The 60,681-nt window shown below is 35.4% G+C and overlaps 6 protein-coding genes across 13 annotated transcripts in view; 3 read left to right on the top strand and 3 right to left on the bottom strand.

The window, feature by feature from the left end:
* The window catches only part of borr (borealin-related), a 7,032-nt gene extending 3,464 nt beyond the window's left edge, over positions 1 to 3,568 (bottom strand). Inside the window, exons 1-4 of one of the 4 annotated variants that reach the window (XM_074176150.1) lie at positions 3,361 to 3,568; positions 2,690 to 2,809; positions 2,267 to 2,391; positions 2,034 to 2,175 (exon numbers count right to left, since the gene is read on the bottom strand). In XM_074176150.1, coding sequence (XP_074032251.1) covers positions 2,034 to 2,175; positions 2,267 to 2,391; positions 2,690 to 2,807 — 385 coding nt within the window. In that variant the 5' untranslated portion in view covers positions 2,808 to 2,809; positions 3,361 to 3,568. The other 3 variants (XM_074176147.1, XM_074176148.1, XM_074176149.1) reach the window with 3 other exon arrangements.
* Positions 3,569 to 5,034: 1,466 nt separating this feature from the next.
* LOC111504769 (putative lipid scramblase CLPTM1) lies at positions 5,035 to 8,272 on the top strand. The gene is made up of 3 exons (XM_023159457.2): positions 5,035 to 5,298; positions 5,349 to 5,842; positions 6,917 to 8,272. Exons 1-3 carry the CDS (start codon positions 5,236 to 5,238, stop codon positions 8,145 to 8,147), a joined length of 1,788 nt encoding a protein of 595 aa, XP_023015225.2. The 5' UTR covers positions 5,035 to 5,235; the 3' UTR covers positions 8,148 to 8,272.
* A 1,515-nt stretch (positions 8,273 to 9,787) lies between these two features.
* LOC111504768 (uridine diphosphate glucose pyrophosphatase NUDT14) lies at positions 9,788 to 10,617 on the bottom strand. The gene has a single exon (XM_023159456.2). It carries the CDS (start codon positions 10,523 to 10,525, stop codon positions 9,905 to 9,907), a length of 621 nt encoding a protein of 206 aa, XP_023015224.1. The 5' UTR covers positions 10,526 to 10,617; the 3' UTR covers positions 9,788 to 9,904.
* A 3,760-nt stretch (positions 10,618 to 14,377) lies between these two features.
* LOC111504776 (uncharacterized) lies at positions 14,378 to 42,234 on the bottom strand. 5 transcript variants are annotated; one of them, XM_074176144.1, is made up of 6 exons: positions 42,090 to 42,234; positions 30,684 to 30,799; positions 23,505 to 24,285; positions 16,870 to 19,345; positions 14,780 to 14,906; positions 14,378 to 14,513 (listed from the first exon to the last, which is right to left on the bottom strand). In XM_074176144.1, the coding sequence occupies exons 2-6, from the start codon at positions 30,777 to 30,779 to the stop codon at positions 14,466 to 14,468; spliced, it is 3,528 nt and encodes a 1,175-aa protein (XP_074032245.1). In that variant the 5' UTR covers positions 30,780 to 30,799; positions 42,090 to 42,234; the 3' UTR covers positions 14,378 to 14,465. The 5 variants fall into 5 exon arrangements, with proteins under 5 accessions (XP_074032245.1, XP_074032246.1, XP_074032243.1 ...); XM_074176145.1 differs by having other exon boundaries at positions 30,696 to 30,799; XM_074176142.1 differs by lacking the exon at positions 42,090 to 42,234 and adding an exon at positions 37,496 to 37,685.
* A 5,042-nt stretch (positions 42,235 to 47,276) lies between these two features.
* Positions 47,277 to 49,420, top strand: LOC111504767 (uncharacterized). The gene is made up of 3 exons (XM_023159455.2): positions 47,277 to 47,497; positions 47,558 to 47,803; positions 49,067 to 49,420. The coding sequence occupies exons 1-3, from the start codon at positions 47,396 to 47,398 to the stop codon at positions 49,388 to 49,390; spliced, it is 672 nt and encodes a 223-aa protein (XP_023015223.1). The 5' UTR covers positions 47,277 to 47,395; the 3' UTR covers positions 49,391 to 49,420.
* A 2,095-nt stretch (positions 49,421 to 51,515) lies between these two features.
* LOC111504766 (T-complex protein 11-like protein 1) lies at positions 51,516 to 60,118 on the top strand. Its single transcript, XM_023159453.2, has 9 exons — positions 51,516 to 52,170; positions 52,456 to 52,729; positions 55,945 to 56,088; positions 56,731 to 56,850; positions 56,912 to 57,035; positions 58,524 to 58,690; positions 58,889 to 59,073; positions 59,500 to 59,666; positions 59,720 to 60,118. The coding sequence occupies exons 1-9, from the start codon at positions 52,052 to 52,054 to the stop codon at positions 59,932 to 59,934; spliced, it is 1,515 nt and encodes a 504-aa protein (XP_023015221.2). The 5' UTR covers positions 51,516 to 52,051; the 3' UTR covers positions 59,935 to 60,118.
* The last annotated feature ends 563 nt before the right edge of the window (positions 60,119 to 60,681 follow it).

Raw genomic sequence — 60,681 nt, 5'->3', positions numbered from 1 at the left:
TCAGGTAAGTGATTGAACATCTTGCAACCATTATAAATAATAGAGTCCTTCACTAAAGTAGAGTTCGGCTTGGGTGAGTTAATACTGTTTTGCTTGAGTGTAGGATAGCGGTTAGCCGTATTGAATTTATTCAGAAGATGTTTTTTGATCAGACAAACTGTCTCCGCTATGAATATGGCAACAACAGTATGTAGTTTATGCATGAATGAACTGAGTGCTTCATACTTTGTTATCCAGAGTGGTGCTGAAAAGGCAATAAGACAAGTGTCTCATTCCAAAACATCGATGTCCGTCGTTGAGGATGACAGTGATCCGTGTGAATGAAATTTTACTTCTTCCCTTTACTACAATGGGTAGCAATCCCGTGAATATCTGATTTAATTCCATAAGAATGTTTAGAGTACAAAGTGAATAGGAAAAAGTGTTTTTGCATGTTTTCAAAGGATTTTCTTCAGAAAAAATATTATTAGCAATAATTATAAGACTTTGTCTATAAGTGACAATATTTGATTTGATTTAAATTGAATGTTCATATAAAAGCAGTTATTTCAAAAGAATTTTTTCTTTCATGTAATTCAATGTTTATATAAAAGTGTTGAGAGGAGAGGAAGAATTCATTTTGGAATGTATTACTTTCTTCTTTTCTTTTGAAGATTTCCCCCCTTTTTTGTATAAAGGTGGAAAAGTAGAGAGTCAAAACCTATTTTCCCTAAAATTTATATCTTCTAAAAATACATCCCTTACAATTTAAAATTATTGTGTTTGATGAAAGGTACAAGTAACTGTAAATGTGTGCACGACCATAACACTAGGCATAAAAATGATTTGAGTACAAACTACTGCCGCTTAAAAAGATGTCAAAATGGACCAAATTTTTGGGCTGTGAAATTATACAATAAATTACCACAAAAAATAAGGTCTCTACCTATTAACATATTCAAAACAAGGATAAAACATTTTTTAATGAAAAACGCCTTCTTCAGCACCAAAGAATTCCTGCAATGTGATATAAGTTCCTTAACCATATAGGCATTTGTCGTTCTTTTATAATACCCAATTTTAAATTTTACTGCTTTGTTTTTAAATATGCTCGTCGACATAACTCAGATGTACTTATAAGATATATATATTTTTTATAAAAAAAACGTGTTCTATGAATGTAAGCATCTATTGTTTATGTAAATATTAATAGATGCCTGACATAAGCTAATTTTATTAATATGTATATATTGACTTGTGTAAATACTGATAAATGTATAAAACACCAATAAATTATCTATCTATCTAAATGATGAAACATAAAATGTATTCATTGTTGAAATCAGTACCTACCTTTTTTTGTAGGGTAAATGAGAATTACCTTCTCGAAAGTTCAACTTTTGCTGTGTCCACTGTCGATCGTATTGCAATAAAAATATTATTATCATTATTAAACTGATGCATTCAACCAACAGTTAATTTCGAAATACATAGTTTCTAACGAAAAATAAGAATAAAAGCATGGACTCAAAAGTGAAAACAAGTGTACTCTATAAAAATTTGTAATGTGACAAAGAATTTGACATTTTTCGAAAGTTCAACATTTCTTAACAAAATGAGACTAATTAGAAACTCAAATAGCTTTATGTCACTGAATTGGTATGTAACTTGGAAGAGCAGTTGGTAGAACTCTGGGTTTGTTGCGATTTTAGTTTTCAATTCTTTCAGTTCTTTGTCACATTTCAACCTAGACTTACCTTATATAATGTTTCAATATAATTAAGAAGGGATTAGAGGTAAAAGAACAGAAAACAATTAGGGAGGAAAGTAAACGAGTGCAATGACATGAAATCCTCACATACCAAAACTGCTTATCATTAGGTTATTTTAAAAGTTTTGTCAGTTTTAATGTCATGTGTTTTTGTAGCTCCACATCTTGATAAATTTTTATCCTATATTCATCGAAATATTACAGTTTAAAGTAGACTATTGGACAAAACTTTTTTAACAACCTAATACAATACTTATGAGAGCACCGAAAGAAAAAAACTCACCTTCATCGGTGAAAGAGGAACTCCTCGTAATCCTCCTGTTTTTAGTTGTACTCTTTACGAGGTTCAAAATGTCTTCTTTCAGTATACAACTCTTACTGACCATAGACGGGTTATCTAATGAACTGAAGGACGATAATTTGAGCTGAAAAATATTGAAATACGAACAGGTGATGGTCTGAGTTGAAAATGGTTATTCAACTTTTCTGTCAAACTACCAAAATAAAATGACTCACCACTTCAGACATTGGCATTTTCATAAATTTTTTTGGGATTCTCAGACGTTCCACGGCACAAGAGTTTTGTATCTCATGCAGAACAGATTTTCGATAATTCTCCACATATGACAATGCTTCTTTTCCTAAAACAGAATTATTTTCTTCATCATCTCAATTGAATTCAAGGTCAAGAATTGAAAAATTTTTTTTTTCATATCACAAGACACTGATTACAGACACTGAGACGTCTGAAGATGCTACACATGTAATGGTTTTGTAAACTTTCCAACTGGAAAGCTAACATTAAAATGTGTTTTTTGGAGTGTTGAATGATTTTCCTTGGGCTAATTTTTCAACCAAACTTGTCGAACATTTAAAAAATTCTATCATTATTATTTTTAATACATAACCTGAGCAGTAAATACATTAAGTTATACTCACTTGCATTCTCAACCATCTCTGGGTAGAGTGAAAGCAGATATTTTTCATTATTATCAGTTTTGTCATTGGTTTGCTCTTGCTTTACTGCAGTTTTCTTCGAAGCTTTTGTTCGTGGCATCTCTAAAACAAAGTCAAACCACTTTCATTTATATATCAAAAGAACACATATAATTACTTATAGCTTTGGAACAAGGTAACAAGTTAAAAAGAAGTTCATGCTTCTTTAAAGATAAAAAACAGATCGAAAACAAAAAAAATAAATGAAAAAACTACAATATCCTGTTAATTGTAATTAAAAATGAGATATTCCTCAACTGTATAAAAACAGTTATTCAGTAAAAAGTGGTAAGAAAGGAATGAAGACTTATTTGTAGAGTATAAAATAATGAACCTGGTCGAGGAAAACTCACACTTCAATTTTCAAAGACTACCACCTACATTTTGGTATTTGAAGATCTTGAAAAATGAGGAAAGGAGACTGTGATTCCAAGAAAAATTCATTCAGGACCATTTAAAATGTCATTCATATAAAAAATCGCTTATTCATAAATTGACATTTCCCCACGGACAAAATCTCACTAACTCCCTTAGAAAACAATAATAAGCTGGAACTGTTATGATTATTTATATTGAATTTAAAAATCAATTGGTTACATTTTTAAACCACTCACCGTTATATTTTGAATAAATGTATCTTCCAATGTCCAGTAAATTACTTCACCATACAAATAGTTACCTTGTTAAAATAATCAAAACTTCTATTGAAGTTTAAAGTTCTAATGGGATTTTTTTTGTATTCACATCAGCTCAAATTCTCTAATATAAATTTATAATTTACTGTAACAGAATCTTCAACTGCCTTCAATATCAATTGTCACTTGTCATCAATGTCACAAAATACTCAGAACAACATCCGTTTAGGAATAGATGAATCCCACAGAACACTTAAATAATTACTATTCTGTGCTTAAGACTACAGGCATTCTCGCTTGGAAATGGAACAATCAAAGACGACAGAAAATAGGTCGGATTCGGTGTATCACGGATATATGGTGGACAAAACAAAGAGATATTTGGTTTCTAAAGAGCTGTGAAAGATATTCAGTTTTTCCAAAATTTTTCAGTTTAAACTTCCTCTTGAGAATGATCACTTGGTGATTGAAACACGTGTCGAGGTGTTAAAAATAACGGTTTGGTGTTGGGATATAACTCCAGCAGGTGCGTTTAAAGGAAAATATTACGTAAAGTAGCTCTACATCTCATATAAACCATAGACAAATATTATAATTTCTATGACCCTGATATAAACAAAACGGTGTTGTAAGAAATCATATCTGAATTGTATTGTATGAGCTGCAAGTAGGAAGAAAAAACGTGAAACGCTACGCTGGATGTGGCGTAAAGGCGATTTTTGAATCATATAGATGAATTTAAAAGGATGAATGATACATATGATCAAACACCTTCAGAGACCAATATTATGTTTGCTAATTTTGAGTCCATTTTACCTAATAATTCCTCTCAATATATTAGTCATAAAATTTCATCGCAAAGATTTCTGTAGTCCTAACAGTCATAACTGTTCTAACAGATTACACAGCGTAGTCATCCAACGAAAAGAAAACACTTCAGTTTCATCCAGCGAGCAAATAGGCATGTATTCTTCATTGTTCCCAAATAATTAAAATGGTTTCCAGGTGTCTCAAGCAGAGACAGAAATGTTCAAATTAAAAAATATTTTACAATTTGACCACGATCTGATTTTCAATTCGAATAACTTTCCCCAAATAATACGCACCACGTAATACATATTCCTGATCAACAGCATATGACAGTTCAGACATCTGTAGATTCTAATCATTACTACACATTTGCCAGAGAAAAGAATGACTGGTTCAAATTTCATGATGATGCTTCTAGAACATTCTCTTTTACAGTAGGAAAAGGATTTAAACCTTGAGATCTTACCTTTCGCTGAACTTACCTAACGCTCAAAGATATAGGGTGATATCAATTGGTTAGTTTTTCCTATAGTCTTCAATTATACATCAAATGGGTGATAGTACTGTTCAAGAACTATTTCATTTGGAGAACTGCGTATATGTAGAATAAACTTCCTGAGAACGTTTAATCTCCAGCGATTCAAATCCAATGTGAATCACTACTTTAAGGATTTTCCTGTAGTGCTTGTGTTTTGTAATTAAAAAAATTACAAATAAAACATCGTGACGTATCTAACCCAAAGTTCATTACTGACGTAATGCCAAAACGTCAATCGCCTCATTTTTTCTTAACTGTTGGAGGCAAGGTTTTCTTTTTAGTGGCTAGTCTATATTATAACGTCACTGGTATAGACGTAGATGACGTACGTAGAGAACACCATCAGTCTGTATTTGTGGTAAAACTGTAGTTTGCTTATCTTATTTAACATTTATATTTTTCACGCTATTCAAACACAAGTCGTCAGCAATCAGTATTACCATTTTCTGTGAACAATTAAACACTTTGCTATGGTTCATATTCTGGAGTGAAAAACAAGTCAGAAGATGGTCGACACCCAAAGAACTATGCCTAATGTGAATAATTCCACCAGTCAAAATGAAGTTACTGTAAGTTCAGGCAGAAATTCTTCGGACCCCTTACTATTTTTTGTTTTTAGCAAAATGGACAACCTGCTACTACCCAGCCCCAAAGACAGCCTACAAAACTTGAAGCGTTTCTTGCCGTAGTAAAATCTCTGATTGTCAGAGGATTAATTATGTATTTCATATTTTCATTCTTCAGACCCTCCCAAACCCCCAAAACTGGCGAACAAGTAGTTAAAGTTTCCCAGACCCCAGCCAAAAATATATTTTCTGATGGTACACTAATGAATTTATATGTTTACTTGTCAGAAAATGAAACTATGGATAACTATCACAATTCAAATTTGTTTTGGCTTAAAGAGGGATTGAGGTATGGAGATTGGACTTCTGGCCCTAATCTTGATGGTTCATATGTGATAGAAAAAGATGTTCCAATTACAGATAATATGAGGAATAATGGATCCCTCTTTCTTCATGCCTATTTGGTAAGGTCAGGGTACAGTCCGGATCCTGCTGCAAAGAATTTTGCAAAAAACCAGATGTCATCAATAATGAAGCAATTGAATAGGTTAGTACATTGTTTCTTCGAAAAATAAATAAATGAATTCAGGAATAAAACCAAGGTACGTGGAAGTCCTGGTCAAAAACAAAAATTAATACCTTTTTGTTCAGCAGAGACTATTTATGCTAATTAAAGAAGATAAAACCACAATGTGAGATTCTTCTTATTTTGACTTTTGAAGCCCATTGAAATTTGTGGTGCTTGTAGTTGCAATAAGTGGCCGAAATCACTAATTTCTGGAAAAAATGTCGCCTCCAAAATAGAAGTATTCTCAAAATGAATTCATTTTTAAAAATGGCAGAGATCTGACGTTATAAGCACTGACTATTAAGCTCAAGAGCACTGGAAAATGGATGAATGTATGAAAGCATGTGAAATAGAAGACAAATGAACTACATTGTCAGTTCAAATCATTCATAGGTAGACCATACAGTTGATACACAATCTTGGCAGTTTGAATGACAAATATCCAATGAGTAAATAGCATAAACAAACAATTCTTGTTTACGTGATGATTTATAAATAATGTGAGAATATTTCAATGCCTGCGGACAGTAGTATAAATCATAATCTATCACTTCTATTGGCATTCTAAAAACTCAAAGGAATTAGTTGATCAATAAATAAATAAAATTGTAAGCACTTCTTTCAGAATCTTGGTACCACAGATTGTATGATCACACAAAAACTTTTTTCCAGAAATTTTCCCAAATCCTTGAAATACCTTTAAAATTGAACTTGAACTTTGAAAAATACCTATTCAATACCTTTCAAATTCAAATGACAGTTTTTACTTAAATCTTTACACTGGATGTTATCTATTGAAAACACTTGCCACAGCTGAACAAAATACTAAACAACAGGCTGTTTGGAACAGGACCTTTGTCGATGTGCATCGATCTCATTCACATTTTTCAATTTCTGAATCTTGGAAAGCATCTAAAAACAAGTTTTTATGTACGGGTCTCAACAGTTTCAAGCACCCCTCCTTAATTTCTAGTACGTTCTCTAAGAGATGTTGAGCGAATTCATAGATCCTGTGTTGACAATGTAATAAACTGATGTTAATATTTTTTTCAGGTATAAAAAACTGAAATCTGCTGGTACCAAAAATCTATTAACTGGCGAAAGTGAAAAAATCGAAGTTGAAGATGGTAAGATTATGTCCCATTGGCATCCGAACTTCACCCTGAACTTGGTCACGGATCAAACCCTATGGACCAAGGGGGCGGTTCCTCCTCCTCTGGACCAATACATCAGATTCACAGACGATGGAAAAGAGTATAAAGCTGTGCTTTTTCCTAACGACTTCTGGAATATGGCACGAGATTACAAGCTTCTAAACGAAAGTTTCAGTCTTCAGATAAGATTCCAGCCTCTGAGCTTATTCAAGTGGCAACTCTATGCTGCGCAGCACATGAGACAGAATTGGAACATTTTCGGGGAAGGCGAACCCTCTCAGACTGACGAGGAACAAGATACTCTTAAGGAAACCTTATTGGACACGAATCCGTACCTACTCGGCCTCACGATTTGCGTTTCGATTGTCCATTCGGTGTTCGAGCTTCTCGCTTTCAAGAATGACATCCAGTTTTGGAACAATAGAAACTCATTGGAAGGCCTCTCGGTTCGGTCCGTGTTTTTCGGGGTGTTTCAGTCGCTGGTGGTTTTACTGTACGTCCTGGATAACGAAACGAATACTCTCATAAGGGTGTCGTGTTTGGTTGGGCTCGGGATTGAGTTTTGGAAGATATGGAAAGTGGTGGATATCAAATTTGAGAACGGCTGGTTGACGTTCAAGGATAAAAGTTCCTATGTAGAATCCAGCACAATCGTGTATGATAAACTTGCTTTCAAGTATTTATCGTGGCTTTGCTTTCCTCTGCTAGGGGGCTACTGTGTATATGCGCTTTTGTATTTGGAGCATAAGGGGTGGTACTCGTTCGTTTTAGACTTACTCTATGGTTATTTACTGACTTTCGGCTTCATAATGATGACACCGCAATTGTTCATAAACTACAAATTGAAGTCCGTGGCCCATTTGCCGTGGCGAATGTTGACCTATAAATTTTTGAATACCTTTATAGATGACATGTTTGCATTCGTCATAAAAATGCCTACGATGTACCGGATAGGCTGCTTCAGGGACGACATTGTCTTCTTAATATTTTTGTATCAACGTTGGATATACCCTGTTGATAAAGCTAGAAGGAATGAGTTCGGTTATTCCGGTGAGGCAGAGGAAAGTCAGAAGAGCATTTCTAGCAATAGCGAAATTCCAGCAGTAGAAGAAACTAAGAAAAACAAGTAATAGTAATTTTGTGAATAGGAAATTTTAGTAATTGTTTGTTTTTTCTCCGCATCAGTATAGCGCTATTGATATTTCATTGTATTTAATTTATGATTTTGAAAATAAAAACATCTCGAACAGTTGAACTTTGTTTCAGTTTAATGTGAATAAAAAAAAACAGTGTCGATGAAATTGAATAGCACTATGCTACAAATACAAATAATACATTCAGTTAGCAACTCAAGGCTTGTCATTTGTAAGCTTAAAAGAAAAAATTCCACATGCTGCAAATATGAATTAAAATCAAGGGGATCTGAAATTTTATATCCATTAAAAACAATTGACCCAAATATTGATATTCAAGGATTGAGTTCTGTGTCTGTCCCTTAGATGGCGTCTTCGTAAGGGGAGGGGTCAACGCCCTTACCCAGGCTTGTGTTTTGAAAACAGTTGAGTCCAGCAATGCATTCGTGGTTCAGCCTAGCACCACTGATAAGACCTATATTTATTTATTTATGTATATACACGAGCAAGCCCAATTTTCCAATTTAGATACAAGTAGTACAGTGCTAGGTAGTACTTAATGCACTACAGTGGATTGAAAGTAAATTATAAGAATAATACAATTTCGAAGTAAGATAACAAGTAGATTATTTAAGAAAAAATAAAATGTATAACAATATGAACTAATATAATAATTCTTACAGGCAACTAACACTAGACACAATACAACAACACAAGCAAAGAGTATTAGATGGCTAGGTGAAGAATATGTTTTTTAAAGCGGGAAACTGATATATTAAAGATTTGAAAATTACTCAAAGAGTTAGCCAATCGAAGAATTCTGGGATTAAAGCTGTTATATGAAAAATTGAATCTATGAAATGTAAAACGTTTGAACCTGTCTAGTTGAAGGAGTCTATATTCACAATGAGGATGTGCCAATTTAAAATAACACATCTGCATTGTGAACTGTAAATTCAGATACTCAATCAAGTACCTGAATGGTATATATTGGCGAATGTAATGAATCATTGTTAGTTTATTGTATAAGTTTGAGAATGTCCATATAGGACGAAACTGCAGTAACATTAGTTACAAATGAAAGTGGTAAAAAACAGAAATTTTCATTTCTCTCTTCATTATGATTTCCTACCACGTAGTAACGGCTAGATCCATCAATTTATTGAATGATTATACACTTTTTTTCTCTCATTAATTATAGAACACCACTAAATGATTTTGGCTTTAGTACAGATATAGTTTTTCTTTGAAATGCTCTATTATCTTCTATTTCAGAAGCATGCTACTTTTTAATAAAAATAGGTAACTGCCCTGAATGGTGCTGCATCTAAAGAAACCTGAAAGGAGAACCACGATCAAGAAAAAAACAGTATTTTCAGAAATACATATTTCTTTGTGACCTTCCCATTTTGAGTGAAATTACATTTTTTGTTAAAAAATCTTTCAAATGTTCTGAGAACACATTTTGGTGATACTGAGATCTTTGGGGAATTTATGCAGCTGTGAAAGATAAATCCAACAACTTACAAGTAGAATTATTGATTTTCACAGACATTTTTAGGACTTAAATTGGGATTTCATCCTACCTTTGATTTGTTAATTTTCGGAGTTGTTATAACCATAATCAAGACTCAAAATGACTTTTTAATCATATATTGTCAACAAAATAACAAAAACTAAAAATTTGCTAATTGGTGCTTAAAAAGCATTTTACTTTGGAATGATGAGTCATTTAGAACTGCCCGTGTAAATAGTTAGACTTTATTATAAAGAAACCAATAGAGTGCAAACATAAAACTCGGAGGACTCTTCACATTAGCTTGGCTAACATACTTTTTAACCTCGTCCACATTCATTTCTACCACATCTATTATTTCGTCACCTATTCCGCCTCCTTCTGAAACTTTCATATCGTCAGTAACTTCGCAATAGAATACTGTTTGGAGGCTGGCTGAAGTGCCGACTCCGGATCTGAAAGATCCGACTTTTTCTAAACTAGCCAACGGAACATCATAACCGCATTCTTCGAGTATTTCCTCTTTGGCAATTTCTGCAACAGATTTATTTTTATCTACAATTCCAGCGCATAATTCGAGGGTGATGCCAATATCTGGGGAGTATTTTTCCAAGTTAACTTCTGTGTTCAGTTCCCGGTCTTCTTCCGGAATGCTACCAAAGAACACTGCTGGCCGGAATTGCTTGACAAATACGAGTTTATTTCGAGTTATATTGTTTAGGATGATTGCAACACAGTCGTGGACCCTCAATAAATCCCAAGTTCTTTTTCTTCCATTTTGCGTAAAATGCATAGTGTATGGCTTCATGTATTCTGATTTCTCGAAAGGCTTTATTACTACTTCGGAAATTTTATTCATGACTTCTATTATTTATTAAAACAGAAAGTTTCTAAGTTTTTCAGATAGATTCCTCTCCTCTAACTGCATTAACCTTAAACTTCCCAAAATTCAACTATCTGCTGATCAGTGACGTTTCAATATGGACTGGACATTAAAGAGAGAACACTGATTCCAACAACTAAAAAAAGTTGGAGAGATCCACGTTTTGGCATTATGTTACTCATATGCGAACGTCAGATTCAACGTCACGTGTTGCGTACTTGTAAAATTTCAATTCTATGTTACAGCGATCTTGGATAAATCATAGAATCCACAACTATCAATTATGCAACCCATATACTTATGACGTAATCACCGGCACGTTCTTTTTATTCATTTGTCCAAAACTTTGTGTGATTCGCAGTGGAATGTATGTAAATTAAATAATTCTTTTGATTTCTTCACCTGTTTTTATTTATATTATGGTTTTTATTTATATTGTCTTTTAAACTCTACTGACCGGAAACATTATTTTTTAGTGAAAAAACACGGAGGAAAGAATATAGAGAGGCTCCTTCAAGTAGCCAAAATATCGAGCAGTTGTTTATAAGCAAACCTCTATCACCGTACAAGAATGAATAATATCAGGTCGGGTTCTGTCATTATATATCGGAGTCGATCGACTCACTATTTTCGAGAACTGATTGGTTTCATTCTTATTTTGTTCTCGTAGACATTTGTTAACATCGTTGGGTTTATCAATGAATTTACAGGAACTTAATGAAGTTTTTTCATGATTTTATCACTGAAAAAGTAACACAATTTGGTGGTTTGTAAGGTGGCAAAAACTTGTATAGTGTAGGAATATTCCATTTTTTTTAAAAAAAACCTTTTTTGCCTATAGCCCATATTTGCCTGAATTTTGCAAAGACTGTCCACTTCAACTTTATCAAGGAGATGAGGATATATAATTCTAATACATATGATAAATAATATTGTGGCTGTATAGCAGAATGCTATTGTTCCACTTGACCACGTGTAAAAAAGGATAAAAGTTCATGTTCTTTTAGAATACATTGTGGGGATTATTGAGAAATTATGATTTAGAAAACGTACTCAACATTAAAATTTGCCCGTTCACATCTTTCGGAATAGTATTTTTTAATATTGTAAGAAAGTAGGTAACTTAGAAAGGGTGAGAGGTATTATGATTTGAATGTTTTAATGTTATGTTATTTTGCAATATTGAGAGTTCATCATCCTAACCAGCTGACTTATAGTGTGGTAAATATAAAACATAGCGTTATAATATTTTTATCCTATAAAATTTGTATTTATACTCATCTAGTGTTCTCCATCATCCTATGGCAACAGGTCTGTCAAAAAATAGTTTTCGATAAATAAAACATTGATTTGTAGCAGAAACATTTTATTGATTTCTGTTTATCGTAAACATATTAAACATTTTTATCCAAAACACAGGAAATACAATTATAACAATGTAGAATTTAACTTTATAAAGGTAACAAGAAGTTGCAATAATAACAATGTATAGGTTATAAATGTCCATGAATCATACGCAAATATATATACAAAGGCTTATTGGAATTATTTTGGTTGATATACTATGTATATTCACCGCATACACTGGGTGTAACATGAGTGATCATTTGTTTCATATTGTCGTATTTTATAAAAAAAGATCATTTGATCAAGTTCTAAACTCGAATCGATTTTTGAGACACAGTGTAAAAAGGCTTAAATAAAATATTAAGTTTTTAATAATCACTTGGGAGACTTTTGAGTCGATTATAATGAAACTTGGAAAGTTTCATATGCCAGTACCTGTCAATAGGCTTTGTTTGACGTAAGAAGATTTAAAATAGTAGGTACGTCTGTGGTATCGTCACCAAGATTCATTTGGCTGATATTTATGGCAAACGTTTTTGTGAGCCACAATTTTTAGAAGATTAATAGTGCTTCAAGAAAATATAAACTTCTGCTTTTTTGAATTTTTGTAGTAGGTTATTTTGTTTCTGTACTAATTGCACTTCTCATGACTGTATTGTGTTCCGTAATCGATGGCCGCACTAACCATAATCCGTTTTTTAATGAATTGTTTCCCATTCAAGGCAAATTCTCTTTTCAAAAACAATTTCGTTGAAAAGAACAAAATTATATAGACGTTTAGTAATATTTAAAAATATGATTACCTACGCATCTAATTACATCAACAGAATCTTTTGTTACTGGATTCGTACCTCTTCTTCTCTTTTTTTATGGTATTTCAATTTTTTTCTTGTCAGTGCCCTCACAACCCCATACGACTAGCGTGGGTTAGGATTCGAATATGCGGAACGGAAAGATTAACGGTCTTTGGACGTATGGGATTTGAGGGCACTGATAAAGAAGGGGAAATTCGAAATGAGGCACGAATGATGGAAATAGACGGAGGAATAAGGTTTTTTTACTGATATTAAATATTCCAAATTTCATTATACCTAATAATGGGATCAAAACTCCCAAAAAATCAATACCTCTGACACTTCGTTTCTCTGAAAACAAAGCAAGTAAGGGCATATGTCTACGTGAACTGTTTCACGTTTCTCAGAAAACAAAGCAAGTAAGGGCATTTGTCTACGTGAAATGTTTTCATAAAATATGACAAGGATTCACTCCCTAAAATTACAGATATCACTTATGTTATACCTTGTTTAACTCGTTATTTAGTTCGTAAAGCTTTGAAAGAGGTGTTTTTCAGCATAGAACACAACTGTTACTGAAAAACTTATAGAATAAACACGTTGGTAGACAGGCTCTAATCTTTTCGATTTTGTTGGGTTCCGAGTAACTAATTTTCCACCGAAGAATTTTGTTGTATCCACTTTGAAACAAATTCCTTTCATCTCAAGGGAATTTTTGTAATTCTCCTTCTTTTTCTAAGTAATATCTCTTAAAAAAATTATCATTATCAGACAATGGAAATAGACCCTGTTTTGAAATCAAGCATAGAAAGTTAATATATTTTCATTGGTCATGTGAGTGATGATATTCGAATAAATGGTAAAAATGCTTCCCACCTGAAAATAGATGGTGAAGTCGCATGAACCGGCAGTTTTATAGTATTATCCATTTGCCATTGCTTCATATTGACACTGTTCTTGAATTCCAACTACTCAACTAAACCACAATAAGTTTAGGAAAACGACAAGTTTGGTCCAACTTGATCCCAAATTGGGCCTCACTTAGTTTATCGATGGTAAAATAGGTACCTTTATAAAAAGTAACACCCTTTTCAAAGCTTTTTGCATGTTACAATAATATACGGAGTTAGATGCGATATGAACACACTGTATAATATGTTAGACTAATGTATTTCATTCATATGTAAATGACAATCAATATAGAGGTTTATCAATTTCTCTGTGTAGAAAATATGAATCGGGTAGCATCTGATAATCATTTAGTTTATTTTGAGAACTCGGTAGTGCGAATGCATTATTTAAGAGAAGTTCTTCTTGAAATTTTTCAATATCAAACAAAAAGGCTCTTCATTTTTTAATATTGCTTCAATGCCTAAAATATCTTGTATACGCTACGGATCCACTTATCCACTATTTGATATTTTGTATAATATGGTAGTTAATAAAAAATAAAAATCAATATTCATAAAAGTGGTAACTCCTTGAATTTGTTTTCAATCTACCTTGAGAATCTCCATATACAAAGTAAATCGACAATTCTAAAGTATCGTTTTAACCAAAAGAAAAAAAAAGTCAAGTTATCTGATGCCCCACTGATACATTTTTGAATAATAATAATAAATTTTAAACTGTATACATATCTACCTAACATTTTGTCGGGGTTATTTGGACTGGGAGGAAAACAGAATTTCGGGTAGTTATTATTAGTATGTACTTACTATTCAGTACGGGAGACACAGAAAAATCAAATTATTATCTATGACAGATTGAAGAATTCAAGTTTTAGGAAAGGCATTTGGCGATTGGGGAGATTTGTGTTCTTCCTGAAAACGAAAAAGTGATATTTAAAATTTGGTATTTCAAATGAAACCAGAATTATAAATAATGTGCACGTGTGGTCTTTACCAAAGAGTCGTCAATCCCACAGATGACTAAAGCAATGTTAAATAGTTCTCGCGCTCTTTTTTTCTTTGTTCTGGAAGTTCTGCACAAGTTTTAGTTCTGTGCTCTGCAGAATCAATTAGTCAATAGTGGGATTTTGGACATTTAATTAAAAAAAACTAGCAATATGTATGTTAGTAGGTAATACCTGAGACACAATACTCGATCTGTTACTAGAGAGTCCTAAATCACTTGTAAAAGGAGTTCGTAAATTTGGTTCCTTAAAGCTTCCTTCCGGTGGATCAATACTTGTGCTCAAATCCACAGAGGAATCACTGAAAATATACGAACACTGATGAGATAAAATAGAGACGAAATACTGTTTGAATTTTCTTGAATTCGAATTTTTCGTATGCATAGTGAAAATTGAAGGTGGGCATTCTTTTCGTTTTTTATATACGCTAAATATCAAATGTATTTGGTGAAGGCATATTTCCAAATGCAGAAATAGTTTTTAATTTCATCAAGTTGGCATAGTCTGCGCCTCAAAAATAACGAATCTTTGTTGCCGGCAACATTAACCAATCAACTCCTCATCACCAACTCTAAATTATATTGACACTCAGTACGGATTGTTCTTAAATTTTAGAAAAGGAATAGAACCAGTTCCAATCATTGTTGATATAGTTTTTAATCATAGGGGAGCCCAAGCGGGGATTTAATAAAGCGCGGCAGATTAATATACAGGGGGATACCTTGTACTCAGTTAAGTACATCCACCAAATATGAGCCTCATATATTAGGCCGCCCGTGAAGGATAAAATATCAGATTAGTAAAAAAAAATTGGTCATCAGAAATTCTCGAGCGCGTCAGATTAAGGTAGGGGGAGTTGATTACATGCTAAAAAGTGTATATTCCAGTAATCTGACAATTTGAGAGTGACGTAAAGAAAGGAAAGGGCAGCAGAATTGTAAAAAAATAACGTCAAGGATAACGAAAAATATATAATCTGACGATTTCTGCAACTCGAAATAACAAAAATTCGTCGATAAAGTTTAATGCATGCAGCTGTGTGATTCCTATATTTCGCTCTCCGCGTTTTTATTCTTTTTTCACTTTTTCTCTATCTATTACTGTCTCACTCCGTCCCCACTCTGAATTATCTGTTGCCATGACGCCATCACAGCTGATCACAGAGACTCGTTCGTGATGAAGATGATGAATAATTGATCAATTGATTACAAAAGCATTTGATTATTTTTTTAAAATTATTTTCTTATAAATACAAGTATTCTATTTAAAAAAAATACACTCATTTTATCAGTTCGGACTTCCATTGTGTAATAAAATATAAATTGTTTTTAAATCCCTGAAAAAAAATAAAAAGATTAACTGAAAATAACAATTTTATTAAACAAAAACTGAAATTACAAAGAAATAATAAACAATTTCAGTTAATCTTTTTAATTATTTTCAGGGATTTCAAATCAATTTATATTTTATCAGAAAATGGAAGTCCGAAATGATGAAATACACCACGAAACATTGTCAACCACCTTCAAATAAACATACACTTATTCATTTGCATACTATTTCCTGAGCTTTTCAACTAATTGAGTTCAATGATTTAAAAAATTTTTTTTGTCAGATTAGGCGAATCCCTCTAGATAATCGTCAGATTATGAAACAACACGTCTAGAACATAAAGATGAACCATATATATCTCAATCTGACGCGCTTGAGTATTTCAGAATGGCGAATTTTTTTTAACATTATAATGGTGGCCGCGAGTTTGCGTCAAATCGAAATCGTCAGATTATTGAATGAGAGCTTTATTTTGGGTGCACTTAATACCCTCTTAGAAAATCTGACGCGCTCGATTAATTTTTTTTCTTTTCACTTTAAACCCTTACGTACAACCACCCGCATCATGCAAACGATCAGATTAACATACAAACATTATTAAAAATACGTAGGACGTTGATGATATCAATATCTAACGCGCTTGAGTATGTCCATGCAACAGTATTTTTTTACATATTTAAAAATCTATAGCCGCTTCCCCACCGATGAAAAAGTATATATTATATAACTTTTTTTTTCTTATTATCTAAGCTTTGCAACCTAATATGTCTGTATGACGCTCGAGTAAATCCCCATTTTGCATCGTGGGCTCCCCTCCTATAAGAAACTTTTGGATTTTACAATGTACTTTTCGAGGAAATTCAGCTTTGCAGCACTATAATTTTCGATAACAGAAATAATGAAAAAAGATAATGCGTGTCAATAACACTTACCTGATTATACTCGTACAATCCGACACTGCAACATCAAATCTCAATCGCCCAGAGCGGCCGTGACCGTTCTTTTCGTTATTCGAACTTTCGTCTCCCAGCAAAGGAAGCTCATCTTCCTGCGTCACTTCCGGCGATTCCTTGTTACGCTTTTCTCTGTCCTTGGAATTCAATTCATGGCATTCGCACTTACACTCCTCCGGGTTGACATAGTTGTACAGCACGTTATCTTGTAAAACACTCTCTGGTACTTCTATGTAGCCTCGCGAGGGAATCGTCTGAATTCTCTTGGGAGCTTTCCGTTTTTCCGGAATATCTTCGAAGTTGATCCAGGCTTTCTGCATCCCCTTCGGAGGTAAAGGAGGGGGGACATCGCCTTGTGTTTGACGAGATATCCCCTTTTCCGCAAATTCGAACCAGTTCGTGTTGGAGTCTTTTTTTCTAGGAGACTTCAACTTGCTCGGTTTGTCAAACGAGTCATGCCGAGGCAGCGATATCTTTAATTTTTCTATGGTGCTGGTAACGCTCTCTACGTTGAACGAACCCATAACTTCCTCGCAGTATTCCTCCAAACAGCTGGGATTTATAGGCGTAGTTGATCTGGGTCTTTCTATAGGAAAAGTCTTCATCTCGAACGCGGATCGTTGTTTTATCGGAACGATTGGAAACGCGGATGACCTTTCCAGTGGCAGTGTGGTGGGAATGTACGGCAACTCGTCTTCAAAAGAGTCTTGCTGTAGAAATATGGCTTTTCGTTCAGATTCTGGGATGTCCAAGCAGAGCTTCAAGTCCAAGTCCTTTCTGTTGTTGTTGGTTTCTGGATCCCGCTCGGATTCCGAAGAATTCCGATCTTCGTCAGCAGTCGAGCTGACAGTGCTTGATGCGCCAACTGAAATTTGCGATATTCGTTTCTCCTGCCACTCATTCATTTCTAATTCCACTAGTGACTTTTCTTGTACTCTATCCACGTTATTGCACTCTTCTCTTGGATTCTGCTTCGCAATCCTGTCTATCGAGTTGTCCCTGCTTATCTTCTTCTCTTCCAAGCCTTTTAGCTGAGGTGGATTTTCGGCCTGGTGTTTTTTCTCTATGATGCCGTTCAGTTCGACCGTCACTAAGACTTTCTTTTCTGAAGGAAATTGTTTCGGTAGCCTGGTGGTGAACACTGCGTCTTCGTCGTTTCCTAGCTTCGTTGAAAACACGACATTGTCGCTACTGGTGCTACTTTGCCTGCTGCTTGCATTCACGGGGGTCGTTTTACAGGGCAACTTTTTCGGACAGGTCTCTTCGTTTTTTGTAACAGACTCGACATGGACATTTTTATTCGAAGCTTCTATGACTGTTTCTTGGGAATCTTGGCTGGACGTCTTCCACTCGTGGATGGAAACGTCTTCGTAGTACGTAGGCGAATGGAGGGGTATCCGGATACTGGCAGCCTCCAATGGGTTCTCGTGGTAAACTTTGCTTATTTTGGGGTCATTAAACTTAAACTCCAGCTTGCCTATGCCCTCTATGCTGGGAAGGGTTTCTTGTGAACTGGTTTCTGATTCGGACTTGATTTTGTCCTTTTTACTAGACTTGAACAGGGACAGTACAGATTTATGTTTGGATTTGGTGTCAATACTTTCAGTTGAGGAAGGGGCTGTAGAAAGAGAACTCTTGTGACTATCTCTATCTCGGCTCTTGGATCTACTTCTAATGCTAAGATTATCACCGACATCTTTTATAATGCCAGTCAGTGTATTTTTTCTTCTGATGCAGGGGGCAGAAGGTGATTCAGGGCTCAGTGTCGCCTCTTTACTTTTGAAAATTGAGGTGAAAGAGCTCTTTCTAGACACTGAAGGCGAAGGACTAATGCTTTCTATATTACATTCAGTATCTTTGGGTTTCCTAGGGCTAATGTTTGTTGGCACTGAACTTCTTTCTGGTTCTAGAGACGAATAATCACGAATGCGCTCTAGTTCGGCGTTTTCGTGGATGTAGTTGGAGGTATTTTGGATTGTATCTAGGTCTAAACTATCAGGCTTGTTCAGTTCGTTACCTTTGGGAGATTCGTCAGAATAGCACCGGTCCGGTTTCAACTTGATTCTGATATACTTGGCTTCCTCTTTTTTGACAGTTGACGGTGACGGAGTGGGTGTGGCGGATTTACATCTTGGTGTCGGATCATGTAGTTCGGATGTTTTAGTGTTTTTGGTATTCCTAGTTTGATAGTTTGCTGATTTGACTTCGCGAAGTTTTTGCTTTCCAGCAGTCCTAGCAGGAGCTCTAGAGGTTTCCAAATCAGGCGGTAGTGGCCCTTTCAAGGGAATGTAGAAATATTCTACGCCACTTTCGGCTACAAACCGACTTTTTGGAAGTTTGGATTCATTGGTTTCGCTAGTAGGTTTATGCACGGTTATCTTAATGTCGCTTATTTTATTCACAACGTCTGTTTTCGGAAGAGTGTTTTTGCTAGTTGGTTTCTCAACTTCAATTCCTGAAAAAATATGGAATATTACTTATAACGAGTTTCATCTATTCGAAACTGCTAGATATTGCTATAACTGCAGTGAGAGTTTAAATCATTTTTAATGTTTTTACATTTTTGTTCATTTATGTTTTTATGCTTTTCTTTAACTTCAGCTTCCACCTTTAGAGATATTCTTCCGTAAATGTATGAGTTTAGTGGAGATGCTTCATTTTCGTTATTGATACATTGAAATAATTTATTATTTTGTTATTTAGGTAACTTTATCTGGAAAAATATAAGGGAACACCAATTCATCTGCTGTCTAACGCGTCTCTTGAATAGTTTTGAGAAGTCCTTCATGCTACGGGCCTCAGAGTGTCAGCAGGGTCTCAAAGTTTCAGCTTTTTTCATTAGGTTGACGACGTTAATACATTTCATGTCTAAAACAGAGATTTCGAAAAATATTAATTTTTGATAATGAACCACTCTTAAAGAAAGCAATCTCTTTGAGACACTATTAATTTTCATTCCTCATTATTTTGCAGATAAATTTTCTTGCCGCTACGGGCAAACGCAGATGATTAGATTTCTTTCACGAAATTACTTCCTTTGTGGTAATGCTGTTTTATCAGTATGAACAATCTATAAGTCCTTCAAATGTTTGTTGTCAAAGACGACGATTGAAACACATCCTAACTTATTTATTGGAGTATGAAAACGCGATTGCGGTTTTGTTAACTGATATCCAGTGAAAATCCAGCGATGGGGAATGTTCCTCATTTGGGTTATTACAGCAAATGCAAGTTTGAACAAAATAAAGTTGAGTTTATTTCATGAGTTTTTCAAATTCCCTTCGAAAAGTATTCAAATTGATGTTTCAAATGTTGGGTTTTGATTTTTGAAGGGATTTGTTTCTAATTCACATACCGGCAACAGCGCCTATATCAAGTTTTGAAATAATTTATACGTACCAAGATATTCCACTTTAAAAAAAGGAAAATTATCTTTATAAATCAATAATCAAGGCAAAATATAAATTATAGTTCAATAACACCTCCACAAGCCATACAAAGAACAGTTGTTTTGTTATTTATTTATATAGAGGAAGATAGGTTAAGTGCACAAAATGTCATATGTCACAGAATGTCTCGGAACTCGGAACATAAGTAAACAGAACAGCACGCCTCTGAAATATGTCATCTTTGTTTGTGTCATACAGGTAACAGATTCATTGTCCTTTATTAGCTATAACCGATGTTGCCAAATGGTGAAATAGAAACGAATCCCTTTAAATGTTGAATGCATTATTTCATTCCACTTTTTCAGGTATTTAAATAATTTTTTGAAGAAAATGTTGAAATGATAAGTTCAAAATGCGTTGTTTTAGAGCTCTTTTATGAAAACTACTTGATTTTCGTCAGGAGGAACATTTCTCATTGAATACGTCATGAATTTTCATCAAATATTGGCCAATTCCAACAGACATTTCACTTATATTTCCCTGTTCTTCTTGTTCATTTCGTTTGGTGAATGTCTGAGTACATCCAGGCCCGGATTACCCATAAGGCCAACCTAGGCCATGGCCTAGGGAGCAAGCTTGCGGGGGGCGCAGGGGTGGTGCCCGGTGAATGACTCACGATCACGTGTCACTGCTATCCTATTCCGCCGAACCCACGCCCTCTGTGACCTCTGTGAACAGTAGTCAGTAACAAGCTATCAAGTGCGTGTGGTGTGAGGTTAGGTTATCGTGTGGTGATTTTGTTGTGCATTACGCATTACGATTACGAAGTATTCTTCTTGTTGGATTCCACCCATTTCTAAACGGCTAAGATAAGATCACTGATAATCTAAATAATAACCGAGATATTTGTAATCTCTCACACAATTTTTTTAGTTTTGCCGGAAAGGTAGGGTGCACCATTTAATATGCCGAAAATGCCACCCCCCCCCCGAACGTCTGCTGGGAGGGGGCGTAATGTAGATCTCTGGCCTAGGGCGTAAATAGTTGCTAATCCGGTCCTGAGTACATCGGCAAACAGTCAAAATGAAGAGGAAACCACTGAATAAAAAAAAATGATTTCAAACTTAAACGATAACTCGCCAACATATGGTAAACGTCACAGAACGTCAACATCTGAGAGAATACACCTTTCACAGATCCCAGAAGGAAAAAGCCCACAAAATGACAAATTAGTAAGTGGTTTGTGATTGACAGCAACAAGCACTGTGTTCTATGATGCTGAATATGGATTCTGGTTATGAAAGAAGTACTACTTACTTCATATCCTATAATTTTGAAGAACAGATACAAATCAAATAAAAATTTATTTAATTCAGATTATTATAAAATATATACCATTACAGCTTGTTTCACAGAACTATAAATTACATCTATGAAGGATCGTGGCTATCTAAGCCAAGCTTGTGTTACAGCCATGAATCCAATACATTTACAAACTAAGATAAACCTACTAATTAGTTCTGGGAAGTCCTAGAAGGACAACCAAAATGATGAGCAGTCTTTTAGCATAATAAGAGCATCAAATACGAAAGAAGATACAGAAACAACAGCTTGTGACATTGTAGGTATTGAGTGATTGCAGTATGGTGAATTAGTCAACTATACAGTATTGTTTCCAATCTGTGGTAGTTGTGATTGATGAATGTTTTTAATTCTCTTTTCAATTTAGTATAACTTCTAATACATTTTAGTGACGGCGGTAAAGAATTGTAGAGTTTTGGTCCAATGTATGTAATAAATTTTTGATTGTGAATGAGTCGGCATCGTGGAACCTTTCCAATCTGAGAACTGTGTAAACGTGTATTATATATATTCTGAACAAATGTACTTGTAACACTGGCTGTCCATAATACATAACTGTATATAACGGAAGGTATACAGTTTTCTCACACTATATATTCCACTGTCTTCATATAATGCTCAAGTATTATAGCATTTATTCTTTCTGAACAAAATTTTTATGAGTGAGTTTTGGATCATTTCTTAATTACGTAAGGAAGATTTGAATATTCAATACGGTAAAATGGACTCGGCCAGGGCATCATATACAATAAGCAACATTTTTCTAATGATTATACTTCTGAGCTGATAAAATTTGTAAGTGAGCTTACGTAATCTTTTCACCGTATAGTCAATATGATCATTCCAACGAAGGCACTGATCCACTAGGACCCCTAAGTACTTTATTGTATCAGTTTTTTCTATGATGGGACAAGTGCAAGGGAGTCTATCGTTTTGGCAAGTAAGTTTATGGATTTTAGATCAGATTAGATTAATATGGGGCTTCTGTGCTGAACAGCCACTACAGGTCTATAGTGTGTGCCCTCATGTATGCTAGAGTTCCTTGTCTAGGCCCGTCCTTGTAATTAGACTCCATAGACCAGACCTTAAGTTCCCCATATATTGAGAAGGTTGTGGTTTTTCCTCTCCTAATGTTGCAAACCTCATCCTTGACAGACTTCCGCTATAGCATAGTATGTGTACGGAGGTTTCCTCATCCTTTTGGCAAAGCCTGCATAGGGCTATGTCTGCCAGTCCGATGTTGTTCATGTGTTTGTTGAGTCTACAGTGTCCCGTCAATAGCCCGACCAGAACTCTAGTTGATCGCCTATTCAGACTTAGTAGGTACTCCGTGATTTTGGCGATGGCTCTTTAATGAACTCTTTGGCCTGTCTCATACCCGGCGCCTTCTTCCACCATTTTTGAGATTGTTTTTCCCTCCAGTTTCTGTTACAAGTTTTTCGCAGCGCTTTTGCTGGACCACAAAAGGGTTCTGGGCCAATGGGGGAACATCGTGCTCCTTCTCGTGCTAGTGAATCAGCCCTTGTATCCTGTGGCCTGGGCTAATGACAGTCTGTTTTGACTACCTAGTTCTTGTAGCTTTTCTAGGCAGTTATGGATTTCAATCTCTGTAATAGTACAAACATATAATAACAATAAGGCGAAATTCTGAGAAAAGAGACCTATGATCCTTGGACGACATGATTAGAAGCAAGAAGAAGAACCATGATCTGAAATTGGTATGTAGCTAGTTTAATAACTGGGTTTGAGCTGATTGGCAGCTAGTTGAAATAAAAATAAGTGTTTCTGTTAGTCAAAACTGACGGAAAAGTATTCAATATAAGGTAATGGCTCCTTATCAATAAAACGACAAACAGTACATACCTTCAGCAAAAATAGCTTCTTTGGGGTCATGCTTCCTAGATAGAAGAACCATTTCCAAATCGTCAGCTTCGTGTTTGGTCCCTGTTTCATCCAATTTCGTATTGGGCTTCTGGGGCGGCTTAGCACCGCAGAAAGAAGTCTCCAGGTTCAGTTTATGCGGAGACGAAGACCTGGATAGCCCAGACTGTCCTGATAAGATGGATATATGGCTGGCATTAGACAATCGGCTCTGCCCAGATCCCTGACTCCCGATGCTAGACAGTCTCGACGTTCGTCCAGATATCGAAAGTAATACTATATCGGAGCACTGCGAGTCTTTTCTCACATACTCCACGTCCTCCTGGTACGGAGACTGTGGCCTGGCTTTGGATTTCCTGCGTTCGGGTATCTCCTGGAAATCGAGTTCCTCCGTGGAAGACCGCAGATCTAGAGCCCCATCTTCTTTGAAACCTAGGCCCAGTTTGGCACTGTGACGATCCTGGGAGTCAAACAGTTCTCTTTCTGGGCTGCTATCTTTGCTGTCGTGGTGGGAGGAACTGCTGGCTCGGGAAATGTCGATTCTTGGAGTGGGAGCCTGTATGCTGCACGTCTGTTGCGGTGGTTTCGGATTAAGCATGTTAGTTAACTTGGGGGCAGATCCTATGATGCTAATGCCTTTGAATGGATATGCTGGTGAAGGCGCTCTGTCGGTCACGGAGGGAGTTGTTGGTGTTATATCCTCTCTGATCCCGGGTAGCCTCACCACGGAGGTGGCTACATTTTTATCGTCGGGGCTCTCCAGCTGTAAAAAAATGAATGTGAAAAACTGAATTTGCTCAGAAGTGGACTAGAATCGATCTCATTAATCCTGTCAGCCTTAGAACTTATCAACCACCGATTTCAAAATGCCTTCCAGTGGCAGGAAATTGAAGTGAAGAAGCAAAAAGTATGGATAATGCCTAAGTTGAAGAAGTCGTCCTCTGAAAACTTATGGATCTTACACTAGATCAGCAGTTTACTAAAAAGGGTTCTTTCGTATCTTTTCAACAAATTTTGAACCATACAAAGATGACTATAATCAACCATATAAAGATGCAGTGTGATCAAACTCAAGTCGGCACTATTGTTAACTTCTCTGTTATTGAAGCAACCATTTTGGTTTACCTATATTTTATGTTCTATAAATGCATATTGGAATATAAATATCAAATCGATTGGTACAGAAGCATGAAGAAACATCCTCTCAGGTATCTCAAAGATGCGACTTCGTTTTCTCCTTTTCATAAAAGAGGACGTATGCCTCTCCACTCACAGGCGATTTTGGTGAAAGTGATGACACGTGTGAATGGTTGTAATGTCTGCAGAATGCTGTGTAATGCTCGCTGTAAGTAGTCCCACTGTGCATATAGATTATAACGACAAGGAGCCACAATGTCTGCTGCATAATTGATCATATCTAATTCTTCAAAAGAAAACTTGATGGCAATATTTGACTTGTCTCTGAGTCTTTCCGTTGGAGATAATTTTTTAAGTGAATTGAAGTACTCCAGATTTTCATAATTTAGGTGGTTCTAGTCAAATTTGATTAAGAGAGCAGACTTATAATTCACATAATATGGAGACTAACTTGTTCAACAGTTGCATTTACAAGACATCTACTCCAAGTCAGAATGTGGATCAAACCGGAACCCAATTTCAATAAAATGCATCTCAATGTGGATACAGTTGCGCAAGGAGACTGGTCCTAACCTAACCTAACCTAACCTAACCTAACCAATCAGTTCAATCATATCTGTGTCAACCATGTGATGGAAGATAACCACTCAAAGAAGATACTAACTGCCCAGAAGAAGTTATTGGTACAGTAGGTGAATCTGGGAATAACTCAAGATGTGAAACGATGAGCAATAATAAACGAAACGAGTGGTCAAAATAAAAACAAATCACCAAACGTCATTAACTCATGATGTTCTGATTGAGTTTGATTAGAGCAAAGTGGGTAAAATGAAAAAAAATTGACAAAATGAAATATTTGAACGAATCTTATTGGAACAAAAATCATTGAACCAGTTTTATACGATGGTAGGGGAGACTGAGGCAAGATGAGATAGCTAAGACAAAACTCGTTATACAAGGAAAATGAAACTCTTTAATAACATTCTTTAACAAAAGAGGTAACCATTATACATTTCTCTCTTATAATTAAACGTTGTAGCATGCAAAATCACAGAACTTTTTTTGACAAATAATGAAAAAATAAACTCGGCAAATTTCCCGTTTTGCCCCATAACTGGGGTAAGATGGGAAACGCTGTGGGGCAAAACGAGTAAGCTTTTTAATCGGGTAGACAGCGTTCACAAATGTGTGCCTCTTCATCTTCCTCATCTACTCCGGCACATGAATTATGCGCCCAACCGTGGCACACGCCGCAGATGACCCAACCGTCGGTTGAATCTGAGTATAAGTACCCACAATAGATGCAAGCACAGTCATCATCCTCTTCTTGGGATGAACTATCTTCCGATTCAGTTTCTTTTTTGCACCTTTTGGTTTGACGCTTTTTCTGCAGGTTTTCCTTGTCAGTTGTCTTTTTAATCTTCTTTGCAGTCTTTTTTCCAGGTTTCTTTATTTGTTTTTTACCTTTTTCAGTCACTTGATTATCAGTACATAGAAAATGTTATTTTAATCACAAGGGCGGGGCAAAACGGGATAGTATCCCATTATGCCCCGATCATCTTGCCCCGATCCACACGTATGTAAAAAAGATGACACAATTCTAACCTCAAACTTTACCGGCGAAAAAATCTGGTTTGAATTTAATGTTTTGGACTACTATAATAAGCTCGGGATTGAAATAATTCATTAACACAGGTACTTACATGTCTGTACATCAATTTTCGAATCAAATATCGCGTAAAAACACTTGCAATATCACTTTTTTCTCTCTGCAACGCAAAAACGAGTTCTAACCTGTTCGCTCTGCTTGGACACACTAGCGGAGAGTGAAGTTCGTGCAAATGGCGCTGTCGCCGCTCCGAACACGATCACTATTCACGCACACAAGCTTACTTCCCGTGCTGCCCCGAACTTCATCTTGCCCCGGTCTCCCCTACTTTTACAGGTAAGCGGAATATGGGGTTTCTTAGAACCATATTGGAAGAGTTTTTCAATAATCTCAATATAGCTGATTGCCAAGAAGTATTTTTTCAACAAGAAGGTGAGCTTCCACATATTACTCGAAACGTAAAATACAGTGCTATCGAATTCGAAATAATTTTGGTCTAGGCATGTCGACAGTTGTGAAAGAGCTGTGGATGAATGCTTGGAAATACATTTGTGGCATCAGAAGAAGAAGAAAAACTACTTAAACAAGCCGTTGACAAAACACCGAAGTAAACTGACGTATAAAAAAACAAAGTACTAAACAGAACAATAATATAGCCAAAAACGACTCTTCTCGATAGGAAGACTTAACAGATTGTCTCTGGTCTGGATTCCTGGCCATACTGGCCTAGAAGGCAATGAGGCTGCTGACTCCCGTGCAAAGGAGGGTGCTGCAAGCAGCTTCATCGGACCAGAACCTGTCATTGACATCGCTTTAGGCTCTGCCAAGCAAATATTGAGCACCTGGATGGCAAGAAGATTAATGGACTTCTGGCAGAATCTTCCAGGATTGACTCACTCCAAGGCGTTTATTCACCCTTCGAAGCTTGATACCAAACAGTTGTTGGACTACAGTAGGGATAAATGTCGATGTCTAACAGGCCTTCTTACAGGTCACTGTCATTTGAATCATCATATGCAGAGACTTGGACTGTCGGAAGATAGTGTCTGTCGCCTCTGTTTGGAAAATGATGAAACAGCAGAGCATATACTTTGTGCCTGCCCCACTGGGGACTGAATCAGGTTTTTAGAGTTCGGCAGAGCGGTACTCGTACCATCTGACCTGGAAGACCACTCACCATACAAACTAATCGGCTTCGTTAAGAAGCTGGGTTCATTTAGCCGAGTGTGAATAGGTGTGAGCCACAATGAACCTTTGCGGGTTGCGGTGAAGGGGCGAATAGACCCACTCACTTCAGACCTAACATAACCTAACTGTCAGTTAGTGTTAATCTAACCTAATATAGCATACACGACTGGTAACAGCTTGGGTTAAACATACAGGCTGATTCACGGTGGATGGCACATTAGACGTTTCTGGTGAACCAGACAACGGATCACTTTGAAAATTTGATGGAGGGCATATTCGGACATTCTCTAGCCAACTAAAATATTTTCGACAATGCGGTGTTGTCATTTCTATTAGAAAGCAGTAGCAAATTTGATTTTTCAAATGGAACACTCTGTATATAATATTATTTTTGGAATCTCCAACAATTGCCCGACAACTTTTCTTGATATTTCCCTATACCTATCTGTTACCGTTTTCGAAATAAAAATTAATTTCAATTTTTTTCTTCGAAAATCATGACTTCTAAAAATGCCGATATCTTTTAGTTAAGAAGTACTATGATATCGAAATTTGGTTTGGAGTTAGGTGATACTTGGACACTTCCCACACGTCAGCCTAATCTCCGTTACTTCAATACAGGGTGGTAAAAAAATACAGTTTACTATTTGACAGTAGCGTTGTGACATTCTCCTAATAATATCGACATTTTCGTCACTTTAGAAGTTGCAAATACCTTCAAAACGATGGAACAAAACTATTCAAACGAAGTTCTTATGAATTTGTTTATTATTTTTGGACAGTGTGACAAAATTATCAGCAGAACATGTAGAAATTTCAATGAAATGTATCCGAATCTACCGCCAATGAACCTCAAGAAATTTATACGAATTCAGAACAATTTCAATGCATTTGGATCAACTTTAAAAGCACTAAGAAACTTGCCTCGACCCGTAACTTTCGAAGACAACCAGATTAATGTCTTAGCATATTTTCACGCATTTCCCGAGTCATCGATAAGAAGTGCTGAAGAAGATTTGGGTATAAAATATTCATCGGTTCAAAGAATCTTGCGAAGACATAAAATGCATGATTATAAATTCACCAAAATTCAAGCAATGAAGCCTCAAGATCCTCAACAGAGAGTAGAATTTTGTGAAATGTTGTTGACACGCATTCAAGAAGATCCACTTTTTTTAAATAAAATTATTTGGACTGATGAATCGAAATTTTCGAGAGAAGGGATTTTCAATAGAAAAAATCATCATTATTGGTCCAGTGAAAATCCTCACGTCACAAAAGAAGCCGGATTTCAAGAAAAATTTAGTTTTAATGTCTTCTGCATGTTGATGGACAACAAATTGAGGTACGTGATATACGAGGAGTCATTAACATCCAGAAGCTACCTGAATATTTTGGAGAATACTGTGGACAGTTTCGTGGATAATCTGCCACTCGAAGATTATCGAAACTGTTGGTATCAACTAGACGGAGCTCCTGCACATTGCACAAGAGAAGTGAGAACTGGATAGACTATTTGACGATCGGTGGATGAGGCGCTTGGGACCATGGAATTGGCCAGCGAGATCACCCGATCTTAATCCATTAGATTTTTATTTGTGGGGAATGTTTAAAGAAAAAGTTTACAAAATACCCGTGCGTTTGAGAGATGAATTGTTAGAAAGGATTGCCCAAACATTTGAAGATTTGGATCCCAATGAAATCAGATCTGCCACCACGAAAGCAGTCAAAACCCGCATTTTAAAGTGCTTGGAAGTGAATGGCCAGCGATTCGAACATATTTTGAAATATTCCACATGATTGTTTTACTTTTTTATAATTATTCATATCAATATTTCCAATTTCAAGTTTCTTGGTGCTTTTTTAAAGTTTATCCAAACTTATTGAAATTGTTCTGAATTCGTATAAATTTCTTGAGGTTCATTGGCGGTAGATTCGGATACATTTCATTGAACTTTCTACATGTTCTGCTGACAATTTTGTCACACTGTCCAAAAATAATAAACAAATTCATAAGAACTTCGTTTGAATAGTTTTGTTCCATCGTTTTGAAGGTATTTGCAACTTCTGAAGTGACGAAAATGTCGATATTATTAGGAGAATATCACAACGCTACTGTCAAATAGTAATCATGGCCTGCTTACCAAATACCGAATTGAAATACCATTCTGAAGGGACATTTTCACAAATAAATGTTCATAAGTCCGAAACTTGACTAGTTAGGTATAGGTATGATATACATAGAAAGAAAGCAAATTTCAGCAGCTTTCCGAATTATCAATAATATACAGGGTGTTCCATTTAAAATAATCAAATTTCAGCAACTTTTTCAAGCAAACGAAAAAACTGTATTTTTTTACCACCCTGTATTGAAGTAACGGAGATTAGGCTGACGTGTGGGAAGTGTCCAAGTATCACCTACCTCCAAACCAAATTTCGATATCATACTACTTCTTAACTAAAAGATATCGGCATTTTTAGAAGTCATGATTTTCGAAGAAAAAAATTGAAATTAATTTTTATTTCGAAAACGGTAACAGATAGGTATAGGGAAATATCAAGAAAAGTTGTCGGGCAATTGTTGGAGATTCCAAAAATAATATTATATACAGAGTGTTCCATTTGAAAAAACAAAGTTGCTACTGCTTTCTAATAGAAGCGGCAACACCGCATTGTCGAAAATATTTTAGTTGGCTAGAGAATGTCCGAATATGCCCTCCATTAAATTTTCACAGTGATCCGTTGTCTGGTTCACCAGAAACGTCTAATGTGCCATCCACCGTGAATCAGCCTGTATAAAGAACAGCAGTTAAAAAACTGCATATAGGAAAAACGTCTAGAAATTTCAAAACGAGAATTTCAGAACACTAAAAAAATCGAACCAATCAAGACTAATCTTCTGAAATCCCAGGAAATCAATGAAAGACAACAATCAAATTCACTATTAAACTACACTATTATGCACTAAACTTTCCTACTTACCTAGAATAGTGTATTTTAATTACCGTTACATAAAGTGCATTGTAGAATATTTTACAGTACCAGTTCGACTGGGGAAGCTACTGTGTAGCAAAATGCGTCTTCAGAGTAAATTTAATAGTATAAACATTGTTTTATTGTCATGGATAGTACAACTGAATTAGGTACATAAAGTGTTCAAAGGGACATGCCACACAAACATCTACACAGTGGAAAAAGTGTTTGAACTAAAAACAGGTGATACGTACACGGGATCTCACCTCATCTGAGAGGTCCTCGAAGGAGGCGAAAGGGGCGGGTCCCATGCGCTTCTGTCGTCGAACTGCGGCGGGTGATGTCATCATGTCGTTCACTACTGGGTGCACTGGCAAGCAAGAAAAGGGTCTCATGAAATAACTTACTACAAGTCGAGTGGATGGGTTACACAAAATATATATATAGGGTCGTCCAACAGGGGCTTTGGCAATTGATAACAGCCATCTTGTTGAAACTACATCTGTCAAATTACTTGTCATTTATTCAGTCTGTTTTGCTAAACCACCATGGATGGATAAATCATTTAACAACACGTGCATTTAATAAAATTGTTTTATCAAAATGGGTGTTCTGCTCGGGCAGCGTACCGCGCGCTCCTCTGACCATTTTACGGTCGCCATAATCGTCCTACCGAGAGGAATATTCGCAATGTAGTGGATAAGTTGGAGTCCACTGGATCAGTAAACGATCGACGAACAGCCGTACATCGACGAAACGCATGATCTGCTGAAAACATTGCCGCTATCTGTGAGAGTGTGCGGGAGAATCCGAGGCAGTCGATTTCGTGTCGCTCACAAGAACCCGGCCTATCGCAGACAACAACTTGGCGATTTTTGCGTCGTGACTTGGGCCTGCACCCGTACAAATTTCAACTGACCCAGAAAGTGAAGGTAGACGACCATAGACACGGCATGTGTTCAATGAATTGGCTCTGAAGCAGTTGGTAACTTACCCTAATTTTCATCGAGAAATTATCTTCAGTGATGAGGTCTATTTCTGGATGAATGGTTACGTGAACAATAAACTACCGAATTTGGGCCAATAACAATCCACATGAGATTCAAAAGCGTCCAATGCCTCCCGAAAAAGTCACTGTTGGGTGTGCATTTTGGACTGGCGGCGTCATCAATCCATATTTCTTTGAGAACGACGTTGGCCAGGCTATCACTGCAAACGGCGAGCGCTGTAGGTCGATGATTACCAACTTCATTTGGACTAAATTGGATGATCTGGAAACCAACGACATGTGGTTTCAACAGGACTGCGCTACATGCCACACAGCACCCCATTTCTGATGTATGATCCTGCTTCTTACATCGGAAACATGACCACTCTCTGTGTGTTTCAGGATTATGGAACCTACCACATCTGTGACACTTCGACTTTGAGACCTGGCTCCGATTCTGTCCTGACTTGGTATTCTTCTGTGAGCTCTCATTATATTTGTGACCATTTCCATACTTAGGACAATATGTCGACTGACCTGATTTTTGATTGAAGGACTTCGTGCCATTGACTTTATCAATATCTTGCACTTCCTCACTATTAGCAAGCAGCAAGCACTTGAACTTCTTTTTCAGCTATCTCACTAGCTTGAGCAACACATGCATTATTGAAGGCCCAGCCCACTTTAAACAACAACTTTTTCTGCAAAATCTCTGACTTCAAACCTCATACAAGTCTTCCTCTCAGAGCCTCCTCTAAGAACGTACCAAATTTACAAGTACTTGCTAGCTTACAAAGTTTAACTATGTAATCACTTACAGTTTGGTCTGGACGGTGAATACAGTTATGAAATTGGAACCGTTCACTCATTTTAAACTTTTCAAAAAGGTAATGATTCTTTAATATACCTATAAGCTGTTGATATATTTCATCACTGGGTGTGAGCGGAGTACCTAATCAAACTTTTGAGTGTTCCACACACGACTGGATCTGCTAATGTTATGAACAAAGACACATTTCCTCCTCGACAGCATTGACTTTGAACAAACTCCCCTTCCCCATTTGAAATGTTCAATAGATCCCATTAAGGTCATCGTGATCGTCGCCAAATGTGTTGTCTGTGGGTCCAAACCTAATTGGAATACATCTTGGTTCATTCAATGAAATAACGACTAATAGGAAGCAGCGATTATTATCAATGTTAGTATTCACGAAAGACTCCAACATGAGGTCCTGTACACCACTTTTGTTGTATGGCCCTGCTTCTTACATCGGAAACATGGCCACTCTCTGGCAGGACATGTTTCAGTATTGTGGAACCTACCACATCTGTGACACTTCAACTTTGAGACCTGGCTCCGATTCTGACCTGACTTGGCATTCCCCTGTGAGCTCTCATAATGTTTGTGACCATTAACATACTCAAGACAATATGTCGACTAACTTGACTTTCTACTGAAGGACTTCGTGCCACTGACTTTATGAATATATTGCACTTCCTCACTATTAGCAAGCACTCGAGCTTCTTTTTCAGCTATCTCACTAGCTCTAAGAACGTACCAAATCTAAAAGTACTTGCTAGCTTGCGAAGACTTGGCAGATATGTGTATGTTTGTAGTTGACAATTTCCATTAAATTCATGTTTGTCAGAAAGGAAAATAAAGTTTATTATTATTGTTTCCGGTTAAACCGAAACAGCTTTTCATTTGTGTTTTCCTCACAAATATCGTCACTGAAGAACCATACGGTCTTTCCAAATTTCGAACCGAAACATTCACATGGCAGCACGAACGATGATTTTGTTGTCACCCGGTATATCGATGTATTCATCATTCTCTTCATCACCGTTTGCTCATCCCTATAAACTCCACGGTTAGTCTATTACCACGAGTTTTATAAAATTGTCTTGAATAATGTTCACAAAACGAAATCAAAGAAAAATCAGAGAGGAAATTAGTTTATTTCGATGAAATGTGGTTTCTCAAATTAAATTGGCTGTAAATCGATTATCGACAAGAACGCGAATGAATTGATTCAGTGTTCTGATGGAAGAAAAGGTACGTTCAGGGCCGGATTTGGAAGTGTGGAGGCCTTGGGGTAATTGAGGAGTGGAATCCCCTACTTCTTTTATTTCTCTTCAACTCTTGGGTTCAAATCGTGAATTACACACTAGAAAACGTAATCCACGAAAACTTGCAGTCAGGGCTTTCTGATATATCGATAAAATCATCTTTATGTTTGAGCAAGTATTCTTTGTAAAAATGCAAAAAAAAATGTTGCTGACCCGTTAAAACTTGGATACTTTTTTTTCTTTATTGTAGGGGCCCCTCTTCTGTGGAAGCCTCGGAGCAGTAGGCCCGCCTGCCCTTCCCTAAATCCGGCCCTGGATACGTCAATATTATTATTATAGTGTGAAGTTACCCACAACTTCTCATCCACAATTTATGACTTGGGACAATCGAACAGGGTTTAGAATGAAATTTGCGAACAGTGTTACCACATTGCAAATATTAGGAATTTTACCTGTAATTCGATGTTATCATATTAAAATGACGATATATTATTGAAACATGTCGAATAAATTAGTCAGAATTCTACATAAACTCATTCTATCAGGTAACTGCCCCAATACAAGCATTATTACCAAAAAAAAATTTTAAAATAACAATGTAAAATTATTCAGGAAAAATTAATTTGTACCGAAACAGTTAGTATATGGGAGTTGAAAAATTTGTTTTTCGGTAAAATTTTTCATGACTTTTAACTCAAAAGTATGTCATTTGAAATATCCTGCGTTGAACAATACTGAATGCCCAGGAAATACTCATCCAAAAAAAATCTAATTTCTCGCTTATCAAAAATAGTTTCTTGATGAAAATTCCAGGGTACATTCTTCGAAAGTATGTCTATAGACGTGTTTGAACAGATTTGCTTACCATACGTTCCTTCGGTGCGAAAAAAAAAATAGTTCCGTATATATGGAATTACTTTTTTTCTCGCACCGAAGGAACGTATGGTACACAAATCTGTTCAGACACGTTAATAGACATACTTTCTAAGAATGTACTCTAAAAGTTTCATCAACAAACTATTTTTGGTAAGTGAGAAATTTGACTTTTTTGAATAATTCAGTTTCGAATATATGGAACTATTTTTTTCGCACCGAAGGAACGTATGGTAAGCAAATCTGTTTAGACACGTCAATAGACATACTTTCTAAGAATGTATTCTGAAATTTTCATCAACAAACTATTTTTGGTAAGTGAGAAATTCGTCTTTATTGAATAATTCAGTTTGGAATATACGGAACTACTTTTTTTCGCACCGAAGGAACTTATGGTACGGCAAATCTGTTCGAACACTTCGATAGACATACTTTCGAAGAATGTACTCTGAAATGTTCATCAACAAACTATTTTAGATAAGTGAGAAATTCGGTATTGCTCAACGCAGGTTATTTCAAATGACATACTTTTTAGTTACAAGTCATAAAATTTTTACCGAGAAACCAATTTTCCAATTCCCATATACTACCTGTTTTGGTACAAATGAATTTTTCCTGAATGATATTATAGTCTTATTTTACATATGTTTTGGGACAACTGGCTGATAGAATGAGTTTATGTAGAATGCTGACTCATTTATTCAACATGTTTCAATAATATACCGTGTTTTCAATATGATAATATTGAAATGCAGGTAAAATTCTTAATTCTGGCAACACTGTTCGCAAACTTCATTCTAAACCCTGTTCGATTGCCCTTCGTCATAAACTGTGGATGAGATGTTCTAGGTAACTTCACACTAATAATATTATTTTACCACCATGGAATTTCAGTTTTCCTACCAGAAATCTTTTTCTATCTTCTATTAGTTGAAAAAATTATAAAAATTCAATTCCTAACAAGTTCATACTTTGTTTGATGAACTAGTCTAAATGGGACAATTACGGCCCTGCCTATTTGTAAAAGGGTCCTCATGTTTACCTATTAATACTTTAATACCTATCGTGACTCTAGATGTTATTGGAATAATTGGTGGAGATGAATAATGATTCAAATGCTTAACCTTTTGATCAGTTATTAATAGACTTCGACGTAAGCGACTAGAGAAGGTAAATTGATCTAGGTTAGTTCAAAATGTATTATTGAAGCTCAAGTACTTAGTGTTCAAGTAATTAGAGAACCTAAATATGTAACAACACTGTTTGGATTCAAGTTTTGCTACTGGTAGTAGGTTGTTTCAAAAGTTTTGTCAGTTTCTACGAGTTTACTTCAAACTGCAATATCTCTGTGAAAACTTATTTAATTTGATAGAAATAAGCGTCATTTGAATCCGTGCACTTTGGTCAACGTAACACATGTCGATTAATTTCATCAACATAACAATTTTGTGCTAGGAATTCAATGAAGTCGACGAAAGCCGTTCAACCGGTAAAAAAGTTATCGAAGTGTTTGAAATATGGTACACTATTTCCAATAAAAATTAGAACAGCACACAGAAGGAATTCCCGCCTCGACATAGGCGTCGGCATATTATTTTTCAGTTGACAACATCATGTGTGTCAAACCAAGTTTGTCTGCTGGAATCTCCGATTGGCCAATTTTTTATATTCGATACCACCAGACAATAAAACACCTCGTAGAGTTTCTAAAGATTTGTAATTGTAATCGGGATAGTCGAGTAATTTATACCAAATCATTTCCAAGTATGGATAAAAACATAATTTTGAACTGGACACATTTGGACATAATATAGGTAAATTAAACAATCAATGGATATAGATATTTTAATCATAAGGTTTCCAGACTACAAACAAATCAATACACAATATATATCCACAATTGTGGAAGTAAGTATTTAAATTTATATTTGTCTGTGTATCTCTGCTCGTGGTATATTCTTGACAAATACTTTAATCTTTGTCATAAATTTTTTGAGATTTGATTCGCATCTTTAATTTTCAGAAGAAAACTGTAGAGTTTTGGTCCTAAATACCGGAAGGATTTATGCCCAACTGATTTGAGCATTAATGGTACGACGATACTATGATTCCGACGTGTAGCATATTTATGATGATAAGTAGTTACTTCTTTTTTTATGATGTACAGCTGTAATATTTATAAAAAAACAGCTTTCTGGGCCCAAATATTCCAGATTCTGAATAAAGTAGATATCTAGGGTAGTCGTAACCTTTCCGTAGGATACATCTGATAAATCTCTTCGGCATAACCTCAAGTGAATATAGATGAGTTTTCGACACTCCACCCCAACCAATTATACCATATCTCAGATGGGGCTCTACTAAACTCTTATATAACATGCAGATGCAAAATTTGACAACTGAAAATCTGTAACAAACTTGTGAATCTATATATCCCAGTCTTATGATTTACCGAACATAAAGAATGAAGTCGAACTTTGGTAGCAATTGTGGCATGATAGGCTTAGTCTAACAAATCTTACAGTTGTTGATGTCCTAAAAGAAACAAATTCCTTCTTTCTCGAAACGGAAAAAGCATTGAAAATTTTGATCGCTTCACCATGCACGACCTGTACAGTGGAGCGATCCTTTAGCAGCTTCAGAAGACTGAAAACAAGGCTAAGAAACACCATGGGAGAATATAGCCTGTCCATGATGAGTGTACACAGAGCAATAATAAATAAAAACCTAAATAATTTTAATGATGAAGTGGTTGAAAGTTTTGCGAAAAATCCCCGCAGGTTATGTTTTGATTAAATATTATTTTTGTTAAAATAAATAATCATTACTGTGTTTAAAAGTATGATTTATTTATTGTGCTGTCGAGGGCTTGTGGAGTTTTTTACATTGATATCAGAACCGTTCTTATTACAATCGTCATCGAGGCAAAGGCTTCCAAAATATGCTTTCGACTGTACCAGTCGTTCATATTTTTTATCCTCCATAATATTCCCCCATTGCCCCCCTTAGTCATAAGCTGGCGACCCCCTTGACTGTCAGCCCCATTTTTAAAATTTACCCTGTTACTACTGTAGCGCACATTTTTTTAAATACATTTTAACGGACACTTTGCCACACAGAGACGGTTCTCCTTACCTCTACCCTCCATATCCAGGACTAATAATTATTGCTCTTTTGACTCGTACGTTAACTAGAAACACGGTCGAATCCTCGCAGAATCGCTGGAATCGCAATTTTATCTCTACTAGCACATTTTACAAGTACGTTTTGCCGGAACACATGAAAGGTAATTAAAAAATGTGTAACTAGCTTGGAACACGTGAAAGGTGAATTGACACATGACTTTCATCACTAAATGGAAATGTCCCTCGTTACAACATGAACAAATTAAAAATCTCTGATCGAAATTTGTTCCACTGAATTTTAGCAAACAGTTATGCATTCGCAAATGCTTTCAGTTCGCTGTTGATTTTTCGTAACAGCATATTTATTCTATCGAAGTTCATTGAAGTGGTCGGTAGGCCTGCCAAATTGGATTATAGGATATTCCAATCCGTTTTCCGAGAATTTTGTCCGGTCTACCACTCGTATGAAAAGTTTCCGACCTAACAAAGACACAAAATATTTTTTCGAAAAATTGTCTTTCAAGAAGGAGATTGCCTCTTCATTTGACGAAAATATCTGTCCGTCGAGCACAATTTTCAGATGAGGCAACAAAAATAAGTCGCTTGGGGCTAGATCTTTTGAATAAGGCGGATGGTCAAGCAGTTCAAACCATAATTTGCGTATTTTTGTCATGGCAACCGTTGAGGTGTGAGACGGTGTATTATCTTTTTCTTTTTCTGTAAATGTTGGTTTTTCCGAAAATTCTGCCTTCAGCTTGTCAAGTGATGATGTGTAGTATGCTTCTGTAATGGTTTTTCCTTTTTGAAGATACAAGGTCGAAATAACTCCATGAGTATCCCAAAACAGTAGTCATCACTTCTCCAGCCGAAAAAACAGTTTTTGCTTTTTTGAAGGCAGTTGCCCCTTTGCAATCCACTGTTTGGACTGTATTTTTGTTTCGGGCATATAATAGTGTATCTAAGTTCCACCTACAATAATTATTCGACGCAAAAACTCGGATTTATTGCGCCTAAACTGCGCCAACAGAAAGAACATCATTAATTGAACCGAAACTGTTTATATAAACAAGAAACAGTACGGGACCAAGGACCGTTCCTTGAGGTACCTCTGTTTTGATATCCCTCTTTTTTAAGGACAAAACACAATCACAACAGGAAAATCGTTTAGGCGCTCTAATGGCGGTGCCTGTGCAAAAGTAGCAATTCACGTAGAAATAGTTGGAAATTAAATCCACTTGAAAAAACGTTCGTTTCTGGTTCGGAACAATGTTCCAAGAGTTTGAGAAACAGCCTTTACAATTTTAGCGACATGATTGTGCCAAGACATATTGGTGTCCATTTTACCCCCTAACGAACTTATCCAAGCAGAAAGCGGAATTGTCTGTGCTGACATTATTATATCTGGCTCGGAGACATTTATCTTTTTGGAGGAAACCGATGCCAGAATTTTATGGCATTGAGGTTAACCTGGTTACTTTCGCCCCATCCTTATTAAGAGATGCAACCTCCTGTTGCCGATGAAGTGCATCCGCATCCGATGTCTTGGAATTCAAATGGAATGACGAGACAAGTGTGTAGCCATCAGCAAAGCTGATTCCTAGATTCCTGGATTCTTAGTTTTCTCCAATAAGTCGTTGATATAGGCTGTTCACGTTAGGAAGAGAATGACGTCATTTTTGGTAATTTAGTATATCCAACATAACAACCTTAAAATTCTCACTGAAATGCGTTCGACAGCAATGAAACTATAACATTTCATTTTGTAAGTTGTTCAACTGATTTCAGACGTTGCGTATATTCAATATGCCTAAAGCATTGTCGAAATAATCTCAACAAATACTAAAAGTAAGTAAGGAAAATAGCAATAAAACATATCAACAGTACAAAAAAAATTTGAAAGTTCAAAATAGTGCACATGTTGGCATCGCCGTAACTTGTCATCTTGTAACGTCATTCTCTTCTTAACGTGAACAACCTATATACTATAAAAAGAGGGTTGGAGACAATATAGATCCCTGGGGAACACCAGCGTTGATGGTGAAAGTATTCGAGAAATATCCATCGACGGGTTGCTTTGATGATTGTAAATTTATTTTTCTATTCTGTGATCTAGATTCTAGATAATTCTGACGTAAAGGGTATGTTCGGTCTCGTACAATTTCTCGTGAGCTACAGTATCGGACTATTTGGCAAAATCAAGGAAAATCTTGTCATTTTTAAGACTTATACAAAGCGATCACAGTGTTCTCAATTAGATACAGCAATTTCGGTATTGGAGATGAAACCATACTGCTTTTTCGTTATAAATTGGTTTTCAGTTAAGAAACTCATCAGCCGTATTTTAGTGCAAGTTCAAATAGCTTCATGAAGTTATTTATTACCGATAATGGACTATAATTCCCAAGGAAATTACGTTTTCCTGCTTTGTATACCGCAAGCGCCTCTTTCCATCGAGCGGTTCTCCGTTGTATAAACATCTGAGGAAGCTAGCCACTCGCGCCAGCGAAACGTCGGGAAGACGGCCTTCAAACTTGAACTTGTTTTCTTAGAAAAATCGAGAACGAATCATTATTGATGTAGAAGTGAGGTAATATGCTTCAGGTGATCATAATTGAAGAGGTACTTCAGGTAGAGGTTGAGGTAATTTGTTGGAGGTAGTCTCAATTATAGTTACCTGTGTTAGTGAAACATGTCCTGATATATTTTTTAAATAAAGTTTATGGAGATCAAATCGTGGGGTGTAGTTTACTATGGATCTTCATCAAGTAACGGCCGAATTAATCAGAAAAATAACTACCATATTTCAAACACTTCGATAACTTTTTCACCGGTTGAACCTTTGTCAATCAGGACTAAGTAAAAACGGCCTTCATCGAATTCCTAGCACAAAATTTTTAAAATCGCGATCAGTTCCTGAACTGAACACGACGCCGATAACCATTCCCACATTCCCCGATTTCTATTCGTCACTGTAACAAGACTTCAAATTTAATTTCATGACTTTTCAGCCAGTCATAAAACTTCGGTTAGTAAGAATTATCCATTACGAACTGCCAATTCTACAGTACACGTGGACTATTTCGCAGCCGGTTCATTTCTATGTATTGGTTTTTTTGGCCTTCAAGAGTGCCGCCAACTTTAAGAGGGCACAATATCGTTTACTTCGACTATACCTAAGTATATTTGATGCACTGTTCGTAACCTTTGGTGTAGTAAAGAATATTACTGGAGTTCTATCCCAACACGAAAGCTTCGTTATTTTTAACACTTCGACACGTGTTTCAATCACCAAATGATGTTCTTCAAGAGGAAGATTATACAGATATGACAGTTAGGTTATGTTAGGTCAGGTCTGAAGTGAGTGGGTCTATTCGACCCTCCACCGCAACCGAAGGGTTTATTGTGGCTCAAGCCTATTCACACTCGGCCAAATGACCCCAGCTTCTTAACGAAACCGATTAGTTTTTATGGTGAGTGGTCTTTCAGGTCAGATGGTAAGATTACGGCTCTGCCGAACTCTAAGAACCTGATTCGGTCCCCAGCGGGGCAGGCACAAAGTATATGCTCTGCTGTTTCATCATTTTCCAAATGATGGCATACGACTTATGACTGGGTGCATGAATGTTTGGCGACACTATTCCAATTGTTTCAAAGCGAAGATCATATACATATGATCACGGATTATGGAGACAACTTGACACTTCTTTGGATTTGCTCTTGAAATGCCACAATATCAATGGTTTTTAAGAAACCTTTATAATATATGCCATTGACTTTCTTTGTAGTTTTTCCAATATGTGTTTTCAGATTATTAAAACCAATATGTACAATACTGCATTTTGATCAGTAAGATCTGGAATTCACTTACGAGATCGCTGACAAATAGTTTGAAAAGCAGAGGGCCTGTTACAGATCCCTGGGGAACACCACTTGTTGCTGGGCAGGTGATCGAAAGACGAGTTTGAAGTTGTCAAGGTCTGTTTGATCTCATGTTACACAACGTAACCTGAGTTCAGTATGTGTTAGACTCCTTTCTTTTTTTGATTTCATTGAGTGTCATGTGTGTCAAATAATTTTGACGAACTTGTTTTGCTGTGTTTATTCTGAGCTGAGGTGCAAGGGGTGGAGGGTGGGGAGGTTCAGAATTGCATGCTTGAAAGGCAATATAAAAATGAAAATAGAAGGTACTGAGCATTTTCCTGCAAGATTTTCGTGAACCAGTTGAAGGATTTATGTCACTATTGGAAGCACTGAATGTTGTTGATATGAAAGACTAATAGAAGAACGTGATAATAGCAAAGAAAGTGATAATAGCTGAAGTTGTTGTCACGTTTTCTATGTTTCGTCGATTATAATGCAACAGAAACATTTACGGCTGTAAATTTTGGTTAAACCACCGCCACTCTGTGACATCACATACTACCGTCTCACTCGTCATTTAGGTCAACGGATTCGGTCATCTGTGTACTATAAAATAAACAATTTCTGTAGTAAAATCGATCGCCCAATGTGGTGTCGAAGACAGACGAGCTGATTTATTGAGATAGAGGCTCAAAATTCCGACAAAACGCGCAGTACAGACACTAATTCGATGAAACAATTACCTTCAGTCGGTAGAATCAGGTAGTCTCCCCAAAATACACAGGAAACACAGTCATTTTATCACAACTAGGTCATTTAAAAGTAACGTGAGAAGGTGCAGTTTATTGGAAAATTACGACATGGAACTGTGGAACCGAACTGCCGTAATAGTGGTTCAAAGCGGAGCACAAGGAAAATGATTGTGTCGATTTTCCAACCCCGAAACGTATGACGTAGTGGGGAGACAGGGCGGAGTCAGCACAGGAGCAATAGGGAAGATCGCGCTCACCTTTCCCTAACTATTGTTCCTGTATTACTTTTGAGTTTTTCGTATATCCACTACTCAATACAATTGATGAAGCTTTGCACTTTCAATGGCTTCAGCCAAGTTGCCTGATTATGGGAATACCTACGAGAGTAACTAACTTTTTGACGATTTATTGTCAGAAGTCGATTGGGAATTTAGGTTACAGGGTGGTCCGCGAAATGTTCCAATTACAATAATGATAATATCTATTCACCATTTGCGATATACAGTAGGTCAAAAATGAGTAATTACATTAAAAAAACGCAGGTTTCACAGCACTTAATGTACTTGATGAGATAAAAAAATGTGAAGATAATATTTGCATATACTCAGATTTACACATTCGCCAACTTACATATACACATATATACATATATGCTTGCCGAAGTCATAAATCATTATATAAAATAAGGTAAAATCAGAAGTCATAACACTGAAACTGAAGCAAAAAATATAAGTAAAACATTACAGCGATAAAAAATGGAATTATTTTTCTGTAAAAGTATCCTATAAAATAATAGTTTTCATAATTGAAATACAAATCATGAAATTATTAAACAACAACAAAAATTAATTGGCGCTCCGGGGCGACTTCATTGATTCCAGTGGCGCATTTGCTTTTTCAGCTGCAGTAAAACCCGGAAAAAACTGCCGCACCACATCATCTGAAGATCTTGATCTGCCAATGTCCTCTCTCATGAAACAAAATGTAGGGTGTCTCCAGAGGCTCCAATAAATTCAATACATCGCCAGAACACTTAGTGACATAACTATCGTCAAACTTAAATCAGTCCGTTTCGTCTTTGACCAAGGCGTAATAATGACCAGATTCAACGCCAGAACCACAGTGAACAATGACTGCATGAAGATTAGCACAGTGGTCTGCTAGATTGAAGTGTTCATCTATTTCGAACCTTCGAAAGAGTTTGGTGCTTGCGTCAGAGGTTGAGTCTTGTTTGAAGATCATCAGTGTTATTATTAGATTGACTGGTGCCTCAGCTATACTTGTTTCCTCATAACAGTCAGTTATAAGGAAACATGTATGTTTGGCAATACAGTCGATCATCACCTGTTAAAAATTCCATTTTCAGATGATTTAACAATAAGCTATGCACGGACTGGTTATTAGTCATATTAGGAAACGCTAGGTGAAGTTCCAGAAATTCACATACGTTTTCGCTACCTCTTGAACATTTACCTCTTGTTGTCCTAACGAGTATCTAGTGGACTTCAAAGACTCCAGAAAATCGGTTGGAGGAAAAGATAATGCATTCTTACGAAACTGCAGCTACATGAACAGGTGTTTGAGTTTGTTGAATAAGTAGGAAACATTCTCATTCATCATTAAAACCTCGTTCTTGAAATTCTTCGTCTTGGACAACACTTGTAAAATACTATTCATGTAGCAAGTGTTTCCTAAATAATCTAATCCAATTTTATTCTCAAGTTTTTCAGGACAACTCTCTACTGATTCGTAAGGAACAACATGTTTCACAGAATCTGCATGAGAACCATTTCTCCAGCTGCAATCGATCTTTCCAAATGATAAAGGGTTTTTCGTAGAGGGATCGATTAGGCTCTCGCTTCACGAAGCTCTTCCACTGAGAAGGAACCAGAGCCACGAGGACTGCAAATCATATTTGGAGGCAAGCATTGACCGCACTAAAAAAGAAGAAGATGGACGAATTACTTGCGAATTAACCTTGATAGGAAACTGATGAATATCCACATATCTCGGCTTGTTTCCAGCAGATTTTAGTTCCGTACTGAAATAATCAATGCATGATCTCATCAAAATTATGTGAAGGAGGACGGAAGCAGCATTACCACGTTGAATAAAGATACTAATTCTTTCTATCAAAAAAGAGGTAGAACGGTGATCTTTCGTTGCTTGGACTATTCTCCTTCCGAATACATGAACGAATAACAGAGACTCCGGGCCATAAACACCAAAAGTTTCAACCGCTACTGGATGGAACAGATAGTGTTACCAAGATTTTGATATTTTCTTCTTTTCAATTTTTCACCAGTAGTGAGTTCTCAACTTTCTTACAGAACGTATTTTCAGAATTCGACTTCTTTAAAGAAAGTGGCAGTCTGTAATAAAAATTGATGGCATTATACCTATTAAGTTGTTTTAAAAGTTTTGTCCGTTTTAATGTCATGTGTTTTTGTAGCAACATATCTTGATGAATATTCATTTTAATGTGTCATAGTATAATAATGATCGATAGATAATTTTGTACTCTATACAATAATGCTATTAATATTTTCCAACTTTCCATTTTTTGCATCTTTTCAGCTTATTACTATACGGTATCCTTGAGCGATTTTCAGCCAATTTTTCACATATAGGTAAGTGGCACAAATACAACAAGTCATGAGTGACAACAATCTCACCAAAATCAAATAAGATTTGAATTGATGAACAATCTCCAAACCTGGAAAGTATTACATATAATATGGTGAAATAATCATTTACCGAATGAAAAAACGGAATGAATTCCCACTAAGTTTTTGAAAATCTCAAATCTTCGTTCGAAGCCAAACTCAAATAAACAAAAGAAATATATGAAGAATTGTGCTACAAAAATATTCGTACTCAGGAATCGATTGAAAGCTCAACATTTAATCGAATAATACAAACAGAGAAATGAAATATAAACAACATATTGAAATCATACAATTAATAGCAGAGCCTCATAACAGAAATGTAAGTGAATTAACGTTTCATGGTTGTGCTGCGATAAAAAAATATACACGAATCCACAACGTAATAGTTTTCCTTTGAATAGTGAAACTTCAAAAGGCTCTCATCAAAACTCACATAATCAAATTTAATTCAGATTCAACTTTTCTACAACAGCAAACAGCAGATATTAATAACTGCATAGTTCTCGTGTGGTTTTGTCAAAGTTTTGGTTTTATTTGTTTATGTTTCCCGGAAATGCATTCTTTGATAAAGTAATCTCAATAAATACTTCGTAGTCTTTATAGCTGTCTAAAAAAGAACTGATACTAGTATTTGCTGTACATTCACCAACATTTACTTATATCCATGAACCGGAGTTACTTATTGACTCCACATATTTCAATGTTTCAAAATATTAATTGAGAATATGCTAAAGTTATAGTCTACTGAAATATGACTTTACCGAGGTAGTAAACCCAACCATACATAGGAAATATGGTTGTAAATTAGAGCTCGAGTACAACGCATTCGTGATTCAACACCAGACAGCGCTGTTTCGACCCGCCCTAGGTCTCATCAGTGGTTATAGGCTGGTTCACATTGCTGGTTCACCTGTCCTCACATATCCCCTTGTGAGCCTCGTTTATTTTTTATATTCTAGTTCTTTGTCGATCCCGTAGATGGCATCTTCTTTAGGTGGTGTCATCGCCCTCATTTACATATAGGAAATATGCTTCAAATTTCATTTCCGTCAGTATTAACTAAGGCTAATCAAATAGGTCCTATGACTCAGAAACTAATTGGTTCGCACTTTTGCTGGGTTGCTTTGATCCAGAGCAATCCAACAATCAGGAGTGAGCATTCGCATGAACACTCTGCCACTATCATCTCCACCATCACGGAGATGGTAGTGGCGGAGCTCGTCATTAAATTACTACTGAGACTTCGAGATATAAGCTTCCTCCTCGCAGTCAACGCACATACAAATGATGATACAGCAGATTTTGTTCTCTTTCATCGTGACTCTAGCCGTGAGAGCATATGTTCTGAGTTCTGAGTCAAAGGCGAATTTAGATTTAATTTTCTAGGGTGGTAATTTCTGGATTTCGAGGAGGGTAATTTTCATGGGAGATAATTTATATATGGATGCATGCGCATGCATATATTACAATAATCATTTGGAATGTATTGAATTTCGATGTCGCGATCCGCCTCTGAGTATTGTTGCATGGTAGTCATATTGATTGTTATTAAGAGTATCGTGGCCTCGCTAGCGGTCATCAGGATGTTTTTTCTATAGTTAAATAAAGCGGCTACTAGATCGGAAATTGTATTCATTAGTTAATGTTCAAATGATCATTGAAATTAAAAAATCTTATACATTAATGGAAGATTAATAAAAACGTTATTTCAATATGGTAACCAATTCTTATTTTCTAAAGAGAAACTATATAGATCCCTTGAAGGTTAAACAGATCAAACCTATGGCGTTGAATGTATCCAACATAAAGACACTCCTCCCTCAAAACTTTTGACGAGAATAATTAGTACATCTAATGATGACGCTAACTGAGTGGGTGAAACACAAGTTTCGAAAAGTATTGCAGTTTTGGTGTACGGGAGCAAAATTTGTGTTGAGAGTCCTTATTATTAAAAAAATGCCTTGCAGTTTCGATTGGACTACTACGACCTCTGTCGGAAATATTGGAACTAATGAATGTTGTACGTCTAACTTCAGCATGCATCTTTCTTAAAAAATGATTTTCGAGTCAAATTAATTGTTTCGTGTGGATTTGTTCTTCCAGTTTGTATCATAAGACACTTCTTTGTAGAAATATGCAACTTTGTAGAGAACTTACAAATCTTTATTTTTTTTAGTTAGAGAAATTTTCATACATTGTGTTATATATTGAAATGAAATAAAACGTTTCCAGTTCACAACCACACATATATTCCTAATTCAAAAACCAAACAACAACTGAACTCCATTTCCCACGAGTCGGTAGCTCATGTAAAAAAATGTACAATAAAAACCTTTGTTTTTATACATGATCCGATATCTAACACATTGAGATGGAAGGGTGGGAATTCAGTGTTTTAATCAAAAATTCAAAAATGTTCACAAAATCTAAGACTGCTGTCTGCAGACTGTTTTCTGAAAATACTTCGATGTTAGTGGTAGGATGACATTGTCGATGTCGATGTCAACATAATATGTTGGCAACCTTGTTTTGTAGATGATTGGTAGTTTTTTGAAAGTTGTTAAAGAGATTCTGAAAGTAGATGGTAGAAAATAGAAAATTAATCTGAATAATACAAAATAATTCAAAATGGTTACACCAACTGTGTTCGAAGCCGCACATAAAGGCGATTTGGAATTTGTAATGTCTAAAGTAGATGAAAACCCTGAACTTATTCAACAAACTGATTCAGTGAGTATTAGAAACACTCAATAAATGTTCACCTAATTACCTTATAGAAATCGTTTTCAGACAAAACGCATGCTCATACATTGGGCCGTCCTCAGTGGCAATTTGAAACTTGTCACTTATCTCATCGAATTGAAATCTCCTATCAATCCAGTTGATGATACAAATACAAACCCTTTGATTCTTGCTAGCTCTGCAGGCCATACTGAAATTGTGAAGTTCATCCTCGAAAGATGTGATGACGTGAATCATAAAAATGCACAAGGACATTCGTCACTACAATATGCAGCTTCGAAGGGCTGGTTGGAGGTATTCTTTGTGCAATCCTTTAAAAATTCACCTTGTCCAAATGAGCCATTGTCAAAATGAAAATAATATTGATGAGAAATGAAGTATGACAAACATTGAGAAATTTCATTGGGAAGTATGTACTTCGCTTTATATTATTGAGGGAAAAATGGAATGTTTCACATTTCACTTATAGTACAAATAAAGCTGCCACGAAAATGACACAATTGTGGTTGAAAATGTGTGAAATGTTACATTTGCCATGGTTTTATTAATAATAAATTCATCATTAATGCCTCTGTATCAAAGTTGAATGTCTGAAATGGTGTTAACAGATTCAAAATCTATAGAAGAACAAATAAGATACTCCCACCAACAAAATATCAATATTTCCCATAAAATGATGAAAAATGGTAAGATTTAAAAATCAGTGAAAAATTCTTTCAACATATAACACTTTCCCAATAGAATATTTTTCTTTCACAAGACCAAAAGTCTTGTGGATTCGGAAAAGTTGATAAACATCATTTGAAGTTACTCTCTGAGGAATTACCAGTTGAGACTGTTCAGTCTTGGTGTTTTCGGTGTTCGGACCACATTCATTTATATATTAGAATCAACATAGGTCCCAATATTGATCATTGGGGTACACCTACAACATCAGAAACTCGATCACAATCAAACAATCACATTTGACTTGTTGCTGCCTATTTCAAAGGAAGGATTCAAACCTTATAATAGCTTCTGTGGTTAATACAAAAGGATTTCGTGATTAACACTGTTGAACACCTTGGAGAAGTCAATAAATAATTCCAAAGCTACGTTTCTATCCAGTGCTCCAGTAATCTCGTCAACGAACTCACACAATGTTTTGCCGATATTTCAAAATATCATGCTGTCCATGTGAGAATTGTCTGATATCCCTAAGAAATTTCAATAGTACCTTATTTACAATTGATTTAAATATCTTAGGAAAGCTCAAACACAAAGTAATAGCTCTGTGATTATATATTTGTTCAGCATTTCCTTTTTTGTGCAGAAAAATAACAAGTACTAGTTTTAGTTTCTATGAAAAAACTTTCTGGGAGAATTACCTATTGATTGATTATATGAGTAATGATAATACTCCCATTAATTATCTTTTTTATCGCAGCCTGAAGATTTTGAATTCAAATTTTTTGTTACCTCTGCAATATCATATAAATTAACTGGGTGTAAAAACAAATACAACTATTTTGATAACTGGCCTTAACGATTATGTAATGATTAATGACTTTTTTTAAGATTTGCCAATTATTACTGGATAAAGGAGCTGATATAAATATTGCCGATGAACGTGGTAGTACTCCTTTACATCGAGCTGCTTCGAAAGGTAACCTCGCAATAGTTAAGCTATTGCTCGAACACAAAGACCAGCTGAGAATCAACAACAAGGATATTTATGGTAACACCGCCCTGCATTTGGCCTGCGAAGAAGACAGACAGGACATTGCTGTACTATTGGCAGAGAACGGGGCAGATATCGAGTCCAAAAATAGAGATAATCAAACTTGCTTGGATTTTTGTACACTAAAGTTGTTCAAATTACTTAAAAAGTTTGTTTCATAAAGATTTAAAAGAATAAAGGAGTGATTTTAATTCTCTGAAAATATATTTACTGGTTTATCAAAAGTAACTTTTTATAGTATTATTGATTCAACACATTCAAGTTTCCCAAGCTAACAAATAACTTGAAGATGAAAAATTGTTCTGAAAGTGAAATAAAAAGTTTCAATGACTTTTAAGGTTTAACAACAATGTTTCTTGAGATTTTTTTCGTATCCTATTGAGCTAAAATTTGCACATAAGTGTGGTTCTCGTGACAATATACGATTATTATTATTACCTAAATGCCGCCATTTTCAATTCAAAATGGCGGTAGTTACAAAATGGCGATGTATGATTTCCACAGTATAAGGACCGACTAACAATAAATGAAAAGAAAAACAAATTATTTTTTGCAACATAACTGGAACATCCACTGTTCCAGAATTGTTTCTACGTGGACAGGATATCAAAAAACTGAGTCTATGGATGACGCGAATTTTAGATGAATCTTTACGTATAATCAGTATTCACAGAATATAACTAAAAATTATATCAACTTATAACATCATAAGTAGACACAAATATTAGTTTTTATTTTAGTTTCACATTTTGAGGCATACAAAGTACTGGTATAACGATTATGTTTATTATTCATGGGAAATTCTAAATAATAATGAAAGGGCTGCTATTTTGAATCATATATCTGTTGGGTCTAGAAAACTAGCACTTATGTCAAAATTCATAAATCTTCTGTCTCATATTGTAGCCAAAGGTATCTAAAAGTTTCACATTGAATACCTAATTTATCGATAAACTATAGATACTGGAAAGTAAGGAACTTTAAAAATAATTATGCTTATAAAACAAATAGTTTTTTAGCTACTAAATACGTTGCGATTTTCAATCCTCAATAATATCCAATGTTTTGTCAAAGGATGAATTTAATTTTTTTCCGTGAAACGTACGTCAAACGAAGATCTAGAGCTCAGCAGATTTGCTCAGAGAGCAATGTGAATGTCAAAAATTATTTCTAATTCAAGAAAAATGAATGACGTATTATTTTTCTTTTTAAAATGCCACTAATGCCACACACCTTCAATTTTATTAAAAGAAGTGCTTTTTCTGAAATTTTCGGCACCCTGTAGTTCAAAAGTCCCGGGGTTTACCTGGTATATATATGTTCATATAATTTTTTTCTTGAAATGGACCCAAAAATAACCTCAAATCATTTTTTTTCTGATTGATTCGGCCGTTACTTGATGAAGATCCATAGTAATTTCAAAAACTACACCTCATGATTTGATCTCCACAAACTTCATTTGAAAAATATATCACAATATGTTTCGCTAGCACAGTAGCTTTGTCAAGTGATTTGAATCCTTCATCCTTGAATCATTCAAATCACTTGACAAAGCTACTGTGCTAGCGAAACATGTTGTGATATATTTTTCAAATAAAGTTTGTGGAAACCAAATCGTGAGGTGTTCTTTTTGAAAAAATCTCAAATCATTTCGACGCCATTGATATTTTGGTCGAAATAAAAACCAATAGCAATTACTGGATGTATCAGGTAATTTTGTAACAAACAAATCAGAATTTGTTATCTTTAATTATAACTACCTCCTCGTGGTCAATAATTGTTCCATCCGCTAACTTGAGTTGGAAATTAAAGTTTTCATTAACACGAACTGAATGAACTTTTGGCACTCATCAGGAATCCACGAGAAAGTGTGCCCAATAAGGAATTGGAAACGTTAAAAGAGGAATGTCTTAAAATTTCTATACGGTGAAATCGATTATATTTACAAAGACAAACAATTTCAAATCTCTAATAGCTTAATGATAATTTTTTAACGAAAAAAAATTTAACGAGAACTTGACCCTAGAATACATTAGATACAAATAATTTGATATTTTAGTTTATATTGTTCAACTGTTTTGAACACTTCAGATGTTTGTTTGTATCTGTTTTCGATTTTTAATGTTATTTGTTATTTCAACTAACCCACTCTATATCATGTAAATGATATCTACCTAGAGGCAGAATACATGCGACCGACTGTTGTCTACAGTCGCTTTTTATCTCAGTAAAACATTCTTTGCCACTGGTTGCAAAAATTCTATGTTCTATGGTCTATTTATTGACATGTTGACCTTGAAGTGTTTTGATTCACTATATTGGGAAAATTAATTCCTCATGCTCCCAGACAACAATGGCCAATGAAATCATCGATGGCAATGACATTTCCAGAAATTACTGATGTTTTTTATTTCCTTTAGTGTAAACCAGTTCTTGCGATTAGTAGGGGTATCGTGTAAAACAATCCTGGCTTCATTGTTACTTTGACGTTTGTTGGTAAACAATAATCAGCTGTTTGCGTTGGGGACAAAACAATAACTCAAAATTTCAGTGACAAACTTCCATCAACCTTCGCTAACTCTATAAACAGTTGTAAATAGTAAGTCAACAGTAATTGAAAGTAACTATTAACTATTCCTACGTAAGCATTTATAACAAAGAGAACCAACCCGGAAGTGTTGCATATCTGCCGAGAATTGCAGCAATACTTACATTGCTGGACTGGTGGCCGAAAATAGATTTTTGGCCTAAATTCCCAAACATTTGCAACGCTTTCAGCTCGTTGATTCCGATATCAAAATTATCAAATCATCACGTTGAAAATGAGTGATGAGAGAACACCAAGTGAACCTAAAGATACAGGAAATTTACCTAGAAACAGGACAACTAGTGAGTGTTCATTTACTAGTGACGATGGAGCAGTTGGATTTACTGGAAATAGGTAAAATACATTCTTTACTTCTCTAATGATGATCACCCAAAATATCGTTATATTATCTATCTTATGGCATTCTTCGATTTACTTGTAAGTGGTTCGAGAATTATCTCAGAAGTCAGCTTGTGACAACCTCTTCATATTCATTAGAAGTCCAAATTGAAAATAGTAAGTGCCACAAGGGTCATTTCTGGGATCCATATCTTTCTTGTTGTATATGAATGATTCAACATATATTAATATAAAAGGGAAAATTTTTCTACTACTATACTTCATAAGGCATAATTTTAGGCAGCGAACGACTTCCCAACAATTCATGGTTACCAGTGGATTGACTGCTGCGTCACCCCCAAAATTTGTTTCATTGGAAGAAATTATGCAGGCGGCTAATGGGATGAGAGATATGGCTTTGGTGCATCAAATTGTTGTCGACAAAGACTTCAAGTTGAAGAAGGCTGAGCCAGATCCAAACAGTGTGCAAAAAGTTGTTAAGGACACGATGCATAAAGCTTTTTGGGACATTTTGAGACAGCAGTTGGCTGAAGATCCTCCCAATTATACGCTGGTAATTTATTTGTTTTTTTTTCATTATTTTTTCACAGATAACTCCAAATTAGTATACAAGATTCTACAAATTTGAGATTACCGTCACTACTCTGAATCTTATCTAATTTGTTTACTATTTAATTATAAATTTGAACAGGCACAATAGTAAGTTGTGATGAGGTGCAAATAGTTGGATCCAAAAAACAAGCATGTTTCCCAATCACCAGAAATGACTTGCATTTCACGAACCAAGTTGCTGTCTTCAGGCGGTGAAGACATCACATTTCTGAAAAGTGATTCATAAAAAAATATAATGGGTTGTGTTCATAGTTTTTATGCCACACTTAGCAATTTCTAGGCTTTTGAAGGCATCAAAAAATCTAGTGTCATGTACCGTTCTCAAAAATTACAGACAGTTTTCAGTTATTCTGTGGTAGTTCTCCAAGGCGAATTGAACGACAATAGATTTTTTGTGTTTTTGAAATCGAATATTTGTGGTGTTCTTTGAAACGAGTTTTAGTTGCTTGCTTAGTCTGGCCGACATATTTTTGTAAAATAAGCTTTGAGGACAGTATTCCATATAGATTAGAATATTGTGATCAATACAATCGAATGCCTTGCTGAGATCCCAAAAAGTTAACAAAGCAATTTATAACACTTTTTGAATTACCCTTACCACTGCTTCAGTTGTAGATTTTCTGTTGATTAAACTGAATCGATGGCTATAAAGAAAGCTAAAGTTATGAAAATAAGTCATTAGGCGCTTTTTAATCAGAATTTCCTGAAATGGGGATTTCCTGGTAAATTCTAATCTTCTTTTTTATAAATTGGCACAACTTTGCTTACTTCAAAATACCCCTTCAGTAAAACAACAGCAAATTATATTACCATTTAGAGGTATTCTTGAGCTTGTGTATAGGAATTGCCGGCCTTTTCATATATAATCGATAGTGAGAAGAAGGACGAAGGTTTGAATAACAATTTAGTGTAACTTTATTGTGGGATGGCAGAGAAATAATGATATTCTTGGCTGTATTTGAGAAAAATTTGTTGAAATCATTAGGGCTGACATTATTTGAGGTTATATTGAGGTCACTAGCTGAATTTCATTCATAGTTCACCAATTTCCACATATCTTTATTTTTTATTGTTTGAGTTTTGTATGAAATAATCATAAGATTCTTTTTTGGCCTTGTGTACTGCCGACTCATCAATTTGTTTAAATATGCACAATGTTTGCAAGGTACTTGCAGGTCTCATTTTTTATTTTTGTTATTATCAAGGGGTTATGTTTGCATGTGAGAGAGCTATATGTGTATTGTTCAAGAATTTCGCTAGCGACTTCAATGAGATTATATTTTTGTGAAAACTATGCCAATCAACAGACTCTAGAGAAATTTTCATATCCCCCAGACTCATAGTAAAAGTGAAGCGCCCATTAATCTGTGAGATACCAGGATCTAATATTCCAGTACAACATTAATTTTCGTTAAAGTTGGTAATAATGTTATCAATATAACCGAAACACTTGGAGCTCTATAACCGAACACTTGTGTGGCTAATTATTTCATGTTTCAGTCCCAAAGATTCTATTATATTTATCTGAGATGTACAAACATGACCATTTTTATTCATGTCAATGTTGAAATCACTAGTTAGCATTATTTTTTATATTTTTTCGATGATAGTGTTAAAAGCTCTTGAATTTTATTAAAGAGGAAATCGTTTTTTCTTGATAGAGAATATCCTCAGGTTGTAATAAGAGCAGTGTTTGTATTTGTTATTTCAATACCACATAATTCAGCATGTTGTTTATTGCAAAAATAATTCAAAAGGAGAGGTTTACTAGTCAAGTTATTAAGGACGTGAATGGAGATACCTCCATGTTGAAGCGTTTGTCTATAAAATAACTCGTGAGATTATAATCCTTGCAGATTTTAGATTTTCCACGTTGGGCCAGTTCGCCAACAGTCATATTTGTGTACTTATTTACGTCTGCTGAGTTTTAATGTTGTGTTTGTTATTATGAACAATTTCGCTTGGAAAATCGCGCCAATTTATTCAAGGTTACCGGGTGGGTTTCAAGTTCATTGAATCAATTAGTCAGTTTCATTTATATAAGGATGAACTCATATTCAATCTATCAATGATGAACATATATTAGTTTATGAAGTTTTCTATAAAGTTAGGACTCAATACAAGAACCAATAACAGTGAGGATTTTTTATTTATCAATTTTATCTGCAATATTCAGTTCTGCAATGATTATTGAAGTCTTCAAAAAGAATTGAAGTCTGACCATTCTTTTAGCAATATTAAATTATGAAATCAGTCAGTCATTCAATTCAGCCTCTTCCAATATTCAGATTTGTTATCCCAGCAGAATTTTCATACATCTCAGCAGGAATAAAATGATCTTTTTATATTACATCATCACGACCTTTAGAGAGTGGTATACCATGGTCCTTACAGCAGACTCCGACATTTTTACTCCAAAAAGAAACACTAATACTTGCTTAGGAGAAGTTGTATTGAATCAGATTTTTTTAATATAGTTTTCTTGCCATCTGTTTGTTCAGAAAATTTTTGTAGGGCGACATTTGCCGCACGAATTGAGACATTTCCTTAGAATTTTCACCACATATATGAGCCAAAGTGATCGGAAAATAGAAAAGTTGTTTTTCCGGTAAATTACCTATTTATTTTTTCGAAAATTTGGAGTGACAAAGAGTATAAGCCTTTTTTTCTTTTTTAAAAGTGTACAAAAAAGTTCAATTCAATTTTTTTTCTGATTTCAATAGTATAATGAATATTTATTATTCTTGGAAAATCTAATTTTAACCAAAACTCTGAAACCACTACGAATATCTAAATTTTACAGAGAATACATTTTGTTTGCCTCAAAGAGTTATACAAAAAGAATATAAACTTTCCATAATTAGGATAGTTTTGGAATTATATTGAGACATAGTGTATTCTATTCCAGTTAAACTAATACATTTATACTAGTATTAGTGAAGTATGAAAATCATGTAAGAAGACACCTGTTACAGTTTAGTAAATAGTATGTGACGAATTCCACAGTATTAATGTATCTAACTGATATTCTTCAAAAAATGAGGTAACAATTGAGAAGTTCAAAAGCTGTAAAAGAACCATATCGTATATTTTTCAAGTTCCATTAGTCATTAATTCAACAGATTCTCTACTAACACATTATTATCACATTCACAGGCATTTACTCTTTTGGAAGAGATAAAACAAGGATTATTTTCATTGCTCCTACCACAGCATACAAGAATACGACAACAAATTTCGGAAATTTTAGATTCTGCTCTCATCAAACAGCAAGCAGAACAAGGGACTTTGGATTTCAAGGTTAGTACCTACTATCTAATAATTACATTACTTTTATTAGCAGTAAAAAATGTTAATCTCTTAATTCGCACAGAAGTTTTACCCTCTTTTCGCTGAAACTTTGTAACATGCTGTTGTAAATTATCCCCTGAAACAAAATAACGCCGGCCGCCGCTGGTGTGTGACTTGGCCAAGGTCGCGCTCAACTCTACTTGTGTTTCTCCATCGTTCTAGATGTGGCGTCGTTTCGAGAATATTCCTCTCGCCTTGAAACTTCCATTGGCACATATAAGCACCACCAACAGACAGATGGGGTTAGTCTAGTTGAAAGTGCGGTACGAAGTGAGCTAACAAGGCGATAGACATTCGAGTATTAGTCTGAAATACAGTTAAAGTGTTTGTATTGTCGGTGTAGCAGTGAAATAAAGTTCGGTTCAATTGTACATTGTAGTCAATTATTGTCAAACTGACGGGAAAAACGTAACAATACTCATGCCCTCACAAGCCATTGGTCTAGTATAAATCGATGATAATTTTGGTGGTTCAGATCGCTGACAAAAAATCCCCAACAACCTTAATTTCTTTTTATCGGTTCCATCTACGAACTTCTGAATTTTCAATATGTCATTCTGGGATACGTGGCTCATCAATTTTTTTTTTTAGAATTACGCACAATATGTAGTATCTGTAATGTCGAAGTTATGTGCACCCATTCGAGATGACAAAATTACAGAATTGACAGAAACTTCAGACGTTATCGACACCTTCAAAGGCATTCTCGAGGTATTCATTTATCTTAGTCTGTTTTTCATAATGAACATTCCAAATGTTTTTTGTTATTTAGACTTTAGACTTGATGCTGTTGGATATGGCGAACTTTACACTGCAAATGGCGAGACCGGATATAATAACGCACAGTGTGGATTGGGAAAGGAAAAAGTTTGCAGATTTTTTAGCTCTTCAACCTGGTAAGGATTTCCTTAATCAAGAACTTGATTAAAGTTTCCTGCACAAAATTTACTTACTATATCTCATCCCTAGATCATCCTCTACATACCACTATAACGCTCAATTGTGCCTACAAATAACTAATATTTGTATACCTACAATATTCTACCTTTAGTTTTTGTGCTAATTCAACTGCCTAATGAAAAAAGTTCTCATTTTACTTTTTATAGCTGTGATATACAGCCTATTACTTTTTCCCAGCACTTACATAAGTATGGTGTATAAACGCTCCCATTGATTTATACTATGACAACTTTCCTCAAGTAAAAGTTTGTTGTATGATGTGTTAGATAAATTCAATGCAATAAGTACTTCAGAAGTCTACATATTTTTTATAAGCTGATTCCATTTCCAGTAATTGTACTGCTATTTTGTGTTTTTTCTTATGATGAAGACGTTTTCTGCTTCCCTGTACTGAAATCGATTAACTAAAATATGAAATATCTTTTCTGTACTGGACTGTAGATCCATAGGTCGGTGGATCATATCCGGCTCGAAGGACCAACACTTACATTCGATAAAGACTAATTATCATATGTGGGCCGGATGTTGAACATTTGAAGAAAAGTTTAAAATCTGTTTTTCCGTTATTCAGCTGTCGTCCCCATACGAACGACAACTCTCAGAAGTTGAGAAACTTGTGCGAGCTAAGGACTAACGAGGTCTTACCTTTTAACGTGTGATTCCTAACACGGTAATTCGGAAAATTAATAGTGGACGACACCAACCTCATTTTTGTTTCCGGAAAATTCTCCTTGCCTTCTGTCTTATTATTCAGGTGCCCTCTCAATAAACAGTGTACATTGAGTAGCTCTGTAATTGCTGAACGGATTTATATCAGTAAGATATTTTTCTTTAGTTCCAAATTACTACAAAGGGCCAACTTGGAGCCATTTTTTTATTTTCTTACCAGCCTTGTGGCCTCAATTATTGTTAGAAGATATTAATATTGTCTCTTGTATTCAAGTGAATGCAAAATTAGAATTTGGATATATGATGGAATTAGACGATACTTGATGGAAATCCATAACTAACGTATTCAAAAAACACTTTATTGTGAGATTTTCACTAAATAGTTTTACAAAAACGCAACACGTGTATTACCATTGTATGGCGAAACACTTGTTGCGTTTTTGTAAAATTGTTTAGTGAAAATCTCAAACTGTTTTTTGACTACGTAAGAATTTGAATGTACAATTTTAAGTGGACTTTATGGATTTACATAAAAAGACCAAAAATTACATAATAAAATGCTTAAAGTACTGTGTTACTCTGCCGATATATGTAACAAAATAAGACATTTGTTTGTAGGGTACAATTTGAATTGTGCAATTTGTTAAAAATCTCTAGAACATTCTGCAGTGTAATTTACACTTGCTTGGAAGTAATTTAGAATATTTCGATCTCTCTAGTTGAGTACTGCCTTGGTCACAGTTGAAAATTTTCAGATGGTTTGGAACAAACTCGTAGATGGTTGACGAAGTATATAAAAAATGATCAGCCTATACCGCAAGACGTTGAATACGAGAAGTTTATCAGGATAGTATTGAAAAAATCATTTTTGCAAGCGTGCGTAGATTTATTGGATTGGCCGGAAAATGAAGAATATCCCGAGGTGAGCGATTCAAGCGAAGTTTTGGATACAAAATGACAAAAAACATCATTTATTTCTGAGATTTGTGGAACATAAAATCGATATTGAATTATTTTAACAAAGACAAAAATTATTTTAAAACGCATGTGTATTCTTCTGTCATCTCTACTGTATTTGTATTCAAAACCCTCTCAGGTTACTGTAGCTATTGGTTTTTAGACTTTCATGTTGGATGTCGAAAGATTAATTGATTTACAAGTGAGGACTTTCCGGTTAATTGGCACAGCAACAATACTACTGGTGACAGTCAGCAGTCTGGGAGCTGATTTGCAAACGTTAGCACCTTTCAAACAATCTTTGAAGGACCATATTTCTATACTATTGCAAAACGTGAAAAATGATAAGTAAGTTGCCGATTATCAACACTTTAGTGAAACTACTAAACTGATGCACTACTCTGTTCAAAAAATTAGGCGCAATTTAATTTCTCTCAAAAAAATTCTGTTTTGTTCCCTTCATAGCAGTCTCAAATACATTTGTACCACCGGTTTTTAAAATAAAACCTCAAAGCAGTTCTGATATTCACTTTTTGGTATGTCGAAGCAAAACGAGATGATTTCATGGGTCTCTTCAATCTTGAGAACAGGAAAAATTCCCGGGGTCAAAATCTGGTGAATACGGTGGCTGAGGCTTTTGTTTTTTTTGTGAATTTTGTTGTTTGGTATATGATGAATGTTTCAATACACAAATTAGACTTGATTCTCGCTGAGTCAAAATCCTTTGATTCTCTTGTATCAAGTCATAGTAATCAATTTTTCCAATCTTTCAAGGGACCTGATTGACGTTTTACCAAACGTTGCTGAACAGGTGATAAACGATGTAAAAGAAGCTCAAAGAAAATATGAATTGCCAGAAATATTTCAAGCAGTCGAGGCAACTTTGAAACAGCAAATATTGGACACGGGATTAGCTGATCATAAAGTGAGGGGTATTGTTAGTAAGTAACGACAGTTACCAGTTGATGCATTTTCTAATGTACTTCGTTTTCAGAGCAAAGAGTGAAGGATTTCTTTCAGGATATTATCGAGTCTTCAACTGCTGCACCCCAGAAAGTGCCTTCCGGTTTGACTGCTTTACAGAAGGAACTCACGGAAGTTGCGGGTCAATTTCTGAGAATCGTTTCTCACAACAGTACCGTATTTTGCATTTATTATTACGACATTGTTGCTTCGGTGCTGCCTAAGCAAAGTCAAGCTTCAAATTAACTTCAATCAGTTGATTTTTGATATATTCATTGATTAACAATTATCACAATAATGTAAATAATGTTTCCCGTATTTATTCAGACATGCTTTTGGTTGTAATTAGTAATCTCCGTACTTTTATAAACTGTGTAACAGAACCAATATGACTATTATATCTAGCTAATTATATTTTTATCACAGGACAGATATTTGATTTTCTTTCTTTATTGTCAGTTTTTACTTTTAATGAAGGTGGTTGACAATGTTTCGTGGTGTATTTTATCAGTTCGGACTTCCATTGTCTAATATAATATAAATTGATTTAACATCCCTGAAAGAATCTGTAAAAAATTAAGAAGATTTATAGAAAAATAACAATTTTATTAAACAAATAACTGAAATTACAAAGAAATAATATACAAGCAACAACCAATATGAGGGACTGCCAATGGGATCGCCACTTTCACCGGTTATAGCCAATATAAACATGGAGTGGTTAGAAACTCTGGCCATTGAAGAAGCCCACAAGAAGCCCCGAGTCTGGTTGAGATACGTAGACAACACCTTTATAATATGGAACTATGAGAATGCAGAACTAGACACTTTCCTGAAGCACATCAACATCGTAAATCCTTCCATCACTTTCATAATGGAGATGGAAGTCCACAACGAATTGCCATTCTTAGACGTATTGGTGAAGAGGTCCGACACTAAATGGGAAACTTCTGTATATCGAAAACCCACTCACACGGGACATTATCTGAACCA

Source organism: Leptinotarsa decemlineata, unplaced genomic scaffold (assembly GCF_025532065.1).
Source record: "Leptinotarsa decemlineata unplaced genomic scaffold, Ldec_3_MD MMD2_tig00001621_RagTag_RagTag, whole genome shotgun sequence".
Classification (NCBI taxonomy): domain Eukaryota; kingdom Metazoa; phylum Arthropoda; class Insecta; order Coleoptera; family Chrysomelidae; genus Leptinotarsa; species Leptinotarsa decemlineata.
The sequence above is the reverse complement of the archived record's forward strand: the minus strand, read 5'-3'. Positions and strand labels throughout refer to the sequence as shown.

Bases quoted from the DNA above. Each gene is read 5' to 3' on its own strand.
- LOC111504769 (XM_023159457.2), top strand. From the start codon at position 5,236: ATGGTCGACACCCAAAGAACTATGCCTAATGTGAATAATTCCACCAGT. The intron at 5,299-5,348 runs GTAAGTTCAGGC...TTTTGTTTTTAG, and splicing joins CCAGTCAAAATGAAGTTACT to CAAAATGGACAACCTGCTAC. The intron at 5,843-6,916 runs GTTAGTACATTG...TATTTTTTTCAG, and splicing joins ATAATGAAGCAATTGAATAG to GTATAAAAAACTGAAATCTG.
- LOC111504768 (XM_023159456.2), bottom strand. From the start codon at position 10,525: ATGAATAAAATTTCCGAAGTAGTAATAAAGCCTTTCGAGAAATCAGAA.
- LOC111504776 (XM_074176142.1), bottom strand. The intron at 19,346-23,504 runs GTATGTACTGTT...ATATTTTTTCAG, and splicing joins AGAAGCTATTTTTGCTGAAG to GAATTGAAGTTGAGAAACCA. The intron at 14,907-16,869 runs GTAAGTGTTATT...GTATATTTTCAG, and splicing joins GATTGTACGAGTATAATCAG to TGATTCCTCTGTGGATTTGA.
- LOC111504767 (XM_023159455.2), top strand. From the start codon at position 47,396: ATGGTTACACCAACTGTGTTCGAAGCCGCACATAAAGGCGATTTGGAA. The intron at 47,498-47,557 runs GTGAGTATTAGA...AATCGTTTTCAG, and splicing joins TTATTCAACAAACTGATTCA to ACAAAACGCATGCTCATACA. The intron at 47,804-49,066 runs GTATTCTTTGTG...ACTTTTTTTAAG, and splicing joins CTTCGAAGGGCTGGTTGGAG to ATTTGCCAATTATTACTGGA.
- LOC111504766 (XM_023159453.2), top strand. From the start codon at position 52,052: ATGAGTGATGAGAGAACACCAAGTGAACCTAAAGATACAGGAAATTTA. The intron at 52,171-52,455 runs GTAAAATACATT...GCATAATTTTAG, and splicing joins GTTGGATTTACTGGAAATAG to GCAGCGAACGACTTCCCAAC. The intron at 59,667-59,719 runs GTAAGTAACGAC...CTTCGTTTTCAG, and splicing joins TAAAGTGAGGGGTATTGTTA to AGCAAAGAGTGAAGGATTTC.